Source organism: Nesoenas mayeri, assembly GCF_963082525.1.
Source record: "Nesoenas mayeri genome assembly, chromosome: 37".
Classification (NCBI taxonomy): Eukaryota; Metazoa; Chordata; class Aves; order Columbiformes; family Columbidae; genus Nesoenas; species Nesoenas mayeri.
The window spans coordinates 1-70753 of record NC_137578.1 but is presented as its reverse complement, the minus strand read 5'-3'; the positions used below and the strand labels follow the sequence as shown (position 1 = coordinate 70753).

At 61.7% G+C, this 70753-nt stretch overlaps 5 protein-coding genes across 6 annotated transcripts in view; 2 read left to right on the top strand and 3 right to left on the bottom strand.

Moving 5' to 3' along the window:
* SPINT2 (serine peptidase inhibitor, Kunitz type 2) overlaps window positions 1–740 on the top strand; it is a gene marked incomplete at its 5' end in the record, with an annotated part of 4127 nt that extends 3387 nt beyond the window's left edge. Inside the window, 2 exons of the mRNA XM_080361696.1 lie at window positions 392–439; window positions 527–740. Coding sequence (XP_080217822.1) covers window positions 392–439; window positions 527–696 — 218 coding nt within the window. The 3' untranslated portion in view covers window positions 697–740. The remainder of the gene's footprint in view (window positions 1–391; window positions 440–526) is intronic.
* Window positions 741–5383: 4643 nt separating this feature from the next.
* On the bottom strand, window positions 5384–11368 carry YIF1B (Yip1 interacting factor homolog B, membrane trafficking protein). The gene is made up of 8 exons (XM_080361711.1): window positions 11277–11368; window positions 10960–11195; window positions 10788–10892; window positions 10629–10707; window positions 7561–7618; window positions 5947–6102; window positions 5783–5876; window positions 5384–5693 (listed from the first exon to the last, which is right to left on the bottom strand). Exons 1-8 carry the CDS (start codon window positions 11302–11304, stop codon window positions 5538–5540), a joined length of 912 nt encoding a protein of 303 aa, XP_080217837.1. The 5' UTR covers window positions 11305–11368; the 3' UTR covers window positions 5384–5537.
* Window positions 11369–19005: 7637 nt separating this feature from the next.
* On the bottom strand, window positions 19006–26054 carry FOSB (FosB proto-oncogene, AP-1 transcription factor subunit; the record flags this gene model as incomplete). Of its 2 annotated transcripts, XM_080361683.1 has the most annotated exons (5): window positions 19006–19097; window positions 19221–19458; window positions 21889–21996; window positions 22113–22406; window positions 25929–26054. In XM_080361683.1, the coding sequence occupies 5 exons, from the start codon at window positions 26052–26054 to the stop codon at window positions 19006–19008; spliced, it is 858 nt and encodes a 285-aa protein (XP_080217809.1). The 2 variants fall into 2 exon arrangements, with proteins under 2 accessions (XP_080217809.1, XP_080217808.1); XM_080361682.1 differs by having other exon boundaries at window positions 19006–19458.
* A 6204-nt stretch (window positions 26055–32258) lies between these two features.
* LOC308051321 (reticulon-3-like) lies at window positions 32259–56013 on the bottom strand (the record flags this gene model as incomplete). The annotated part of the gene is made up of 10 exons (XM_080361695.1): window positions 32259–32301; window positions 32404–32462; window positions 33691–33737; window positions 34766–34835; window positions 36501–36636; window positions 45409–45619; window positions 50721–50775; window positions 52190–52539; window positions 52657–52701; window positions 55983–56013. 10 exons carry the CDS (start codon window positions 56011–56013, stop codon window positions 32259–32261), a joined length of 1047 nt encoding a protein of 348 aa, XP_080217821.1.
* Window positions 56014–57443: 1430 nt separating this feature from the next.
* On the top strand, window positions 57444–70418 carry LOC308051348 (vasodilator-stimulated phosphoprotein-like; the record flags this gene model as incomplete). The annotated part of the gene is given in 11 exon segments (XM_080361725.1): window positions 57444–57743; window positions 57874–57998; window positions 64774–64966; window positions 67560–67631; window positions 67633–67729; window positions 67819–67870; window positions 69697–69737; window positions 69836–70014; window positions 70135–70185; window positions 70187–70239; window positions 70346–70418. Coding segments are annotated over 11 exon segments (1236 nt in total), but the record flags the coding sequence as incomplete, so codon positions are not given.
* Window positions 70419–70753: the final 335 nt, after the last annotated feature.

Sequence of the window (70753 nt, the reverse complement as noted above, 5' to 3'; positions counted from 1 at the left end):
TGTCCCTGAGGTGATTCTGTCGCCATTTTGTCCCTGAGGTGATTCTGGTGCCGTTTTGACCCTTGAGGTGATTCTGGCTCCATATTGAGCCCTGAAGTGATTCAGGCGCCATTTTGTCCCTGAGGTGATTCTGGCGCCATTTGGACCCTGAGGTGATTTGGCGCCATTTTCCCCCTGAGGTGATTCTGGGGCCATTTTGACCCAGAGGTGATTCTGGCGCCATTTGGACCCTGAGGTGATTCTGGCGCCATTTTGAACCCTGAGGTGATTCTGGCGCCATTTTGCCCTGAGGTGATTCTGGCGCCATTTTATGCCAACACCCTTGGGGACACTTTGGTGACACCAGCACCATCCCCCTCACCCCCATTTCACCCATTTACCCCCATTTCAGACAACACCGGCGACACCGATGGGCGCGGCGGTTGCGTCTCCACCAAAGGTACCGCCACCCCCCCCCAAGCACATAATTAGCGCTCATTATCCCTTTGTCACAAGCATGAGGACACTAACGAGCTCTCTAACGCAGCATTGACGCTCGGCGTCCACTTGGCCTTCCTGGCGGCCATCTTGGTCGGCTACATCACCCACGTCGCCATCAAAAAGTGCCGCAAAAAGACAGAAGCGCCGGGAACGGCGGCGATTTGGACCCCCCCCGATGACAAGGAGTGTTTGATGAGCAACGTCTACACCCTCTGAGGGGGATAAAACCCCCTTTTTTTAACGAATTTCCCCCAAAATGAGCCTCCCCCCCCCCCCCAAAATGGTTTTTTCCGGTGCGTTTTGAGCACCCGCTTTTGGTCTTTATAGAATTTTTGTGTCTCTTTTCACTGCAATTTTTTACATCTTTTTGTAGAAAAATTAAAGAGGGGGGGGGGGGGATAATTATTTAGTGACCCCCCCCTAAAAAATAACCCACCACCCCCCCCAAAAATGAACAAATTGGGGGGATTTTATCCCAATTTTCCTGTTTCCCCCCTGCTCCCCAAATGGGGAATCAGAACTGGTGATTTTTGGGGGTTTTTTGGTGATTTTGGTAATTTGGGGGGGGGTCTTAATGATTTTGGGGGGGGTCTTAATGATCTGTGGTTGGTCTTGATGATTTTTAAGGGTGCGCAGGGGGGGTTTGATTATAATTATTGTATCGAATTAATGGGAATCGAGGGGTTAACGATGAATTTTTTTGGGGAGGGTTTTTTATACATTTGAGGGAAAATTTTTTGCCGGAATAAAGGGAAATTCACACAAATTGGGTCAAATTTGGGAGGAGACCCCGAAAATGTTGGGGAGGGGGCATAAAATGATGATTAAATGGGAACTTGCCCCCCTCCGCACAATGGAATGGGCTCTTCCTGAATAGACTGGGACACTAAACCTGGATGAGACCATTTTATTGAGGGGGGGGTGGGAACTGGGACCCCCCCCCCCCCAATGCAATGGGCTCTTCCTGAATGCACTGGGACACTAAATCTGGATGAGACCATTTTATTGGGAGGGGGGGGGTCCCCAAAATGGGGATTTTTGCAGAAATATTTTTGTCCCCCCCCCCCAATGCTGGTTTAGGGGGGTTAAACCCCCCCATGTGAAAAATTGGGGTGGGGAAATTTGGGGTGTCAAGGGGAAATTGGGGTGTTGGGGGGGGTGTAAATGACACAAACACCCTTATATTGGGGGGGGGAACCATGAACTTTGTGTCACCCCCCCCCCCCCCCGGAAATATTTGCCCCCCACCGCCATGAGGTGCCACCCAGGGCAAAGTGCGGCCCCTCCCCCACTGGCCCCGCCCCCTCCCGCACCCACAAAACTTGGGGGGGGAACCGGTTGACGCCGCAGTTCCGTGTGTCCCCCTCCTACTGCAAACATGGACAAGCCCAAGCCGCCGCCATCGGGCAAGAAGCACCAGGTGAGGGACCCCCCCCCCCCCATTTCCCTGGGACCCCCCCCAGACTTGGGACCCCCCCCAAAACCCCCCACCGCACCCCCAAATTGACACCCCCCCCCACCTCCTTGGGACCCCCCCCAAAACTGTCGTGTCCCCCCCCTCCCCCGAATTGATACCCCCCCCCCCCCCCCATCCTGCACCTCCCTGGGACCTCCCCAGACATGGGACCCCCCCAAAACCTTCCCCCCCCCCAAACCCCAAATTGACACCCCCCCCCCCCCCCCACCTCCCTGGGACCCCCCCAGACTTGGGACCCCCCCAAAACCTCCCCCCCGACCCCCAAATTGACACCCCCCCCCCCCCGCCACCTCCCTGGGACCCCCCGAGTCTTGGGACCCCCCCAAAACCTTCCCCCCTCCCCCTAAATTGACACCCCCCCTCCCACCTCCCTGGGACCCCCCCCCAGCCTTGGGACCCCCCCAAATTGACACCCCCCCTCCTACCTCCCTGGGACCCCCCCAGACTTGGGACCCCCCCAAATTGACACCCCCCCTCCCCACCTCCCTTGGACCCCCCCAGACTTGGGACCCCCCCCAAAACCTTCCCCCCCTCGCCCCAAATTGACACACACCCCCCCCCCCACCTCCCTGGGACCCCCCCCAGACTTGGGACCTCCCCCAAAACCTTCCCCCCCTCCCCCCAACCTCCCTGGGACCTCCTCAGACTTGGGACCCCCCCCAAAACCTTCCTCCCCTCCCCCCCAAATTGACACCCCCCCTCCTCACCTCCCTGGGACCCCCCAGACTTGGGACCTCCCCAAAACTGTTCCCCCCCCCCCCCCCAGCCCTCCCCCCACCCCCCTAAACTTGGGACCCTCCCAAACCTTCCCCCCCCCCGCCAAATTTGATACCCCATAAAATCTGTACCCCCCCCCCCCCGCCACCTCCATGACCCCCCCAAACCTTCCCCTCCCCCCCCAACTCTGGGGACCCCCCAAACCTTCCCCCCCCCATTAATAAACTGGGATCCCCCCAACATTGACCCCCAAATCTGCCCCCCCTAGACACCCCTGGGACCCCCCCCCCCCCCCCCAAATTTGAGACCCCCAAATGTTCCCCCTCCTCCCTGGGGACCCCCCTACATGTACCCCCCCCCCATTTCCTTGGGAAACCCCCTTGGCCCCCCCCCCCATCCCAAACTGAGGCGACACCCCAAATTGTGGGGACACCCCTGGGACCCCCCCCAACCCAAAACCCCCTTTGGAACCCCCTATTTTTGTAGGGGGGGCACCCCATACCCCCCTAATTTCTGCCCCCCCCCCAGGATCGTTCATCTTCCAGCTCCAGCTCCAGCTCCAGCTCGGACGATGAGCGGAAGGTGAGAACAACCCCCCCCCCCAAAATGTCCCTTAAATGTCCCCTAAATGTCCCCAGACCCCCCCCACAATATCCCCACACCCCCCCCCACATTGTCCCCTACACCCCTGGGGGGGTCACACCCCCCCCCTCCCCAAAATTAACCCCCCAATATCACCCCCCCCCCCCCCCCCAGCACCACGATCCCGAGCGCAAGAAAAAGGACAAACCACCCAAAAAGCCCAAAGAGAAGAAGCCGGAGAAGAAATGTCACTAAGGGGGGGGGACAGGAGGTGACAATGGGGTGACACCCCCCCCCCCCCTAACACACACACACCCTAAGGGTGTCACCCCCACCCATGGGTGTCACCGCCCCCCCCCCAAACACACCCTGACAATAAAGATTCGTCACTGGCGCAAAGTCCGTGGGTGTCACTGGGTGGGGTGGGGGGTGACCCCCCCCGTGACCTGGGATGTGACGCAAATGGGGGGGGGGACACACCTCAAAATTGGGTGGGGTAACCCCCCCCCACCCCGATTTGTTGGCGCGGCCCAAAAGTCAAAATTGGGGTAAAAATATCAATATGGGACAAACACCCCCAAAAAATGGGATAAACCTCCCCCCCCCCCCCCCAAAAAAAAAGAGACAATCCACCCAACAAATGGGACAACCCCCCCCCCCCCAAAAATTGGACAACCCCCCCCAAAATGGGACATCCCCCCCCCCCCCTTGCAACAAATGGGACAACCCCCCCCATAAAATGGGATAACCCACCAACAATGGGACAAACCACTCAAAGAATGGGATAACCCCCCCCCCAAAAAAAATGGGACACCCCCCCCCCCCCCCAACAAAATGGGACACCCCCCCCCCCCCAACAAATGGGACCCCCCCCCCCCCCAAAAAAAAATGGGACAATCCACCCAACAAATGGGACACCCCCCACCCCCCAACAAATGGGACAAACCCCCCCAAAAAATGGGACACCCCCCCCAAAAATGGGACAACCCCCCCCCACCCAAAATGGGACACCCCCTCCCAAAATGGGACAAACCTCCCCCCCCCCCCCATAAAATGGGACAACCCACCAATAATGGGACAAACCACCCAACAAATGGGACAAACCACTCAAATAATGGGGGACACCCCCCCCCTCAAAAAATGGGACAAACCCCCCAAAATGGGACAAAACCCTCCCCCCAACAAATGGGACAACCCCCCCCCCCAAAAAAAATGGGACAATTCCCCCCCCCATAAAATGGGACAACCCACCAACAATGGGACAAACCACTCAAAGAATGGGGGACACCCCCCCCCCCCCAAAATGGGACAAACCCCCAAGAAAATGGGACAAACCACTCAAAGAATGGGGGACACCACCCTCCCGAAAAATGGGACAAACCCCCCCCAAAATGGAACAAACCCCCCAAAAAAATGGGGACAAACCCCCCCCAAAAAATGGGGGTGACCCCCCCAATGTGTGACCCCCCCCCAAAATGGGGTAACCCCCCCAAAAAATGGGGTAACACCCCCCAAAAATGGTGACACAGATGCCACCAACTTGGTGTTTATTGAAGCGGCCAAGCGCAAATTGGGGGGTTTGGGGGGGTAAAATTTGGGGTTGGGGTGAAATTTTGGGGTGCGGGGGGTAAATTGAGGGGGGGGAAGGTGAATTTGGGGAGAATTTGGGGTGTGGGGGGTCCCCAAAACCTGTTCCCCCCCCCCCCCTTACAACCACAAGTTGCTGCAGCACAAGTGACACAACTGGACATGGAGGGACATCCCCCCCCCAAATAAAACGCTCAAAAATGGGTCCCAAAAAATAGGGGTGACACCCCGAAAATATTGGGGTGACCCCCCCAAAGTGTCTCCCCCCCCCAAAAATGGGGTAAAACCCTAAAAATAAGGTGAAACCCCCCCAAAAATGTGACACAAACTCGAAGCCCAAGTGACCATAGAATGTGGAAGGATCCCCCATTAAATTGGGGTAAGCCCCCCAAAAACACAACAAACGCCCCAAAAAATTGGGGTGACCCCCCCAAAATATTGGGGTGACCCTCCCCAAAGTGTCCCCCCCCCAAAATGGTGTAAACCCCCCCAAAAAATACAGGGTAACACCCCCAAAAACCACAACGCGGCCGCCACAAATTGCTGTTTATTGAACCCAAACCGGGTGTAAAATTTGCGGTTCGGGTGTAAAATTTGGGGTGTGGGTGTAAAATTTGGGGTGTGGGTGTAAAATTTGAGGTGCGGGTGTAAAACCTGGGGTGCCAGGGGGTGATTTGGGGTGTTGCCCCCCCCGTCACCGCAACAGATGGTACGTCAACCAATACATGAAGAGCGGTTGTGCGGCCGCGATGGCCACGGTCAAGTACATCCGCAGCTGGTTTTTGGCACCCCGTACCAACACCCCCTCGGCCGCCGCTTCCGCCAGGAGCTTCAACCGCAACGTCCGGATCTACGGGGGGGGGGGTGTCAAATTAACACCCATCACCCCAAATTTTGTGATAAACCCCCCAAAAACTTAGCGGAAATCGATTGTTTTACCATAAAAACGAAGATGCTGAGGCAACACCAGCTCAACACCGCGTAGTAACCGGCGCGGCCGAATACGAGCCCGGCGATGAGACCGATGATCATCCTGTGGTTGTGGTGAGTTTAGGGGTGTCCCCCCCTTTTAATTTAACACCCCCCCCCCCAAAATACCTCACCCCACGTATTTATATCCGGCGAAGGCCACCAGGTCGATGGGTGTGAGGTCGGTGGTGACGGTGACAACGTAGAGGCCGAAGATGATGGTGACGACCTCCAGGAGTAACCAGGCAAGGGCTGAGCTGGCCTGGAGGCCCAGGCTGTCTGGGGAGAATCTGGGGACACCCCCGTTTAGTGTCACCACCCCCTCCCCAAATTTAGTGTCACCCCAATAAAATGGAGTGTCACCCTACCCCCAAATTTAATGTTGTTCCAATAAAATGGAGTGTTGCCCCAATGGAATTTGGTGTCGCCCCAATGAAATTTGGTGTCACCCCAATGAAAGTGTCACCCCAACAAAATTTGGTGTCACCCTCCCACGAAATTTGGTGTCAACCCAATAGTGTCACCCCAACAAAATTTGGTGTCACCCAACAAAATGTGGTGTCACCCCCAATAAAATTTGGTGTCAACCCAATAGTGTCACCCCAACAAAATTTGGTGTCACCCAACAAAATGTGGTGTCACCCCCAATAAAATTTGGTGTCAACCCAATAGTGTCACCCCAACAAAATCTGGTGTCACTCCCAATAAAATTTGGTGTCAACCCAATAGTGTCACCCCAACGAAATTTAGTGTCACCCAACAAAATGTGGTGTCACCCCCAATAAAATTTGGTGTCACCCCCAATAAAATTTAGTGTCAACCCCAATAGTGTCACCCCCACAAAATTTGGTGTCAACCCAATAGTGTCACCCAAAAAAATTTAGTGTCACCCTCAATAAAATTTGGTGTCACCCCCCCAAAAATTTGGTGTCAACCCAATAGTGTCACCCCCACAAAATTTAGTGTCAACCCAATAGTGTCACCCCAACAAAATTTAGTGTCACCCAACAAAATATGGTGTCACCCCCAATAAAATTTAGTGTCACCCCCACAAAATTTGGTGTCAACCCAATAGTATCACCCCAACAAAATTTGGTGTCACCCCAACAAAATTTGGAGTCAACCCAATAGTGTCACCCCAACAAAATCTGGCGTCACCCCCCCAAAAATTTAGTGTCACCCCAACAAAATTAGGTGTCACCCCAACAGTGTCACCCCAACAAAATTTGGTGTCACCCCCATGAAATTTAGTGTCAACCCAATAGTGTCACCCCAATAAAATTTAGTGTCACCCCCCAACAAAATCTGGTGTCACCCCAACAAAATTCAGTGTCAACCCAATAGTGTCACCCCAATAAAATTTGGTGTCACACTCCCAAAAATTTAGTGTCACCCTGATGAAATTTGGTGTCACCCCAACAAAACTTGGTGTCACCCCAACAATGTCACCCCAATAAATCTGGTGTCACCCCGGACAAAATTTGGTGTCAACCCCCCCCAAATTTAGTGTCACCTCAACAAAATTTAGTGTCAGCTCAACAGTGTCACCCCAACAGTGTCACCCCCACAAAATTTGGCATCACCCCCTGACAAAATTCAGTGTCAACCCAACAGTGTCACCCCAATAAAATTTGGTGTCACCCCCCACAAAATTTGGTGTCACCTCCCACAGAATTAAAGGGGGAGGGGTTGACCCCCCCATAAGGACCCTCCCCTATTTTTTGTCACCTTTTTGTCACTTTTGTCACCTGTTTTGGGTTCCGAGCGCCAAACCGGCCACGAGGACGTAGGTGATAAAAGCCATGACTGGGGGGGGGGACATAAAAGTGTCACTTTTTGGGGACATTGGGGTGGGGGGGGGTCATGGGGGGGGTGGTGGGGACAGGGTGGGGTCCCCAGGGTGGGACTTGGGGGTTTAGGGGGGGCTGGTGGTAAAGGGGGGGTCGCCAGGGGGATAGTTGGGGACAATAGGGGGTGTATGGGGACACTGGAGGGTCCCAGGGGACATTGGGGACAAGGGGGGACACTGGGGGGGTCACAGGGTGGCACTTGGGGGTCCCATGGGGGGGACACTGGGGACTAAGGGGGTCCCAGGGGGCACTTGGGGATCCCATGAGGGGGACACTGGGGACTATGGGGGTCCCAGGGGGACACTGGGGGGGCCCCATGGTGGCACTTGGGGGTCCCATGGGGGGACATTAGGGACTAGGGGGGTCCCAGGGGGACAATGGGAGGACCCCAAGGGGGGGACACTGGGGGGGCCCATGTTGGCACTTGGGGGTCCCATGGGGGGGACACTGGGGACTAAGGGGGTCCCAGGGGGCACTTGGGGATCCCATGAGGGGGACACTGGGGACTATGGGGGTCCCAGGGGGACACTGGGGGGGCCCCATGGTGGCACTTGGGGGTCCCATGGGGGGACATTAGGGACTAGGGGGGTCCCAGGGGGACAATGGGAGGACCCCAAGGGGGGGACACTGGGGGGGCCCATGTTGGCACTTGGGGGTCCCATGGGGGGGACACTGGGGACTAGGGGGGTCCCAGGGGGCACTTGGGGGTCCCATGGGGGGGACACTGGGGACTAGGGGGGTCCCAGGGGGACACTGGGGGGGCCCCATGGTGGCACTTGGGGGTCCCATGGGGGGACACTGGGGACTAGGGGGTTCCCAGGGGGACGCTGGGGGGGGCCTATGGTGGCACTTGGGGGTCCCATGGGGGGACACTGGGGACTACGGGGGTCTCAAGGGGACATTGGGGGGCCCCATGGTGGCACTTGGGGGGACACTGGGGACTAAGGGGGTCCCAGGGGGCACTTGGGGGTCCCATGGGGGGGACATTGGGGACTATGGGGGTCCCAGGGGGACACTGGGGGGGCCCATGGTGGCACTTGGGGGGGTCCCATGGGGGGGACATGAGACACCAGGAGGTCCCCAAGGATGAAGGGGTGTCCCCAAGGACAAGGGGGTGGGGTCCCCAAGGATGAGGGGGGAGCCTCAAGGACAAAGAGGGGGAAGGACAACCGGGGGTCCCCAAGGACAAGGGGGAGGGAGGGGGGGTCCCCAAAGACAAGGGTTGGGTCCTTAAGACCATGGGGGGGTCCCAAGGACAAGGGGGGGGGGGGTCCCCAAAACCAGGGTCCCAAGGACAAGGAGGGGAGTGTCCCCAGACAGGGGGTGACCCCAAGACTGGGGAGGGGGGTCCCCAAGTCCCCAAGGACCAGGGCGGGGCGCAGGTCCCCAAGGAGCAAGGCAGAGGGGGGTCCCCAAAGACCAAGGGGGTGCCCCCAAGGACAAACAAGGGGTCCCCAAGGACAAACAGGGAGGGTCCCCAAGACCGGAGGGGGTCCCCAAGACCAGGGTCCCAAGGACAAGGCGGGGGGGGAGGTGTCCCCAAGACCAGGGGGGTCCCCAAGAACAAGGGGGGGGTCCCAAGAACAAGGGGGGGGGTCCCTAAGACCAGGGCCCCAAGGAAAAGGTGGGGGGGGGGGGTGTCCCCAAGACCAGGGTTTGTCCCCAAGAACAAGACAGGGGTCCCCAAGGACAAGGGGGGGGGTCCCCAAGGACAAGGGAGGGAGGGGGTCCCAAGGACAAGGGGGAGGGGGGTCCCCAAGGACAAATGAGGGGGGGGTCCCTAAGACCAGGGTCCCAAGGACAAGGCTGGGGGGGGTGTCACCAGACAGGGGGTGTACCCAAGACCGGGGGGGTCCCCAAAACCAGGGTCTCAAGGACAAGGTGTGTGGGGGGGGTGTCCCCAAGACCAGGGGGGGTCCCTAAGACCAGGGGGGGTGCCCAAGAACAAGGGGGGCTGCCCAAGAACAAGGGGGGGGTCCCTAAGACCAGGGTCCCAAGGACAAGGTGTGTGGGGGGGTGTCACCAGACAGGGGGTGTCCCCAAGAACAAAGGGGGGGTGTCTCCAAGACCAGGGTCCCAAGGACAAGGCGGGGGGGGGTGTCCCCAAGACCAGGGGGGGGTCCCCAAGGACAAAGTGGGGGGGGTCCCTAAGACCAGGGTCCCAAGGACAAGGCGGGGGGGGGTGTCCCCAAGACCAGGGGGGGGTCCCTAAGACCAGGGGGGGTGCCCAAGAACAAGGGGGGCTGCCCAAGAACAAGGGGGGGGTCCCTAAGACCAGGGTCCCAAGGACAAGGTGGGGGGGGTGTCCGCAGACAAGGGGTGTCCCCAAGACCGGGGGGGGTCCCCAAGAACAAGACGGGGGTCCCCAAGGACAAGGCGGGGGGGGTGTCCCCAAGACCAGGGGGGGGTCTCCAAGGACAAAGTGGGGGGGGTCCCCAAGACCAAGGTCCCAAGGACAAGGCAGGGGGGGGTGTCACCAGACAGGGGGTGTCCCCAAGACCAGGGGGGGGTCCCCAAGACGAGGGGGGGGTCCCCAAGGACAAAGTGGGGGGGGGGGTCCCTAAGACCAGGGTCCCAAGGACAAGGTGGGGGGGCTGTCCCCAAGACCGGGGGGGTCCCCAAGAACAAGGGAGGGTGGGGTCCCAAGGACAAAGTGGGGGGGGGGGGGTCCCTAAGACCAGGGTCCCAAGGACAAGGTGTGGGGGAGGGTGTCCCCAAGACCAGGGGTTGTCCCCAAGACCAGGGGTTGTCCCCAAGACCAGGGGGGGGTCCCCAAGAATAAGGTGGGGGAGGGTCCCCAAGAACAAGGGCGGGGGGGGGGTCCCAAGGACAAAGTGTGGAGGGGGGGTCCCTAAGACCAAGGGGGGGTCCCCAAGACCAGGGTCCCAAGGACAAGGCGGGGGGGGGTGTCCCCAGACAGGGGGTGTCCCCAAGACCACAGGGGGGGTCCCTAATGTCCAACATACCCGGGATATAAAGATCAGGGGCATTCACATCGAACCGGGGGGCGACCGGCGCGTCCTGTTGGTACCGAACCTGCCAGTCCTGGATTGAAGGGGGGGTTGATGACACCATTAGGGACCCCCCCTTGTCCCCCCATAGTGTCCCCCTCCCCCCCTTTTTACCTGATGCACGAAGGGAAAGACGAGCAGCCCCAATTTCTTCCCCACGTAGACGGTGTCGACGGCGAAATAATATTTGAGCCTCCCCACCGGGATGAAGCGGTTTATCTAAGTGGGGGGGGGGTGTTAAAACCCCCTCAGGTAACCGTGGTCCCCCCCCCCAGGTTTCACTCACGTTACGATCCACCATATCGAGCCCTTGGGTGGCCAAGGTGCTGCCGTAGGCCACGGCCAAGCTGGATACGGGGAAAGCGGCTCCAGGAGGGAACGGGGAAGCGGCGGGAGGCGGCGGCGGGGACGCGAACCCACGACCCGGGTGGGACCCGCCGCTTCCCGCCGCGCTCGTGTCATCGAAAAGCGGGTGAGGATCCGCCATCCGCGGGGCCGCCGCCGGGACGCGGCGTTTGGGGGCTGCGGGGAGAGGTTTAAAGTCGATTAATGGGATTTAAAGCTATTTAGATGTATTTCTAGCCCCGCTGCCGCCGCCATTACGGTGCCGCGTCGTCCCGTCCGCCTCCATCGTCGCTGTGGTGGCTGCAGCTTCCGCTTCCCGCCCTCCGCCGCTGCGTCACGTGGTGTCCTCTCCGCCCCTCTGAGTGGTTGGTCCCGCCCCGATGAGCGGAAGTAGGGGGGGGAGACGTGACGCCGTGCCCGCACGCAAAATGGCGGCGACTGCCCGGGCCCGGCGTTGCTATGGCAACGGGAGAGGCCTAAGCGGGGCCTGGTGGCCCCATGGTGGCCCCAATGATGTCCCCAGGGCCGTGGTGGCCCCACAGTGTCCCCATGGTGTCCCCAATGATGTCCCCAGGTCCATGGTGGCCCCACAGTGTCCCCAGGGATGTCCCCAGGGCTATGGTGTCCCCATAGTGTCCCCAGGGATGTCCCCAGGGCCATGGTGTCCCCATAGTGTCCCCATGGTGTCCCCAAGGATGTCCCCAGGACTACAAGGTCCCTATGGTGTCCCCTGGGACATAGTGTCCCCAAGGATGTCCCCAGGGCTGTTGTGTCCCCATAGTGTCCCCAAGGGTGTCCCCAAGGATGTTCCCATGGCCATGAGGTCCCTATGGTGTCCCCTGGGCCATAGTGTCCCCATGGTGTCCCCAAGGATGTCCCCAGGACCATGATGTCCCCATGGTGTCCCCAAGGCCCCAGTGTCCCCAAGATGTCCCCAAGGATGTCCCCAGGACCACAAGGTCCCCATGGTGTCCTCAAGGCCATAGTGTCCCCAAGGGTGTCCCCAGGGCTGTTGTGTCCCCATAGTGTCCCCAAGGATGTCCCCAGGGCCATGGTGTCCCCATAGTGTCTCCGTGGTGTCACCATGGGGTGACAGGGACACATGGGGACAGGGATGGGACATCACAGCCAAGTGGGGAGGAATGACCCCCCCCAAAACTGGTGCCACCCCTCCCGATGTCCCCAAAGTCCCTCGGTGCTGGTGGCCCTTGGCCCCTGCCATTTGTGTCCCCAAGGGCCTCCTTGTCCCCATGGCTCCATGTCCCTAAGTGTCCTTGTCTCCATGTCTGTGTGTCCCCAAGGGTCACGTTGTCCCCATGACTGTGTCCCCAAATGTCTCCTTGTCCCCATGTCTGTGTCACCAAGGGGCTCCTTGTCCCCATATATGTGACCCCAAGAGTCTCCTTGTCCCCATGTCTCTGTGTCCCCAACGCTCCTTGTCCCCATGTCTGTGTCCCCAAGAGTCTCCTTGTCCCCATGTCTCTATGTCCCCAAGGGTCATCTTGACCCCATGTCCCAGTGTCAGCAAGGGTCTCCTTGTCCCCATGTCTCTATGTCTCCAAGGGTCTCCTTGTCCTCATGTCTATGTGTCCACAAAGCTCCTTGTCCCCATGTCTGTGTGTCCCCAAGAGCCTCCTTGTCCTCATATATGTGACCCCAAGAGTCTCCTCGTCCCCATAGTCTGTGTCCCCATGTCTCTGTGTCCCCAAGTTCTCCTTGTCCCCATGTCTGTGTGTCTCCAAGGGTCATCTTGTCCCCATGTCCTGGTGTCACCAAGGCTCTCCTTGTCCCCATGTCTGTGTGTCCCCAAGGGTCTCCGTGTCCCCATGTCTGTGTCCCCAAATGTCTCCTTGTCCCCATGTCTCTATGTCCTCAAAGCTCCTTGTCCCCATGTCTGTGTCCCCAAGGCTCCTTGTCCCCATATCCCCCATATCTATGTGTCCCCAGGAGTCTCCTTGTCCCCATATCTATGTCCCCAAGGCTCCTTGTCCCCATATCTATGTCCCCAAGGCTCCTTGTCCCCTTGTCTGTGTGTCCCCAAGACTCCTTGTCCCCATATATGTGACCCCAAGAGTCTCCTTGTCCCCATGTCTCTGTGTCCCCAACGCTCCTTGTCCCCATGTCTGTGTCCCCAAGAGTCTCCTCATCCCCATGTCTCTATGTCCCCAAGGGTCTCCATGTCCCCATGGCTCCTTGTCCCCATGTCTATGTCCCCAAGCTCCTTGTCCCCATGTCCCCCATATCTATGTGTCCCCAGGAGTCTCCTTGTCCCCCATCTATGTCCCCAAGGCTCGTTGTCCCCTTATCTATGTCCCCAAGGCTCCTTGTCCCCATATCTATGTCCCCAGACCCCCATGTCCCCCCATTGGCTACCCCAAGTGACAAAGACAACACCATGCGCCGAGGATGGGGGTCAATCCGAAGCTGCTTTATTGGCCACGTCGGCTTGGGGACAAGCACAGGGGACCAAGGTGTCCCCAAGACCGGGTCACAAACACCGCACAGGCAATTAATCATCATCATTATAATTACAATAATAAAAAATTAAACATCTCCCGGGGGGGTCGGCGGCCCCCACGCAACAAAAATATATATAATATATAATATATAGAGAGAAAACAGAGTCAATGCTGGCGAAGCTCGGTGACACCAGAGAGGGGACGGCGCAGGGTTGGGGACACCGGTGTCACCCATGCAATAAGTTGGGTGGGGGGGGACACGGAGCTGTTCACATTTGGGGTTGGGGACAAGCGGGATGGGCGCCCACCAAAGGTTGGGGGTGCTGGGGGGGTCACCTGGTGGCCCAGTGGTGGGGTTGGGTGGGGACGGCCAAGGAGGTGGGGGGGACATCGAGGGGGACACCGGGGGACGTCGCTGGGTGATGGGGGTGATGCGAGGAGCATGGGGACGCAATGGGGACATCTCCGGGTGATGGAGATGCTATGGGGACCATGGGGACGCAATGGGGACATCTCCAAGGTGATGGAGATGGTGTGAAGACCATGGGGACATCTCCAAAGTGATGGAGATGCTGCAAGGACCATGGGGACACAATGGAGACATCTCCAGGTGATGGAGATGCTATGGGGACCATGGGGACACAATGGGGACATCTCCAGGTGATGGAGATGCTATGGGGACCATGGGGACGCAATGGGGACATCTCCAGGTGATGGAGATGCTATGGGGACCATGGGGACACAATGGGGACATCTCCAGGTGATGGAGATGCTGTGAGGACCATGGGGACGCAATGGGGACATCTCCAGGTGATGGAGATGCTGCAAGGACCATGGGGACACAATGGGGACATCTCCAGGTGATGGAGATGCTATGGGGACCATGGGGACATCTCCAAAGTGATGGAGATGCTGCGAGGACCATGGGGACATCTCCAAATTGATGGAGATGCTGCAAGGACCATGGGGACGCAATGGGGACATCTCCAAAGTGATGGAGATGGTGCGAAGACCATGGGGACATCTCCAAAGTGATGAAGATGCTGCGAGGACCATGGGGACGCAATGGGGACATCTCCAGGTGATGGAGATGCTGTGAAGACCATAGGGACATCCCCAAATTGATGGAGATGCTGCGAGGACCATGGGGACATCTCCAAAGTGATGGAGATGCTGCAAGGACCATGGGGACATCTCCAAAGTGACGGAGATGCTGTGAAGACCATGGGGACATCTCCAAAGTGATGGAGATGCTGCAATGACCATGGGGATGCAATGGGGACATCTCCAAAGTGATGGAGATGCTGCAAGAACCATGGGGACATCCCCAAATTGATGGAGATGCTGCAAGGACCATGGGGACGCAATGGGGACATCTCCAGGTGATGGAGATGCTGCAAGGACCATGGGAACATCTCCAAAGTGATGGAGATGCTGTGGGGACCATGGGGACATCTCCAAAGTGATGGAGATGCTGCGATGACCCACCTAAGGACAGTGGGGATCATGGGAACACAATGGGGACATCTCCAAAGTGATGGAGATGCTGTGAGGACCATGGGGACACAATGGGGACATCTCCAGGTGATGGAGATGTTGCGATGACCCACCTAAGGACAGTGGGGACACAATGGGGACATCTCCAAAGTGATGGAGACACTGCAATGACCATGGGGACGCAATGGGGACATCTCCAGGTGATGGAGATGCCATGGGGACCATGGGGACATCTCCAAAGTGATGGAGATGCTGTGGGGACCATGGGGACATCTCCAAAGTGATGGAGATGCTGCGATGACCCACCTAAGGACAGTGGGGACCATGGGAACACAATGGGGACATCTCCAAAGTGATGGAGATGCTGTGAGGACCATGGGGACACAATGGGGACATCTCCAGGTGATGGAGATGTTGCGATGACCCACCTAAGGACAGTGGGGACACAATGGGGACATCTCCAAAGTGATGGAGACACTGCAATGACCATGGGGACGCAATGGGGACATCTCCAGGTGATGGAGATGCCATGGGGACCATGGGGACATCTCCAAAGTGATGGAGATGCTGCGATGACCCACCTAAGGACAGTGGGGACCATGGGGACACAATGGGGACATCTCCAAAGTGATGGAGATGCTGCGAGGACCACGGGGACACAATGGGGACATCGTCAAAGTGATGGAGATGCTGTGAGGACCATAGGGACATCTCCAAAGTGATGGAGATGCTGCAGTGACCATGGAGACACAATGGGGACATCTCCAAGTTGATGGAGATGCTGCAAGGACCATGGGGACACAATGGGGACATCTCCAAAGTCATGGAGATGCTGCGAGGACCATGGGGACGCAATGGGGACATCTCCAGGTGATGGAGATGCTGCAAGGATCATGGGGACATCTCCAAAGTGATGGAGATGCTGTGGGGACCATGGGGACATCTCCAAAGTGATGGAGATGCTGCAAGGACCATGGGGACATCTCCAAAGTGATGGAGATGCTGCGAAGACCATGGGGACATCTCCAAATTGATGGAGATGCTGCGAGGACCATGGGGACGCAATGGTGACATCTCCAAAGTGATGGAGATGGTGCGAAGACCATGGAGACATCTCCAAAGTGATGAAGATGCTGCGAGGACCATGGGGACACAATGGGGACATCTCCAGGTGATGGAGATGCTGCAGTGACCATGGGGACACAATGGGGACATCTCCAAGTTGATGGAGATGCTGCAAGGACCATGGGGACACAATGGGGACATCTCCAGGTGATGGAGATGCCATGGGGACCATGGGGACATCTCCAAAGTGATGGAGATGCTGCGAGGACCATGGGGACGCAATGGGGACATCTCCGGGTGATGGAGATGCTGCAATGACCATGGGGACATCTCCAAAGTGATGGAGATGCTGTGAGGACCATGGGGACGCAATAGGGACATCTCCAAAGTGATGGAGATGGTGCGAAGACCATGGGGACATCTCCAAAGTGATGGAGATGCTGTGAGGACCATGGGGACGCAATGGGGACATCTCCAAAGTGATGGAGATGGTGTGAAGACCATGGGAACATCTCCAAAGTGATGGAGATGCTGTGAGGACCATGGGGATATCTCCAAAGTCATGAAGATGCTGCGAGGACCATGGGGACATCTCCAAAGTGATGGAGATGCTGCGAGGACCATGGGGACGCAATGGGGACATCTCCAGGTGATGAAGATGCTGCAAAGACCCCATAGAGTGGTGGCACAGCCACCTCTAAGGTGACCAAGGTGCCACATGGACCCTCCTCTGGTTGGATGGAGGTGCTGGGGACATCTCCAGTGTAACCGAAGGGACAGAGGGACCTTCCCGAGGTCAGCGAGATCAGGTGGGGACATCTCCAAGATGCAGGAGATGGTGGATGAACCCCCATGAGATGATGGGGATTGGGGACAGACACCATGGGGACCATCCCGGGGTGGTGGCAATTGGGTCGGAACATCTCCAGAAGGATGGAGAACCCCATGAGATGATGGGGATTGGATTAAGGTGATGGAGATACTGAAGGAACCTTCCCCAGGTGGTGGCAATTGGGTTGGAACATCTCCAGAAGGATGGAGAACCCCATGAGATGATGGGGATTGGACTAAGGTGGTGGTGGCAATTGGGTTGGAACATCTCCAGAAGGATGGAGAACCCCATGAGATGATGGGGATTGGATTAAGGTGATGGAGATACTGAAGGAACCTTCCCCAGGTGGTGGCAATTGGGTTGGAACATCTGCAGAAGGATGGAGAACCCCATGAGATGATGGGGATTGGACTAAGGTGGTGGTGGCAATTGGGTTGGAACATCTCCAGAAGGATGGAGAACCCCATGAGATGATGGGGATTGGATTAAGGTGATGGAGATACTGAAGGAACCTTCCCCAGGTGGTGGCAATTGGTCAGAACATCTCCAGAAGGATGGAGAACCCCATGAGATGATGGGGATTGGACTAAGGTGGTGGTGGCAATTGGGTTGGAACATCTCCAGAAGGATGGAGAACCCCATGAGATGATGGGGATTGGACTAAGGTGGTGGTGGCAATTGGGTTGGAACATCTCCAGAAGGATGGAGAACCCCATGAGATGATGGGGATTGGGGACAGACACCATGGGGACCATCCCGAGGTGGTGGCAATTGGGTCGGAACATCTCCAGAAGGATGGAGAACCCCATGAGATGATGGGGATTGGACTAAGGTGGTGGTGGCAATTGGGTCGGAACATCTCCAGAAGGATGGAGAACCCCATGAGATGATGGGGATTGGATTAAGGTGATGGAGATACTGAAGGAACCTTCCCCAGGTGGTGGCAATTGGTTGGAACATCTCCAGAAGGATGGAGAACCCCATGAGATGATGGGGATTGGGGACAAGACATCATGGGTTGGTGGCAATTCGTTGGAACATCTCCAGAAGGATAGAGAACCCCATGAGATGATGGGGATTGGATTAAGGTGATGGAGACACTGAAGGAACCTTCCCCAGGTGGCGGCAATTGGTCAGAACATCTCCAGAAGGATGGAGAACCCCATGAGATGATGGGGATTGGACTAAGGTGGTGGTGGCAATTGGTTGGAACATCTCCAGAAGGATGGAGAACCCCATGAGATGATGGGGATTGGACTAAGGTGGTGGTGGCAATTGGGTTGGAACATCTCCAGAAGGATGGAGAACCCCATGAGATGATGGGGATTGGGGACAGACACCAAGGGGACCATCCCGGGGTGGTGGCATTTGGTCAGAACATCTCCAAAAGGATGGAGAACCCCATGAGATGATGGGGATTGGACTAAGGTGGTGGTGGCAATTGGGTCAGAACATCTCCAGAAGGATGGAGAACCCCATGAGATGATGGGGATTGGACTAAGGTGGTGGTGGCAATTGGGTTGGAACATCTCCAGAAGGATGGAGAACCCCATGAGATGATGGGGATTGGGGACAGACACCATGGGGACCATCCCAGGGTGGTGGCAATTGGTCAGAACATCTCCAGAAGGATGGAGAACCCCATGAGATGATGGGGATTGGACTAAGGTGGTGGTGGCAATTGGGTCGGAACATCTCCAGAAGGATGGAGAACCCCATGAGATGATGGGGATTGGACTAAGGTGGTGGTGGCAATTGGGTTGGAACATCTCCAGAAGGATGGAGAACCCCATGAGATGATGGGGATTGGGGACAGACACCAAGGGGACCATCCCGGGGTGGTGGCAATTGGGTTGGACCATCTCCAGAAGGATGGAGAACCCCTATGAGTTTGCGACAACTCAACCACGGCCGAGACGCCACGAGAACAACGGGGACCCCCATATTCACCTCCGAGACGCCGCGTCCCCATCATCAACCCCAAAACTCCACGTACCGACGCCACCTCACCAACCCAACGCATCCAACCCCAAAAAGAGCAGAAAAACGGCCCAAAAACCCCCCAAAAACCACCACCCGGGGAGGGAGAAGGTGCCGAATTTTAGGAGGGGGGGGTCATGGGGACACCCCGAATTCACAACGCGAGGAGCGAGGGAGAATTCAAGGAGTCCGAGGACTGGTCGCTGCTGCTGCTCCGCTGATGCGAGGCTCCGCAGGTGGTTCCCTCTGGGTGGGTGAAGACAAACGAAGACGTATAGGTTGGGTTAGGTGACATCGGGGACACCGAGGGGACATCGGGGCCGAAGCAGCAGCTGGGGAAGGGACCCTGGGAGCTCGGTTGATACGGACCCGGGGGGAGGAAGGTGACGGTGTCCACCGCCGGTTCTTCCTTGCTTAAGGTGCTCACCTCGGCGGGGCCGGCGCCCAACGTGGGGACGGCGCCCAAGGTGGTGGGGACGTCCTCAAAGGGGACCTTGCAGGCGGGGGCGTGGGCCACCAAGACGAACTCCAGGCGCTCCTTCTCCTTTTGGAGCTCGGCGATCTCCGACTCCAGTTCGGCTTTTTCTTCTTCCAATTGGTCCGTCTCCTGCTTGGGGACAGTTGGGGGTGAGATTTGGGGACAAGGTTGTCACCTCCAGGATGAGCTTGGGGACATTGAGGTCTTGTGGTCTCCAGGATGGGGATGTTGCTCCGTCCAACATCTCTGATGATCCATATGCAACCTCTAATGTCCCCTGCTCATGGGGACAACGTTGTCCCCACCAACCCAAGCTTGGGGACATCAACCTCTTGTGGTCACCAGGATGGGGATGTTGCTCCATCCAACATCTCTGATGATCCATATCCCACCTCTGGTGTCCCCTACTCATGGGGACAACGTTGTCCCCTCCAGTCCAAGCTTGGGGACATCAACCTCTCTTGGTCTCCATGATGGGGACGTTTCTCCATCCAGCATCTCTAATGATCCATATCCCACCCCTGATGTCCTCTGCTCATGGGGACAACGTTGTCCCCTCCATCCCAAGCTTGGGGACATCAACCTCTTGTGGTCTCCAGGACGGGGATGTTGCTCCATCCAACATCTCTGATGATCCATATCCCACCCTTGATGTCCCCTACTCATGGGGACAGTGTTGTCCCCATGTCTCCAGGTTAACCTTGGGGACATCAACCTCTTGTGGTCACCAGGATGGGGACATTGCTCCATCCAACATCTCTGATGATCCATATCCCACCCTTGATGTCCCCTGGTCATAGGGACAACATTGTCCCCATGAGTAGGGGACATCAGATGAAGACATAGGGACAACATTGTTACCTCCAGGCCAAGCTTGGGGACATCAATCTCTTGTGGTCTCCAGGATGGGGACATCGCTCCATCCAACACCTCTAATGATCCATATGCCACCCTTGATGTCCTCTGGTCATGGGGACAACGTTGTCCCCTCCATCCCAAGCTTGGGGACATCAACCTCTCGTAGTCTCCAGGATGGGGACGTTGCTCCATCCAACATCTCTGATGATCCATATGCCACCCTTGATGTCCCCTACTCATGGGGACAGTGTTGTCCCCATGTCTCCAGGTTAACCTTGGGGACATCAACCTCTTGTGGTCACCAGGATGGGGACATTGCTCCATCCAACATCTCTGATGATCCATATCCCACCCTTGATGTCCCCTGGTCATAGGGACAACATTGTCCCCATGAGTAGGGGACATCAGATGAAGACATAGGGACAACATTGTTACCTCCAGGCCAAGCTTGGGGACATCAATCTCTTGTGGTCTCCAGGATGGGGACATCGCTCCATCCAACACCTCTAATGATCCATATGCCACCCTTGATGTTCTCTGGTCATGGGGACAACGTTGTCCCCTCCATCCCAAGCTTGGGGACATCAACCTCTCGTAGTCTCCAGGATGGGGACATTGCTCCATCCAACATCTCTGATGATCCATATCCCACCCCTGATGTCCCCTACTCATGGGGACAGTGTTGTCCCCATGTCTCCAGGCCAGCCTTGGGGACATCAGCCTCTTGTGGTCACCAGGATGGGGACGTTGCTCCATCCAACATCTATAATGATCCATATCCCACCCCTGATGTCCTATGGTCATGGGGACAAAGTTGTCCCCTCCATCCCAAGCTTGGGGACATCGACCTCTTGTGGTCACCAGGATGGGGACATCACTCCATCCAACATCTCTGATGATCCATATGCAACCTCTAATGTCTCCTGCTCATGGGGACAACATTGTCCCCTCCATCCCAAGCTTGGGGACACCAACCTCTTGTGGTCTCCATGATGAGGACATGGCTCCATCCAACACCTCTAATGATCCATATCCCACCCTTGATGTTCCCTGGTCGTGGGGACAACGTTGTCCCCTCCAGGCCAACCTTGGGGACATCAACCTCTTGTGGTCTCCAGGATGGGGACGTTGCTCCATCCAACATCTATAATGATCCATATGCAACCTCTAATGTCCCCTGTGGTGGGGACAACATTGTCCCCATGTCTCCATCTGATGTCCCCTGCTCATGGGGACAACGTTGTCCCCTCCATCCCAAGCTTGGGGACATCAACCTCTCTTGGTCTCCATGATGGAGACGTTGCTCCATCCAACATCTCTAATGATCCATATCCAACCTCTAATGTCTCCTGCTCATGGGGACAACATTGTCCCCTCCATCCCAAGCTTGGGGACACCAACCTCTTCTGGTCTCCATGATGGGGCCATCACTCCATCCAACACCTCTAACAACCCATATCCCACCTTTGATGTCCCCTGCTCATGGGGACAACATTGTCCCCTTTCCATTGCCCCTCACCCTGGGGACACCGCTGTCCCCTTCCCACGTCCCCATATCCTTGGTGACCTCAAACACCCCCATGGCCCCACCCCTACACCCACCACCCCATCTCCCCACGACGTCCCCACGGTCCATCCCCACCATTGTCCCCCCTCAACCGCAAGTGCCACCACATTGTCCCCAATGTCCCCACCACTCACCGCCTGCAGCCGGTCCGTCAACTCCCGGCGCCGGTTCCGGCATTTGGCCGCCGCCAACTTGTTCCTCTCGCGTCGCACCCTCCGCTTCTCCTCCTCCTCCGGTGTCAACTGTGCGGGTGACAATGACAATCAGCCCCGTGTCCCCAAGGTCCGATGGGCGAGAAGCCCCTTGTAGGGGACACAAGGGGGTGTCACACATGAGGGGACACGGGGACGCCACTCACCGTCTCCTCGCGGCTTCGGCGCGGCCGGGCGCGGGTGGCGCGCGGTGGCGGTGCCACCGTCCCCGTGGCGAATGTCCCCAAGCCCGGCGTGGAGTAACTGGGTCCCGGGAGGTCGTAGGGGTCGACGGGTGGGGGTGGCGGCGGGTGGGGGGGTTGGTGGGACATGGGTGTCCCCGATTGGGCCACCGAGGAGATGAGCGTGGGTTGGACGAGCCACTGCAGGTCCTGGCTGGTGGTGATGGCCGTCACCGTGGGGACGAAGGAGCCGGGCATGTCCCCAAGGCCGCTGCACTCCTGGGGGGGGACAATGGGGGTTAGAGGGTGTGTGTGGGGGGGTATGGGGTGGGTGTCCCGAGTCGCATGGGGGTGGGTGGTGTCATTGTGGTGGGGGGTCCTGGTGACAATGGGACTGACAGTGTCCTTGTGGCAGTGACAATGTCCGCGTGGCAATGGGACCAACAACGTCCTTGTGACACTGGGACTGACAACGTCCTCGTGACACCGGGAACAATGCACAATGTTCTTGTGACACTGGGACCAATGCACAGTCTCCTCGTGACACTGACACCAACAATGTCCTTGTGACATTGGGACCAACGTGCAACATCCTTGTGACACTGGGACTGACAATGTACTCGTCACACCGGGACCAATGCACAATGTCCTCGTGACATTGACACCGACAATGTCCTTGTGACACCGGGACCAATGCGCAATGTCCTTGTGACACTGGGACCAATGCACAACGTCCTTGTGACACTGGGACCAACAATGTCCTTGTGACACCGGGACCAACAACGTCCTCGTCACACCGGGACCAATGCACAATGTCCTCGTGACATTGACACCGACAATGTCCTTGCGACGCTGACACCAATGCTCGATGTCCTCGTGACACTGGGACCAATGCACAGTCTGCTTGTGACACTGGGACTGACAATGTCCTCATGACACTGGGACCAATGCTCAATGTCCTTGTGACACTGACACCAACAACGTCCTTGTGACACTGGGACCAATGCACAACGTCCTTGTGACACTGACACCAACAATGTCTTTGTGACACTGACAGACACCAATGCTCAATGTCCTTGTGACACTGACACCAACAACGTCCTTGTGACACTGACACCAACTATGTCCTTGTGACACTGACAACAATGCTCAATGTCCTTGTGACACCGGGACCAACAACGTCCTCATGACACCGGGACCAATGCACAGTCTGCTTGTGACACTGGGACTGACAATGTCCTCATGACACTGGGACCAATGCTCAATGTCCTTGTGACACTGACACCAACAAAGTCCTTGTGACACTGGGACCAATGCACAACGTCCTGGTCACATTGGGACCGACAATGTCCTTGTGACACTGACACCAATGCTCAATGTCCTTGTGACACTGACACCGACAATGTCCTCGTGACACTGGGACCAATGCACAATGTCCTTGTGACACTGACACCGACAATGTCCTTGTGACACTGACACCAACAATGTCCTTGTGACACTGACACCAATGCACAATGTCCTTGTGACACTGACACCAACAATGTCCTTGTGACACTGACACCAATGCACAATGTCCTTGTGACACTGACACCAATGCACAACATCCTTGTGACACTGACACCGACAATGTCCTTGTGACACCGGGACCAATGCACAATGTCCTTGTGACACTGACACCGACAATGTCCTTGTGACACTGGGACCAATGCACAATGTCCTTGTGACACTGACACCAATGCTCAATGTCCTTGTGACAATGGGACCAACAACGTCCTTGTGATACCGGGACCAATGGACAATGTCCTTGTGACACTGGGACCCACAATGTCCTTGTGACACTGGGACCAACGTGCAACGTCCTCGTGATACCGGGACCAACATCCTTGTGACACTGGGACCAACGTGCAACCTCCTAGTGACACTGGGACCAACAACATCCTCGTGACACCGGGACCAATGCACAGTATCCTTGTCACACTGGGACCAACAACGTCCTCGTGACACTGGGACCAACAACGTCCTCGTGACACTGGGATCAATGCACAATGTCCTTGTGACACTGGAACCAACAACATCCTTGTGACACTGGGACCAACGTGCAACGTCCTTGTGACACTGGGACTGACAATGTACTCGTCACACTGGGACCAATGCACAATGTCCTTGTGACACTGACACCGACAATGTCCTTGTGACACTGACACCGACAATGTCCTTGTGACACTGGGACCAACGTGCAACGTCCTTGTGACACTGGGACCAACAACGGCCTCGTGACACTGGGACCAATGCACAATGTCCTTGTGACACTGACACCGACAATGTCCTTGTGACACTGGGACCAACGTACAACGTCCTTGTGACACCGGGACCAATGCACAATGTCCTCCTAACACAGACAACGTCCTTGTGACACTGACAATGTCCCTGTGACACTGACACGAATGCTCAGTGTCCTTATGACACTGGGACCAACGTGCAACGTCCTTGTGACACTGGGACCAACAACGTCCTCATGACACCGGGACCAATGCACAACGTCCTTGTGACACTGACACCAACAATGTCCTTGTGACACTGACACCAATGCTCAACGTCCTTGTGACACTGACACCGACAATGTCCTTGTGACACTGGGACCAATGCACCAGTTCACCAGGACCCAATGGGGGGGGTTTAATGGAGCCCCCCCCATTTGCACTGGGACACCCCCAGTTCACCGGGACCCAATGGGGAGGGGTTGCACGGGACCCCCCAGTTGCACCAGGACTCAATGGGGGGGGTTACACGGGACCCGCCTCATTTGCACCAAGACACCCCCAGTTGCACCAGGACCCAACGGGGGGGGGGGTTGCACGGGACCCCCCCAGTTGCACCAGGACCCAATGGGGGGGTTAATGGAGCCCCCCCCATTTGTACTGGGACACCCCCAGTTCACCGGGACCCAATGGGGGGGGGGGGTTGCACGGGACCCCCCAGTTGCACCAGGACCCAATGGGGGGGGTTAATGGAGCCCCCCCCATTTGTATTGGGACACCCCCAGTTGCACCGGGACCCAACGGGGGGGGGGGGTTGCACGGGACCCCCCCAGTTGCACCAGGACCCAATGGGGGGGTTAATGGAGCCCCCCCCATTTGTACTGGGACACCCCCAGTTCACCGGGACCCAATAGGGGGGGGTTGCACAGGACCCCCCCCAGTTGCACCAAGACACGCTCAGTTCACCAGGACCCAATGTGGGTGTTTAACGCCCCTCCAGTTGCATCGGGACCCCCTAAAATTGGGGGGGAGGGTCGCATAGGGATCCCCCCTGTTACACTGAGACTCTGGGGAGCGCGGGGGAGGGGTGCACGGTGCTCCCCCCCCCAGTTGCACCGGGACCCAATAGGGGGGTTTAACGGGACCCCCCAGTTTGCAACAGGACCCCCCAATTTGCACCGAGACCCCCTAAACCAGGGGGGTGAATCGCACCGGGACCGCCCCCCCCATCCACCAGCGCGCCACCGCGGGGGGGGCGTGGCCAACCCCCAGCGCGCCTCAGCCAATCAGCGCGCCGCGGGGGCGTGGCCCCGCAGGGAGGGGGGCGTGGCCTATCACCCTTAGCAACAAGACGTGGAGGGGCGGGGGGAGGCGGCGGTTCCAAAATAAACCCCGCGCTGGCGCGCGCCCCGTACGCGCGCTGCGTCATCACGGAGGGTTCCCGCGCGTCACTCACGCGTTTACGCACGACCCCGCCCACCCGGCGCCAAACCCCGCCCCCCCCCCCCCCCCCCCCTTTGGCGGCCCCGGGGAACGCACTGACCTGCACGGCCGCCGCCGCTCCGGGGCTCCCGAAGGAATCGACCGAGGAAAGGTACTGAGATTCAGCCGAAGGGGACGAGCTGCAGCGGGAACCGGAGTCGTAATCACCGGGGAAACCTTGGTACATGGCCCCGGGGGCGCGGGGGGGGCCGCCCCGCCACGCCAAGGCTGCGGGGGGGGGGGGTCAGGCGACCGGCATCCCGGTGTACCGAGCGACCCCCGGGTCTTCTGGCCCCCTCGCCGGGATTCTGTGGGTCTACAGTCCCCGTTCAGCCGCTACGAGCCCCGGTTCGGCGGGACGAAGCGCCGGTGCAGCCTTTGCAGGCTCCGGTTGGCCGCTACGAGCCCCGGTTCGGCGGGACGAAGCGCCGGTGCAGCCTTTGCAGGCTCCGGTTGGCCGCTACGAGCCCCGGTGTATCCGTCTCCAAGCTCCGCTTCGCTGGTGCAAAGTCCCGGTGTGTTAGTACGACCCCCGGTATCTCCTTCCCAGGCTCCGGTTCGCAGCTCCAAAGTCCCGTTTGGCCTCTAGAAGCTCCGCTAAATCCCTTTCGCAGCCTGCGGTTCAACCGCTACGACCCCCGGTGTCTCCGTCCCAGGCTCCGGTTCGCCGCTATAAACCCCGGTGCATCCGGTCGAGCCTCCGCTTCGCCGCCACAAAGCCCCAGAGCGCCGTTATAAGCCCCGGTGCGTCCGTCCCAAGCCCCGTTCACGCCTCTACGAACCCCGCTCCATCCGTTCCAAGGCTCCGCTTCGCTCCCACAACGTCCCGCTTCGCCGGTACAAAGTCCCGCAAGCCCCGTTAAATCCTTTCCCGGTCTCCGCTTCTCCGGTGTAAGGTCCCGTTTGGTCGCTGCAAGCTCCGGTAAATCCCTTTGCCAGGCTCCGGTTGAGCCGTTACGAGGCCCCGCTACATCCGTTCCATCCAAAAACGATCCAAAAAACGGTATAATTATAAAAAAAAAGCCCCCGGTAAAACTCTTCCCGCCGCCGTTTCCCCCCCGGTCTCCGCTTTTTATGAATGAACTCGCTCACTGCCGCGCGCGCCGCTTTATACGGCGGCGCCCCGCCCCCTGCGCTGACGTCACAACCCCCGCCGCCGCTTCTCGGGGACCCCCGGGACCCCCCCGAGCTCTCCGTTCCCGTCTCCTCCGTTCTCACCGTCGTTCTGCACCCCCAGAAACCGCCGTCGCCGTTAAGAGGCTCCTCTAAAGGTGGGAAAACGGGGGGGATCCCTCGCCCCGCCCCTCCGGAGTTCCTGTGACGCAATTAGCCATATATGGGCTTGTCTCGGTGTGTTTGTTTGGTATCCTAGCAATGACGTCACAGGGAATCCCTTCGCCGCCGCCGCCGCCGCCGCCGAAAACGCGTATTAATAGAAACGGCCGCCGCGCGGTTCTAGAAACGGCGTGAAACATCCGGGGCCAACGGCCCGCACCCCCGGTAACCCCCCCCCCGGGACCCCCCCCAAGCCCCCCCCCACACCCCCCCCACCAGTAACCGGCACCCGCTGCTGCTTCCCCCCCCTCCGGTGACCCCTCCGGTAACCCCTCCGGTAACGTCTCCGTCGCCCGGTGATGCCCCTCGGTAACTCCCCACCCCCCCGGTGACCCCTCCCCACCCAAAGAACCGACCCGGGGTGGGGGGTGGGTGGGGGGGTCCCGGTAACGGGGACCCGACTGCAAGACCTCGGTACCGGGGGGATGGGAATCAAGTCGCCGGAGGGGGGTCCCGGTACCGGACAATGGGAACTTTCCCATGGGGCTTTACCGACACCGGGGGGGGGCCGGTAATTGGGGGGGGGTCTCGGTACCGGGGCAATGGGATCTTTCCCCTGTGGCTTTACCGGCACCGGGGGTAATTGGGGGGGGGGTCCCGGTACCGGGCCAATGGGAACTTTCCCCTGAGGCTTTACCGGCACCGGGGGGGTTCCGATATTTGGGGGAAGGGGGTCCGGTAATTGTGGGGGGGGGTCCAGTAATTGGGGGGAGGGTCCGATAATTGGAAGGGAGGTCCCGGTACCGAGCCAATGGGATCTTTCCCCTGGGGTATTACCGGGACCGGGGGGCTACCGGTAATTGGGGGAAGGGGGTCCGGTAATTGGGGGGGGGGGTCCGGTAATTGTGGAGGGGGGGGTCCGGTCATTGGGGGGGGTTCTCGGTACCGAGCCAATAGGATCTTTCCCCTGGGCTATTACCGGGACCGGGAGGGTCCGGTAATTGGGGGGGGGTCTCGGTACCGGGTCAATGGGATCTTTCCCCTGGGGTATTACCGGGACCGGGGGGGTTCCGGTAATTGTGGGAGGGGGTCCGGTAATTGGAAGGGGGATCCCGGTACCGAGCCAATGGGATCTTTCCCCTGGGGTATTACCGGGACCGGGGGGCTACCGGTAATTGATGGGGGGTCCCGGTACCGAGCCAATGGGGTCTTTCCCCTGGGGTATTACCGAGACCGGGGGGCTACCGGTAATTGATGGGGGGTCCCGGTACCGGGGCAATGGGATCTTTCCCTTGCGGTTTTACCGGCACCGGGAGGGTCCCGGTAATTGGGGGAAGGGGGTCCGGTAATTGTGGGGGGGGTCTGGTAATTGGGGGGGGGGGGGTCCGGTAATTGGGGGGGGGGGTCCGGTAATTGGAAGGGAGGTCCCGGTACCGAGCCAATGGGGTCTTTCCCCTGGAGTGTTACCGGGACCGGGGGGCTACCGGTAATTGATGGGGGGTCCCGGTACCGAGCCAATGGGGTCTTTCCCCTGGGGTGTTACCGGGACCGGGGGGGTTCCGATAATTGGGGGGGGGGGTCCGGTAATTGTGGGGGGGGGTCCGGGGGTTGATGTCACCGGCGGGAACCGGCGCTGAGTCACGGCGGGGCCACGGTGACCGGGGGGAGGGCAGTTCCCACGCCTCTTCATTCATTCATTCATTCATTCATTCATTCATTCATTCATTCATTCTCCCGTCATTCATTCACACTCCGCCCCCCGCTTGTCACGGGGTGGCCCCGGTTCCGGTGTTTCCCGGTGTTCTCCGGTGTTCCCACCCCCTGCATTCCGCTCCCCGGGGTCCCGGGGTCCCCGCCGGGATCTCCCCGGTGTATGGGTCCCCCGTCCGGTGTTTGGGTCGTGATCCGGTTGGGCTGTCCCCGGTGTCCCCTTCCCGGTGTCCCCTCTCCGGTGTCCCGGTGTCCCGGTTCCGGTGTCCCGGCCGGAATCTCCCCGGTGTCCAGATGTCCCGGTTCTGGTGTCCCGGCCGGGATCTCCCCGGTGTCCCCTCCCCGGTCCCGGTGTCCCCGTGTCCGGGTTCCGGTGTCCCCCCCGGGATCTCCCCGGTGTCCCCTCCCCGGTCCCGGTGTCCCGGTGTCTGGATTCCGGTGTCCCGGTGTCCGGGATCTCCCCGGTGTCCCGGTGTCCGGGTTCCGGTGTCCCGGCCGGGCTGTCCCCGGTGTCCCCTCCCCAGTCCCGGTGTCCGGGTTCCGGTGTCCCCCCCGGGATCTCCCCGGTGTCCCCTCTCCGGTCCCGGTGTCCCGGTGTCCGGGTTCCGGTGTCCCCCCCGGGATCTCCCCGGTGTCCCCTCCCCGGTCCCGGTGTCCCGGTGTCCGGGTTCCGGTGTCCCCCCCGGGATCTCCCCGGTGTCCCGGTTCCGGTGTCCCCCTCGGGATCTCCCCGGTGTCCCCTCCCCGGTCCCGGTGTCCTGGTGTCCGGGTTCCGGTGTCCCCCCCGGGATCTCCCCGATGTCCCCTCCCCGGTCCCGGTGTCCCCGTGTCCGGGTTCCGGTGTCCCCCCCAGGATGTCCCCGGTGTCCCCTCCCCGGTCCCGGTGTCCCGGTGTCCGGGTTCCGGTGTCCCGGCCGGGCTGTCCCCGGTGTCCCCTCCCCGGTCCCGGTGTCCCGGTGTCCGGGTTCCGGTGTCCCCCCCGGTATCTCCCTGGTGTCCCCTCCCCGGTCCCGGTGTCCCCGGTGTCCCGGTTCCGGTGTCCCGGTGTCCCCTCCCCGGTGTCCCCGGTGTCCCCTCCCCGGTCCCGGTGTCTCGGTGTCCGGGTTCCGGTGTCCCCTCCCCGGTGTCCCCGGTGTCCCCTCCCCGGTGTCCCCGTCCCGTCCCCACGTGTCGCCCCGGTGTAAACACGGCGCGTGTCGCCCCGGCGACGGCGTTCCATGCCGCTGACGTCACCACGTCCGGCGTCTGTTGTTTACGTCGCGGGGCAACCGCCGTGTCCTTGGCAACGGGGCGGGGAAGGGGGCGTGGTCAGGGCGGGAGGGGGCGTGGTTTGCGCCGCGGAGTTCCCGCGCGTTTCGCGGGGCGGGAAGGGACACGGGGGGACACGGGGGGACACGGGGGGACACGGGGGGACACGGGGGGACACGGGGGAGGGGACCCAGGCGTCCAGGCTCCTCATGTCCCCCTATGTCACCCTTTTGTCCCCCCGTGTCACCCTGTGGCACTTCCATGTCCCCTTGTGCTCCCCCCATGTCACCTTGTGTCCCCTCCATGTCACGCTGTGTCCCCCCATGTCACCCAGTGTCCCTCTCTTGTCCCCCCATGTCACCTTGTGTCTCCCCATGTGACCTTGTGTCCCTCTCTTGTCCTCCCCCATGTCACTTTGTGTCCCCTCATGTCACCCTGTGTCCCCCCATGTCACCCTGTGTCCCCCCCATGTCACCTCGTGTCCCCCCATGTCACCCAGTGTCCGCCCATGTCACCTTGTGTCCCTCTCTTGTCCCCCCATGTCACCCTGTGTCCCCCCCATGTCACCTTGTGTCCCTCTCTTGTCCCCCTCATGTCACTCTGTGTCCCCCCATGTCACCCTGTGTCCCCCCCATGTCACCTCGTGTCCCCCCATGTCACCCTGTGTCCCCCGATGTCACCTTGTGTCCCTCTCTTGTCCCCCCATGTCACCCTGTGTCCCCCCATGTCACCTTGTGTCCCTCTCTTGTCCCCCCATGTCACCCTGTGTCCCCCCATGTCACCTTGTGTCCCTCTCTTGTCCCCCCCATGTCACCCTGTGTCCCCCCATGTCACCTTGTGTCCCTCTCTTGTCCCCCCCATGTCACCCAGTGTCCCCCCATGTCACCCTGTGTCCCTCTCTTGTCCCCCCCATGTCACCCTGTGTCCCCCCATGTCACCTTGTGTCCCTCTCTTGTCCCCCCATGTCACCCTGTGTCTCCCCATGTCACCCAGTGTCCCTCTCTTGTCCCCTCATGTCACCCTGTGTCCCCTCCATGTCACCCTGTGTCCCCTCCATGTCCCCTTGTGTCCCCCCATGTCACCTTGTGTCCCTCTCTTGTCCCCCCATGTCACTCTGTGTCCCCCCATGTCACTTCGTGTCCCCCCATGTCACCTGGTGTCCCCCCCATGTCACTCTGTGTCTCCCCATGTCACCCAGTGTCCCTCTCTTGTCCCCCCATGTCACCCTGTGTCCCCTCCATGTCACCCTGTGTCCCCTCCATGTCCCCTTGTGTCCCCCCATGTCACCTTGTGTCCCTCTCTTGTCCCCCCATGTCACCCTGTGTCTCCCCATGTCACCCAGTGTCCCTCTCTTGTCCCCCCATGTCACCCTGTGTCCCCTCCATGTCCCCTTGTGTCCCCCCATGTCACCTTGTGTCCCTCTCTTGTCCCCCCATGTCACTCTGTGTCCCCCCATGTCACTTCGTGTCCCCCCATGTCACCTCGTGTCCCCCCCATGTCACTCTGTGTCCCCCCATGTCACCTTGTGTCCCTCTCTTGTCCCCCCATGTCACCCTGTGTCCCCCCATGTCACCCTGTGTCCCCTCCATGTCCCCCCGTGTCACCCCTATGTCACCTTATGTCCCTCTCTTGTCCCCTCATGTCACCCTGTGTCCCCCCCATGTCACCTCGTGTCCCCCCATGTCACCGTGTGTCCCCCCATGTCACTCTGTGTCCCCCCATGTCACCTTGTGTCCCTCTCTTGTCCCCCCATGTCACCCTGTGTCCCCCCATGTCACCCTGTGTCCCTCTCTTGTCCCCCCATGTCACCCTGTGTCCCCCCATGTCACCCTGTGTCCCTCTCTTGTCCCCCCATGTCACCCTGTGTCCCCCCATGTCACCTTATGTCCCTCTCTTGTCCCCCCCCACGTCCCCCTGTGTCCCCCCCACGTCCCCCTGTGTCCCCCCCACGTCCCCCCCATGTCCCCCCCATGTCCCCCCCAGTGTCCCCACGTCCCCTTCACAACCCCACTTGTCACAAGAGTCTTTATTAAAGTGTCCCCCCCCCACGCAGGGGGGGTGTGTGGGATGAACGTGGGGGGGACCCCACTCGTGGGGTGACCCCACTATTGTCCCCTCCCCGGTTGTCACCTCGGGGCGGGGGGACACATGGTGGGGGTCACTGTGGCTTCGCTTTGGCACTTGGGAGCTTGGCCTTGAACCTGGGAGGGGGGACACAGGGTGACAATGGGGGGACATGGGGTGACATGGGGAGCCCGGACGCCTGGGTCCCCCCCGTGTCACCCCCGTGTCCCCCCCCTCACCTGGCTCGGAGGTGACTCAGGTGGTTTCTTCCCAGACTCACGTACTGGTCAATCTGGGCCTTGGGGACAATTGGGGACATGGGGGGGGGGCAAAGGGGGGATCCTGTGTCCCCCTGTCCCCTGGTGTCCCCAAACTCTCCAGCCCCCGTGTCCCCTGGTGTCCCCATGTCCCCTGGTGTCCCTGTGTCCCCCCATGTCCCCTGGTGTCCCCATGTCCCCAGGTGTCCCTGTGTCCCCACTGTCCCCATGTCCCACCATGTCCCCTGGTGCCTCCAGCCCCCATGTCCCCTGGTGTCCCCGTGTCCCCTGGTGTCCCTGTGTCCCCCCATGTCCCCTGGTGTCCCCAGCCCCCATGCCCCCCCATGTCCCCTGGTGTCCCCAGCCCCCATGTCCCCATGTCCCCTGGTGTCCCCATGTCCCCTGGTGTCCCTGTGTCCCCCCATGTCCCCTGGTGTCCCCAGCCCCCATGTCCCCCCATGTCCCCTGGTGCCCCCAGCCCCCATGTCCCCTGGTGTCCCCGTGTCCCCTGGTGTCCCTGTGTCCCCCCATGTCCCCTGGTGTCCCCAGCCCCCATGTCCCCCCATGTCCCCTGGTGTCCCCAGCCCTCTCTAGCCCCCGTGTCCCCTGGTGTCCCCATGTCCCCGGTGTCCCCAGCCCCCATGTCCCCTGGTGTCCCCAGCCCCCATGTCCCCTGGTGTCCCCATGTCCCCTGGTGTCCCCATGTCCCCTCGTGTCCCCTGGTGTCCCCAGCCCCCATGTCCCCATGTCCCCTGGTGTCCCCAGCCCCCCATGTCCCCATGTCCCCTGGTGTCCCCATGTCCCCGGTGTCCCCAGCCCCCATGTCCCCATGTCCCCTGGTGTCCCTGTGTCCCCCATGTCCCCCCATGTCCCCTGGTGTCCCTGTGTGTCCCCTGGTGTCCCCAGCCCTCTCCAGCCCCCATGTCCCCTGGTGTCCCCATGTCCCCTGGTGTCCCTGTGTCCCCCCGTGTCCCCTGGTGTCCCCAGCCCCCATGTCCCCCCATGTCCCCTGGTGTCCCCATGTCCCCTGGTGTCCCCATGTCCCCTGGTGTCCCCAGCCCCCATGTCCCCTGGTGTCCCCATGTCCCCCCGTGTCCCCTGGTGTCCCCAGCCCCCATGTCCCCTGGTGTCCCCAGCCCCCATGTCCCCATGTCCCCTGGTGTCCCCAGCCCCCCATGTCCCCATGTCCCCTGGTGTCCCCATGTCCCCTGGTGTCCCCGTGTCCCCTCATGTCCCCTGGTGTCCCCATGTCCCCAGGTGTCCCCGTACCTGGTAGTGCCGGTAGAGCACGGGGAAGGTGAATGCGCAGATGACACCTGGACAGGGGGTGACATTGTCACATCAAGTCAGTGCCACCACTGTCCCCAAGCCAATGCCACCCCTTTGGTGACATCCCTGTCCCCTCCCAGTGCCACCACTGTCCCCAGGCCAATGCCACCCCCTTGGTGACATCCCAGTGCCACCACTGTCCCCAAGCCAACGCCACCCCCTTGGTGACCTCCCATTGCCACCACTGTCCCCAAGCCAATGCCATCTCCTTGGTGACCTCCCAATGCCACCACTGTCCCCAAGCCAATGCCACCCCCTTGGTGACCTCCCATTGCCACCACTGTCCCCAAGCCAATGCCACCCCTTGGTGCCATCCCAGTGCCACCACTGTCCCCAAGCCAACGCCACCCCCTTGGTGACCTCCCAGTGCCACCACTGTCCCCAAGCCAATGCCACCCCCTTGGTGACCTCCCAATGCCACCACTGTCCCCAAGCCAATGCCACCCCCTTGGTGACCTCCCAGTGCCACCACTGTCCCCAAGCCAATGCCATCCCCTTGGTGACCTCCCAATGCCACCACTGTCCCCAAGCCAATGCCACCCCCTTGGTGACCTCCCAGTGCCACCACTGTCCCCAAGCCAACGCCACCCCCTTGGTGACCTCCCATTGCCACCACTGTCCCCAAGCCAATGCCATCCCCTTGGTGACCTCCCAATGCCACCACTGTCCCCAAGCCAATGCCACCCCCTTGGTGACCTCCCAATGCCACCACTGTCCCCACGCCAATGCCATCCCCTTGGTGACCTCCCAATGCCACCACTGTCCCCAAGCCGACGCCACCCCCTTGGTGACATCCCTGTCCCCCTCCCAGTGCCACCACTGTCCCCAAGCCAATGCCACCCCCTTGGTGACATTGCAGTGCCACCACTGTCCCCAAGCCAATGCCACCCCCTTGGTGACCTCCCATTGCCACCACTGTCCCCAAGCCAGTGCCACCCCCTTGGTGCCATCCCTGTCCCCCTCCCGGCGTGTCCCCAAGCCGGTGTCACCCCTTGGTGACACCCCTGTCCCCTACCCGCTCCCAGCAGCGTCACCCCGTTGCAAACGGCCCCCACGTAGGTCAGCAGGTAGAAGAAGAAGGCGAACTGGGACAATGACACAACGCCCGCGGTGTCACCCTCAATGTCACCCTCAATGTCACCCCCACAATGTTGTCCCCAAGGCCACCAGCCTCCTCAGACCCCCCAGGACGTTGTCCCCATGTCCCTCAGTGTCCCCATGTGCCCCCTATACCCCAGTGTCCCCCATGTCCCCAGTGTCCCCCCTCACACCTCTTGTGTCCCCATTGTCCCCCATGTCCCCATTGTCCCCCCCACACTTCTTGTGTCCCCATGTCCCTATGACCCCCATGTCCCCATTGTCCCCCCCATGTCCCCAATGTCCCCAACACACCCCTGATGTCCCCATGTCCCCAATGACCCCCATGTCCCCCCATGCCCCCAGTGTCTCCCCCCCCCACCTCTGATGTCCCCAGTGTCCCCATGCGCCCAGTGTCCCCTATGTCCCCCAATGTCCCCCATGTCCCCAGTGCCCCCCATGTTCTCGTTGTCCCCAATGTCCCCGTTGTCCCCCATGTCCCCAATGTGCCCCTGTCCCCTCCATATCCCCAATGTCCTCCATGTCCCCAATGTCCCCCTGTCCCCCCCAAGTCCCCAATATCCCTCATGTCCCCAATGTCCCCCATGTCCCCAGTGTCCCTCGTCCCCCCATGTCCCCAATGTCCCCAATGCCCCCAGTGTCCCCAGTGCCCCCCATGCCCCCATGTCCCCAGTGTCCCCCATCCCCCCATGTCCCATTGTCCCCAATGTCCCCCACATCCCCATATCCCCCCATGTCCCCAGTGTCCCCCATATCCCCCCATGTCCCCTCGTCCCCAGTGTGCCCCATATCCCCCCATGCCCCCAGTGTCCCCAGTGTCCCCATGTCCCAAATATCCCCATTGTCCCCAATGTCCCCCATGTCCCCTTGTCCCCAGTGTCCCCCATATCCCCCCATGCTCCCCAGTGTCCCCATGTCCCCCATATCCCCCCATGTCCCCATATCCCCCCATGCCCCCAGTGTCCCCATGTCCCCCACTTCCCCATATCCCCCCATATCCCCCCATGTTCCCATGTCCCCCATATCCCCCCATGTCCCCCCATGTCCCCAATGTCCCCCATGTCCCCAGTGTCCCCCGTCCTCCCATGTCCCCAATGTCCCCCATGTCCCCATTGTCCCCAGTGCCCCCCATGTCCCCGTTGTCCCCAATGTCCCCCATGTCCCTCTTGTCCCCAGTGTCCCCCATGCCCCCCATATCCCCCCATGTCCCCAATGTCCCCAATGCCCCCAGTGGCCCCCATGCCCCTGTTGTCTGCAATGTCCCCTTTGTCCCCAATGTCCCCAGTGTCCCCCTGTCTCCGCCATGTCCCCCATGTCCCCAATGTCCCCCATGTCCCCAATGTCCCCCATGTCCCCAGTGTCCCCCATGTCCCCAGTGTCCCCCATATCCCCCTATGCCCCCAGTGTCCCCCATGCCCCCCATGTCCCCACATCCCCATGTCCCCCATATCCCCCAATGTCCCCATTGTCCCCCATATCCCCCAATGTCCCCATTGTCCCCCATGTCCCCACATCCCCCCATGTCCCCCATATCCCCCCATGTCCCCATGCCCCCAGTGTCCCCATGTACCCACATCCCCATATCCCCCCATGTCCCCAGTGTCCCCCATATCCCCCCATGTCCCCCCATGTCCCCACGTCCCCAGTGTCACCTTGAGGGACTCGGGGACGCTCTGGACCAGGAAGAGGCGGGTGAGGGTGCGGGTGGCGGTGACAAGATGGCGCGCCAGGCGCCGGGCCCAGCGCTGCTGCTGCTCGGGGCTCAGCCCCACCGGCCCCTCCTGCGCCCTGCGGGACGGGGACACGCGTGGGGACATGGGGACATGGCGGGGGACGTGGGGACATCGGGGCATGGGGGGGACATGGGGACATGGGGGGACGTGGAGACATTGGGGCATTAGGGGGACATGGGGACATCGGGGCATGGGGGACATGGGGACGGGGGGGGACATGGGGATATCAGGAGCATGGGGGACATTGGGGACCTGGGGACATTAGGGGCATGGGGGGGACATGGGGGACATTGGGACATGGGGACAGCAGGGGTATGGGGGACACTGGGGGCATGGGGACACTGGGGACATTGGGGACATGGGGATGCTGGGGATATGGGGACATTAGGGACATGGAGGGAATATTTGGGACATGGGGACACTGGGAGGACATTGGGGACATAGGGACATCAGGGGCATGGGGGGGACATGGGGACATGGGGATGCTAGGGGGACACTGGGGACATGGGGACTTGGGGACATGGGGACATCAGGGGCATGGGGGGGACACTGGGGACATGGGGACACAGGGGACATGGGGACGCTGGGGACATGGGGACGCTGGGGACATGGGGACGCTGGGGACATGGGGACAGCAGGGGCATGGGGGGGACATGGGGACACTGGGGACATGGGGACACAGGGGACATGGGGACGCTGGGGACATGGGGACAGCAGGGGCATGGGGGGGACATGGGGACATGGGGATGCTGGGGATATGGGGACATCAGGGGCATGGGGGGGACATGGGGACATGGGGGGGACATAGGGACATGGGGGGGACATGGGGATATCAGGAGCATGGGGGACATTGGGGACCTGGGGACATTAGGGGCATGGGGGGGACATGGGGGACATTGGGACATGGGGACATTAGGGACATGGAGGGAATATTGGGGACATGGGGACATCAGGGGCATGGGGGGCACATGGGGACATGGGGACATGAGGGGCATGGAGGACACTGGGGACATGGGGACATCAGGGGCATGGGGGGGACACTGGGGTCATGGGGGGGACATGGGGACATCGGGGCATGGGGTGGGACATGGGGACATGGGGGGACATGGGGACATCGGGGCATGGGGGGGACATGGGGACATGGGGATGCTGGGGATATGGGGACATCAGGGGCATGGGGGACACTGAGGACATGGGGACATCAGAGGTGGGGGGGGGACACTTGGGGCATGGGGGGGACATAGGGACATGGGGGGGACATGGGGATATCAGGAGCATGGGGGACATTGGGACATGGGGACATCAGGAGCATGGGGGACACTGAGGACATGGGGACTCTGGGGACATGGGGACAGCGGGGGCATGGGGGGGACATGGGGACATGAGGGGCATGGGGGGGACATGGGGACATGGGGACACTGGGGACATGGGGGGGGACATGGGGACATGGGGGGGACATGGGGACATCAGGAGCATGGGGGACACTGGGGACATGGGGACATCAGGGGCATGGGGGGGACATGGGGGACATTGGGACATGGGGACAGCAGGGGTATGGGGGACACTGGGGGCATGGGGACACTGGGGACATTGGGGACATGGGGATGCTGGGGATATGGGGACATTAGGGACATGGAGGGAATATTTGGGACATGGGGACACTGGGGACATGGGGGGGACATTGGGGACATAGGGACATCAGGGGCATGGGGGGGACATGGGGACATGGGGATGCTAGGGGGACACTGGGGACATGGGGACTTGGGGACATGGGGACATCAGGGGCATGGGGGGGACACTGGGGACATGGGGACACAGGGGACATGGGGACGCTGGGGACATGGGGACGCTGGGGACATGGGGACAGCAGGGGCATGGGGGGGACATGGGGACACTGGGGACATGGGGACACAGGGGACATGGGGACACTGGGGACATGGGGACGCTGGGGACATGGGGACAGCAGGGGCATGGGGGGGACATGGGGACATGGGGATGCTGGGGATATGGGGACATCAGGGGCATGGGGGGGACATGGGGACATGGGGGGGACATAGGGACATGGGGGGGACATGGGGATATCAGGAGCATGGGGGACATTGGGGACCTGGGGACATTAGGGGCATGGGGGGGACATGGGGGACATTGGGACATGGGGACATTAGGGACATGGAGGGAATATTGGGGACATGGGGACATCAGGGGCATGGGGGGGACATGGGGACATGGGGACATGAGGGGCATGGAGGACACTGGGGACATGGGGACATCAGGGGCATGGGGGGGACACTGGGGTCATGGGGGGGACATGGGGACATCGGGGCATGGGGTGGGACATGGGGACATGGGGGGACATGGGGACATCGGGGCATGGGGTGGGACATGGGGACATGGGGGGGACATGGGGACATCGGGGCATGGGGGGGACATGGGGACATGGGGATGCTGGGGATATGGGGACATCAGGGGCATGGGGGACACTGAGGACATGGGGACATCAGAGGTGGGGGGGGACACTTGGGGCATGGGGGGGACATGGGGACATGGGGGGGACATGGGGATATCAGGAGCATGGGGGACATTGGGACATGGGGACATCAGGAGCATGAGGGACACTGGGGACATGGGGACTCTGGGGACATGGGGACAGCGGGGGCATGGGGGGGACATGGGGACATTAGGGGCATGGGGGACATTGGGGACCTGGGGACATCAGGGGCATGGGGGGGACACTGGGGACACTGGGGACATGGGGGGGGACATTGAGGACATAGGGACATCAGGGGCATGGGGGGGACACTGGGGACATGGGGACACTGGGGACATGGGGACACCAGGGGCATTGGGGGGACACTGGGAACATGGGGACATGGAGGGAATATTGGCAACATGGGGACATCAGGGGCATGGGGGGGGACACTGGGGACATGGGGGACACTGGGGACATGGGAGGGGACATTGGGACATGGTGGGGGACATTGGGACATGGGGACACTGGGGACAGCAGGGGCATGGGGGGGACATGGGGACATCAGGGGCATGGGGGACATTGGGGACATGGGGGGCACATGGGGACATGGGGATATGGGGACACAGGGGACATGGGGATACCAGTGGCATTGGGGGGACACTGGGGACATGGGGATGCTGGGGACATGGGGACAGCAGGGGCATGGGGGACATTGGGACATGGGGACATTAGGGACATGGAGGGAATATTGGGGACATGGGGACATCAGGGGCATAGGGGGGACATGGGGACATGAGGGGCATGGGGGACACTGGGGACATGAGGGGCATGGGGGGGGACACTGGGGTCATGGGGGGGACATGGGGACATCGGGGCATGGGGTGGGACATGGGGACATGGGGGGACATGGGGACATCGGGGCATGGGGGGGACATGGGGACATGGGGATGCTGGGGATATGGGGACATCAGGGGCATGGGGGACACTGAGGACATGGGGACATCAGAGGTGGGGGGGGGACACTTGGGGCATGGGGGGGACATAGGGACATGGGGGGGACATGGGGATATCAGGAGCATGGGGGACACTGAGGACATGGGGACGCTGGGGACATGGGGACAGCGGGGACATGGGGGGGACATGGGGACATTAGGGGCATGGGGGACACTGGGAACATGGGGATGCTGGGGACATGGGGACACCAGGGGCATGGAGGGGACATTGGGGACATGGGGAGGAAACATGGGGACATGGGGACATCAGGGGCATGGGGGACATGGGGACACTGGGGTCATGGGGGGGACATTAGGAGCATGGGGGGGGACATTGGGGACATGGGGGACACTGGGGACATGGGGGGGGACATTGGGACATGAGGGGGGACATTGGGACATGAGGGGGGACATTGGGACATGGGGACACTGGGGACATGGGGACACTGGGGACATGGGGATGCTGGGGATATGGGGACATTAGGGGCATGGGGGGGACACTGGGGACATGGGGACATTAGGGGCATGGAGGGAACATTTGGGACATGGGGACATCAGGGGCATGGGGGGGACATTGGGGACATGGGGACATAGGGGCATGGGGGGGAGCCCATCCCACATGTCACCCCATTGGGTGACAGTGACACCCCATTGGGTGACAGTGACATCCCACATGACACCCCACTGGGTGACAGATACACCCCATTGGGTGACAGTGACATCCTACATGTCACCCCATTGCATGACAGGTACACCCCATTGGGTGACAGTGACACCCCATGTGTCACCCCATTGGGTGACAGGTACACCCCATTGGGTGACAGTGACACCCCAGGAGTTTCCCCTATGTGTCACCCCATTGGATGACAGTGTCACCCCACTGGATGACAGTGACACCCCAGGAGTCTCCCCCACATGTCACCCCATTGGATGACAGTTACACCCCATTGGGTGACAGTGACACCCCCTTGGGTGACAATGACACCCCAGGAGTCTCCCCCACGTGTCACCCCATTGCATGACAGTTACACCCCATTGGGTGACAGTGACATCCTATGTGTCACCCCATTGGGTGACAATGCCCCCCTGCACTGTCCCCCATGTGTCACCCCATTGGATGACAGGTACACCCCATTAGGTGACAGTGACACCCCAGGAGTCTCCCCCACACGTCACCCCATTGGGCGACAGTTACACCCCATTGGGTGACAGTGACACCCCCTTGGGTGACAGTGACACCCCAGGAGTCTCCCCCAAGTGTCACTCCCTTGGGTGACAGTGACAGCCCATTGGGTGACAGTGACACCTCATTGGGTGACAGTGACACCCCAGGAGTCTCCCCCACGTGTCACCCCATTGAATGACAAGTACACCCCATTGAGTTACAACGATCCCAGGCATGTCACCCCCCAATTGATTCACAGTGTCACCCCATTGGGTAACAGTGACACCCCATTGGGTGACAATGACACCCCAGGAGTCTCCCCCACGTGTCACCCCACTGGATGACAGGTACACCCCACTGGGTTACAATGACATCCTAGGCATGTCACCCCATTGGGTGACAGTGACATCCCAGGAGTCTCCACCACATGTCACCCCATTGGGCGACAGTTACACCCCATTGGGTGACAGTGACACCCCAGGAGTCTACCCAACATGTCACCCCATTGGGTGATGGTGACATCCCACGTGTCACCCCCATTGGGTGACAATGCCACCCCGCTGCACTGTCTCCCACGTGTCACCCCATTGGGTGACAGTTACACCCCACTGGGTTACAACGATCCCAGGCGTGTCACCCTCCCAATTGACTGACAGTGACACCCCAGACGTGTCACCCCATTGGGTGACAGTGACACCCCAGGAGTCTACCCCACGTGTCACCCCATTGGGTGACAGTGACATATCAGGTGTGTCACCCCCATTGGGTGACAATGCTCCCGCTGCACTGTCCCCCACGTGTCACCCCATTGGATGACAGTGTCACCCCATTGGGTGACAGTGACACCTCATTGGGTGACAGTTACATCCCAAGAGTCTCCCCCACGTGTCACCCCACTGGGTGACAGTGGCACCCCATTGGGTGACAGTGACACCCCATGTGTCACCCCATTGGGTGACAGGTACACCTCATTGGGTGACAGTGACATCCTATGTGTCACCCCATTGGGTGACAATGCCCCCCTGCACTGTCCCCCATGTGTCACCCCATTGGGTGACAGTGACACCCCACTGGGTGACAGTGACACCCCAGGAGTCTCCCCCACGTGTCACCCCATTGAATGACAGGTACACCCCCTTGGGTGACAGTGACACTCCATTGGGTGACAGTGACACCCTAGGAGTCTCCCCCACGTGTCACCCCATTGGGTGACAGTTACACCCCCTTGGGTGACAGTGACACCCCATTGGGTGACAGTGACACCCCAGGAGTCTCCCCCACGTGTCACCCTATTGAGTGATGGTGACATCCCACGTGTCAGCCCCATTGGGTGACAATGCCACCCCCGCGCACCGTCCCCCATGTGTCACCCCATTGGGTGACAGTGACACCCCATTGGGCGACAGTGACATCCCAGGAGTCTCCCCCACGTGTCACCCCATTGAATGACAAGTACACCCCATTGGGTGACAGTGACACCCCATTGGGCGACAGTGACACCCCAGGAGTCTCCCCCACGTGTCACCCCATTGGGCGACAGTGACACCCCATTGGATGACAGTGTCACCCCATTGGGCGACAGTGACATCCCAGGAGTCTCCCCCACGTGTCACCCCATTGGATGACAAGTACACCCCATTGGGTGACAGTGACACCCCCTTGGGTGACAGTGACATCCCACATGACACCCCACTGGGTGACAGGTACACCCCACTGGGTGACAGTGACACCCCAGGAGTCTCCCCCACATGTCACCCCATTGGGCGACAGTTACACCCCATTGGGTGACAGTGACATCCCACGTGTCACCCCCATTGGGTGACAATGCCACCCCGCTGCACTGTCTCCCACGTGTCACCCCATTGGGTGACAGTTACACCCCACTGGGTTACAACGATCCCAGGCGTGTCACCCTCCCAATTGACTGACAGTGACACCCCAGACGTGTCACCCCATTGGGTGACAGTGACACCCCAGGAGTCTACCCCACATGTCACCCCATTGGGTGACAGTGACATCCCACGTGTCACCCCCATTGGGTGACAACGCCATCCCGCGCACTGTCCCCCATGTGTCACCCCATTGGATGACAGTGACACCCCATTGGGTGACAGTGACATCCCAGACGTGTCAACCCCCATTGAGTGACAGTGACATCCCAGGAGTCTCCCCCATGTGTCACCCCATTGGATGACAGTTACACCCCATTGGGTGACAGTGACATCCCAGGCGTGTCAACCCCCATTGGGTGACAGTGACATCCCATTGGGTGACAGTGACATCCCACATGACACCCCATTGCATGACAGGTACACCCCATTGGGTGACAGTGACATCCCATGTGTCACCCCATTGGGTGACAGGTACACCCCATTGGGTGACAGTGACATCCCACGTGTCACCCCCATTGGGTGACAATGCCCCCCTGCACTGTCCCCCATGTGTCACCCCATTGGGTGACAGTGACACCCCAGGAGTCTCCCCCAAGTGTCACCCCCTTGGGTGACAGGTACACCCCATTGGGTGACAGTGACACCCCAGGAGTCTCCCCCACATGTCACCCCATTGGATGACAGTTACACCCCATTGGGTGACAGTGACACTCCCTTGGGTGACAGTGACACCCCAGGAGTCTCCCCCACGTGTCACCCCATTGCATGACAGTTACACCCCATTGGGTGACAGTGACATCCTATGTGTCACCCCATTGGGTGACAATGCCCTCCTGCACTGTCCCCCATGTGTCACCCCATTGGATGACAGGTACACCCCATTAGGTGACAGTGACATCCCAGGAGTCTCCCCCACGTGTCACCCCACTGGGCGACAGTGACACCCCATTGGATGACAGTGTCACCCCATTGGGCGACAGTGACACCCCAGGAGTCTCCCTTACATGTCACCCCATTGAATGACAAGTACACCCCATTGGGTGACAGTGACACCCCCTTGGGTGACAGTGACATCCCACATGACACCCCACTGGGTGACAGTGACACCCCACTGGGTGACAGTGACACCCCAGGAGTCTCCCCCACGTGTCACCCCATTGGGCGACAGTTACACCCCATTGGGTGACAGTGACATCCCACGTGTCACCCCCATTGGGTGACAATGCCACCCCGCTGCACTGTCTCCCACGTGTCACCCCATTGGGTGACAGTTACACCCCACTGGGTTACAACGATCCCAGGCGTGTCACTCTCCCAATTGACTGACAGTGACACCCCAGACGTGTCACCCCATTGGGTGACAGTGACACCCCAGGAGTCTACCCCACATGTCACCCCACTGAGTGACAGTGACATCCCACGTGTCACCCCCATTGGGTGACAACGCCATCCCGCGCACTGTCCCCCATGTGTCACCCCATTGGATGACAGTGACACCCCATTGGGTGACAGTGACATCCCAGACGTGTCAACCCCCATTGAGTGACAGTGACATCCCAGGAGTCTCCCCCATGTGTCACCCCATTGGATGACAGTTACACCCCATTGGGTGACAGTGACATCCCAGGCATGTCAACCCCCATTGGGTGACAGTGACATCCCATTGGGTGACAGTGACATCCCACATGACACCCCATTGCATGACAGGTACACCCCATTGGGTGACAGTGACACCCCATGTGTCACCCCATTGGGTGACAGGTACACCCCATTGGGTGACAGTGACATCCCACGTGTCACCCCCATTGGGTGACAATGCCCCCCTGCACTGTCCCCCATGTGTCACCCCATTGGGTGACAGTGACACCCCAGGAGTCTCCCCCAAGTGTCACCCCCCTTGGGTGACAGGTACACCCCATTGGGTGACAGTGACACCCCAGGAATCTCCTCCACATGTCACCCCATTGGGCGACAGTTACACCCCATTGGGTGACAGTGACACCTCACTGGGTGACAGTGACACCCCAGGAGTCTCCCCCAAGTGTCACCCCCTTGGGTGACAGTGACACCCCATTGGGTGACAGTGACACCTCATTGGGTGACAGTGACATCCCAGGAGTCTCCCCTATGTGTCACCCCATTGGATGACAGTGTCACCCCAGGAGTCTCCCCCACGTATCACCCCATTGAATGACAAGTACACCCCATTGGGTTACAACAATCCCAGGCATGTCACCCCCCAATTGACTCACAGTGTCACCCCATTGGGTGACAACACCCCCCCAGCGCGTTCCCCACGGTGACTCACGGGCAGGGCTGTCCGGGGGGCGGGTGTCTCCGCAGGGCGCGCAGGGTGACGCGGCGCAGGCGCAGGGAGCCGGTGACGGCCAGCACCGCCAGCGCCGCGTGCGCCAGCACGGCCACCGCGCTGAACCGCGCCAGGCAGCCCAGTGTCCCCAGTGTCCCCAGCAGCACCAGCGCCGACCGCCCCGGCGACTCCCAGTACAGCAGCCGCCACACTGCGGGGACACCAGTGTCTCCCAGTGTCCCCCCCAGCATCCCCAGTGTCCCCAGCAGCACCAGCGCCGAACGCCCCGGCGACTCCCAGTACAGCAGCCGCCACACTGCGGGGACACCAGTGCTCCCAGTGGCCACCCCAGTGCTCCCAGTAGCCACCCCAGTGCTCCCAGTACCCCCAGTATCCACTCCAGTGTCTCCCAGTACATCCCAGTAGCCACCCCAGTACCTCCAGTATCCACTCCAGTGTCTCCCAGTGTCTCCCAGTATCCACCCCAGTGTCTCCCAGTATCCACCCTGTACTTCCCAATGCCTCCCAGTATCCACCCCAGTGCCCCCCAGTATACCCCCCAGTGCCTCCCAGTATCCAACCCAGTGCCTCCAGTATCCTCTCCATTGCCTCCCAGTATTCACCCCAGTGCTTCCCAATGCCTCCCAGTATTCACCCCAGTATCTCCCAGTATCCACCTCAGTGTCTCCCAGTATCCACCCCAGTGCCTCCCAGTATCCACCCCAGTATCTCCCAGTATCCACCCCAGTGTCCCCCAGTATCCACCCCAGTGCCTCCTAGTATGGACACTGGTGCTCCCAGTATCCCCGTCACTGCCTCCCAGTGCATCCCAGTGCCCCCCAGTACCCACAGTATCCACCCCAGTATCTCCCAGTATCCACCTCCAGTGCCCCCAGTACCCCCCCCAGTGCCCCCCAGTGCCTCCAGTATCCTCTCCAGTGCCTCCCAATATCCACCCAGTACTTTCCAGTGCCTCCCAGTATTCACCCCAGTGCTTCCCAATGCCTCTCAGTATTCAACCCAGTATCTCCCAGTATCCACCCCAGTGTTTCCCAGTATCCACCCCAGTATCTCCCAGCATCCACCCCAGTGTCTCCCAGTGTCCCCAGCAGCACCAGCGCCGACCGCCCCGGCGCCTCCCAGTACAGCAGCCGCCACACTGCGGGGACACCAGTGCTCCCAGTGGCCACCCCAGTGCTCCCAGTAGCCACCCCAGTGCTCCCAGTACCCCCAGTATCCACTCCAGTGTCTCCCAGTACATCCCAGTAGCCACCCCAGTACCTCCAGTATCCACTCCAGTGTCTCCCAGTGTCTCCCAGTATCCACCCCAGTGTCTCCCAGTATCCACCCTGTACTTCCCAATGCCTCCCAGTATCCACCCCAGTGCCCCCCAGTATACCCCCCAGTGCCTCCCAGTATCCAACCCAGTGCCTCCAGTATCCTCTCCATTGCCTCCCAGTATTCACCCCAGTGCTTCCCAATGCCTCCCAGTATTCACCCCAGTATCTCCCAGTATCCACCTCAGTGTCTCCCAGTATCCACCCCAGTGCCTCCCAGTATCCACCCCAGTATCTCCCAGTATCCACCCCAGTGTCCCCCAGTATCCACCCCAGTGCCCCCCAGTATGGACACTGGTGCTCCCAGTATCCCCGTCACTGCCTCCCAGTGCATCCCAGTGCCCCCAGTACCCCCAGTATCCACCCCAGTATCTCCCAGTATCCACCTCCAGTGCCCCTAGTACCCCGCCCAGTGCCCCCCAGTGCCTCCAATATCCTCTCCAGTGCCTCCCAGTATCCACCCAGTACTTTCCAGTGCCTCCCAGTATTCACCCCAGTGCTTCCCAATGCCTCCCAGTATTCAACCCAGTATCTCCCAGTATCCACCCCAGTGTTTCCCAGTATCCACCCCAGTGTCTCCCAGTATCCACCCCAGCGTCCCCAGTGTCCCCAGCAGCACCAGCGCCGACCGCCCCAGCGCCTCCCAGTACAGCAGCCGCCACACTGCGGAGACACCAGTGCTCCCAGTATCACCCAGTGTACCCCCCAGTGCTCCCAGTGTCTCCAGTATCCACCCAGTACTTCCCAGTGCCTCCCAGTATCCCCCCCAGTGCCTCCCAGTGTCTCCAGTATCCACCCAGTACTTCCCAGTGCCTCCCAGTATCCACCCCAGTGCTTCCCAGTGCATCTCAGTGCCTCCCAGTATCCCCCCCAGTGCCTCCCAGTGTCCACCCCAGTGCTCCCAGTGTCCACCCCAGTGCTCCCAGTGTCTCCCAGTGCCTCCCAGTATCCACCCCAGTGCTTCCTGGTATCTCCCAGTGTCTCCCAGTATCCACCCCAGTGCCTCCCAGTATCTACCCCAGTGCCTCCCAGTATCTCCCAGTGCCCCCGGTATCCACCCCAGCACCTCCCAGTGCATCCCAGTGCCCTCAGTATCCACCCCAATGTCTCCCAGTATCCACCCCAGTATCTCCCAGTATCCACCCCAGTGCCTCCTAGTGCCCTCTGGTACCCCCCAGTATCCACCCCAGTGTTCCCAGTATCCACCCCAGTGCTTCCCAGCGCATCTCAGTGTCTCCCAGTGCCCCCAGTATCCATTCCAGTGTCTCCCAGTATCCACCCCAGTGCTTCCCGGTATCTCCCAGTGTCTCCCAGTATCCACCCCAGTGTCCCCAGTATCCATCCCAGTGTCTCCCAGTATCCACTCCAGTAGCCCCAGTGTCCACCCCAGTGTCTCCCAGTATCCATCCCAGTATCTCCCAGTATCCACCCCAGTGCTTCCCAGTGCATCTCAGTGCCCCCAGTATCCACCCCAGTGTCTCCCAGTATCCACCCCAGTGCCCCCAGTATCCACCCCAGTGCCCCCAGTATCCACCCCAGAGTCTCCCAGTATCCACCCCAGTGCGTCCCAGTGCCCCCCAGTACCCCCAGTATCCACCCCAATATCCATCCTAGTGCTTCCCAGTATCCAGCCCAGTGCATCCCAGTGTCCCCCAGTATCTACCCCAGTGTCTCCCAGTATCCCCCCCAGTGCCTCCCAGTGCATCCCAGTGCCCCCCATTACCCTCCCCAGTGCATCCCAGCATCCACCCCAGTGTCTCCCAGTGTCCCCCCCAGCGTCCCCAGTGTCCCCAGCAGCACCAGCGCCGAACGCCCCGGCAACTCCCAGTACAGCAGCCGCCACACTGCGGGGACACCAGTGCTCCCAGTGGTCACCCCAGTGCTCCCAGTAGCCACCCCAGTGCTCCCAGTATCTCCCAGTGCCTCCCAGTATCCACCCCAGTAGTTCCCAGTACTTCCCAATGCCCTCCAGTAGCCCCAGTATCGCCCCCAGTGACCCCAGTATACACCCCAGTGTCTCCCAGTATCCACCCCAGTACACCCAGTATCCACCCCAGTGCTTCCTAGTATACCCTCCAGTGCTTCCCGGTATCTCCCAGTGTCTCCCAGTATCCACCTCAGTGTCTCCCAGTATCCAGCCCAGTGCTCCCAGTAGCCCCCCCAGTGCCCCCCAGTGCCTCCAGTATCCTCTCCATTGCCTCCCAGTATCCACCCAGTACTTTCCAATGGCTCCCAGTATTCACCCCAGTGCTTCCCAATGCCTCCCAGTATTCAACCCAGTATCTCCCAGTATCCCCCCTAGTGCCCCCAGTATCCACCCTAGGGCCTCCCAGTATCCACCCCAGGGCCTCCCAGTATCCACTCCAGTGCTTCCCAGTATCTCCCACTGACCCCCAGTATCCACCCCAGTGTCTCCCAGTATCCACCCTGTACTTCCCAATGCCTCCCAGTATCCAGCCCAGTGCCTCCCAGTATCCACCCCAGTGTCTCCCAGTATCCCCCCCAGTTCCTCCTAGTATCCACCCCAGTGCCTCCAGTATCCTCTCCATTGCCTCCCAGTATTCACCCCAGTGCTTCCCAATGCCTCCCAGTATTCAACCCAGTATCTCCCAGTATCCACCTCAGTGTCTCCCAGTATCCACCCCAGTGCCTCCCAGTATCCACCCCAGTGCCTCCCAGTATCCACCCCAGTGCCCCCCATTATCCACCCCAGTGCCTCCCAGTATGGACACCGGTGCTCCCAGTATCCCCACCACTGCCTCCCAGTGCATCCCAGTGCCCCCCAGTACCCCCAGTATCCACCCCAGTATCTCCCAGTATCCACCTCCAGTGCCCCCAGTACCCCCCCAGTGCCCCCCAGTGCCTCCAGTATTCTCTCCATTGCCTCCCAGTATCCACCCCAGTACTTCCCAATGGCTCCCAGTATTCACCCCAGTGCTTCCCAATGCCTCCCAGTATTCAACCCAGTATCTCCCAGTATCCCCCCCAGTGCCCCCAGTATCCACCCCAGTGCCCCCAGTATCCACCCCAGTATCTCCCAGTATCCACCCCAGTGCTTCCCAGTATCTCCCACTGACCCCCAGTATCCACCCCAGTGTCTCCCAGTATCCACCCAGTACTTCCCAATGCCTCCCAGTATCCACCCCAGTGCCCCCCAGTATACCCCCCAGTGCCTCCCAGTATCCACCCCAGTGCCCCCCAGTATCCCCCCCAGTTCCTCCCAGTATCCACCCCAGTGCCTCCAGTATCCTCTCCATTGCCTCCCAGTATTCACCCCAGTGCTTCCCAATGCCTCCCAGTATTCAACCCAGTATCTCCCAGTATTCAACCCAGTATCTCCCAGTATCCACCCCAGTATCTCCCAGTATCCACCCCAGTGCTTCCCAGTATCTCCCACTGACCCCCAGTATCCACCCCAGTGTCTCCCAGTATCCACCCAGTACTTCCCAATGCCTCCCAGTATCCACCCCAATGCCTCCCAGTATCCACCCCAGTGCCCCCCAGTATCCCCCCTAGTGCCCCCCAGTATCCCCCCCAGTGCCCCCAGTATCCACCCCAGTGCCTCCCAGTATCCACCCCAGTGCCTCCCAGTATCTCCCACTGACCCCCAGTATCGACCCCAGTGTCTCCCAGTATCCACCCCAGTGCCCCCAGTATCCTCTCCAGTATCTTCCTGTATAACCCCCAGTGCTTCCCAATACCTCCCAGTACCTCCCAGTACCTCCCAGTATCCCCCCCCAATACCTCCCAGTACCTCCCAGTGCCCCCCGCACCCACCTGTCCCCTCCATGGCTCCCGCGGGTGCTGCTGGGAAGGGGGGGGGGGACACATTGGGTGGGGGGGGGGGGTCACCCCTATTTTTAACCGCCAATCCCGCCCGGACGCCTGGGTCCACCCTGCAACCGGACCCCCCCCCCCCCGCCACCTGTCCCCACCCCCCCGCAACGTCCCCGAGACTCCTGATTGGTCGCTTACCCCATCCATCAGCTCCCGGCGAGCTCGCTGATTGGTCGGGAGGAGCTGGGGGAGGCTCCGGGATTTTGGGGGGGGCCAGGGGGGGCGCGGGGGGTGGAGTGGGCGGGGGGGTTGGCCCTGCGGGGTCACAGGGGGAATGGGGGGGTCAGGGGATACTTGGGGACCCCCCTGTTGTCCCCGAACCCCCGAGGTCCCCCCATTGTCCCCAACCCCCTCCCTGGGTCCCCCCATTGGTCCCTGTGGGGCACCCCCCTATTGGTCCCGACCCCTCAATTGTCCCCCCCCCCCCTCCGTGTCCCCCCATTGGTCCCGACCCCCCAATTGTCCCCGCCCCCCCCGTGTCCCCCCATTGGTCCCGCCCCCAGTTGTCCCCGCCCCCCCCTTCCCCCCATTGGTCCCGACCCCCCAATTGTCCCCCACCCCGTATCCCCCCATTGGTCCCGACCCCCTAATTGTGTGTCCCCCCCCCCGTGTCCCCCCATTGGTCCCGCCCCTAGTTGTCCCCCCCCGCCGTGTCCCCCCATTGGTCCCGACCCCTTAATTGTCCCCCCCCCCCGTGTCCCCTCATTGGTCCCGACCCCTAATTTTCCCCCCCCCCGTGTCCCCCCATTGGTCCCGCCCCCCGTTGTCCCCGCCCCCCCCGGGCCCCCCCATTGGTCCCGCCCTCAGTTGTCCCCGCCCCCCCCGTTCCCCCCATTGGTCCTGCCCCCAGTTGTCCCCGCCCCCCCCTTCCCCCCATTGGTCCCGACCCCCCAGTTGTCCCCGCCCCCCCCGGGCCCCCCCATTGGTCCCGCCCCCAGTTGTCCCCCCCCCTCGTGTCCCCCCATTGGTCCCGCCCCCAATTGTCCCGACCCCCCGTGTCCCCCCATTGGTCCCCACCCCCTAATTGTCCCCCCCCCGTGTCCCCCCATTGGTCCCGCCCCCAGTTGTCCCCGCCCCCCTGGGCCCCCCCATTAGTTCCCCCCCCACCCCGGGCCCCCCCATTGGTCCCGCCCCCAGTTGTCCCCGCCCCCCCCGTGTCCCCCCATTGGTCCCGCCCCCAATTGTCCCCGCCCTCTACGTGTCCCCCCATTGGTCCCCACCCCCTAATTGTCCCCCCCCCCGTGTCCCCCCATTGATCCCGACCCCCCAATTGTCCTCGCCCCCCCAGGCCCCCCCATTGGTCGACCCCCCCCCGGGACCCCCCATTGGTCCCGCCCCCAGTTGTTCCCCCCCCCCGTGTCACCCCATTGGTCTCGCCCCCAGTTGTCCCCGCCCCCCCAGGCCCCCCCATTGGTTCCCCCCCACCCCGTGCCCCCCCATTGGTCCCGACCCCCCAATTGTCCCCCCCCCTCGTGTCCCCCCATTGGTCCCAACTCCCCCTGGGACCCCCAAACCCCCCCCCCCCCCAAATACCCCCCCTCTGGGTTCCCCCATCACCCCAATGTGCCCCCCCCCCCCATACCCATCCTCATGGGGGGCTCCTCAACTTCCGGCCCCCCCCAATCCAACAGCCCCCCCCCCATTTCCAGCTCCCCCCCGTGGGGGGGGGGCGGAGGTTCCTCGGGCCGTTTTGGGGGGGTCCTGATTGGTGGGGGGGGCAGCTCCGATTTCCGGGGGGACCCCGAATTCAAGCGGGATTGAGGGGGGGGGCGCCCCCGACGTCGGGGTGTCCCCCCCCCTTTAAAAGCGATATAAGAGAAAGTGAGTTCCCGGGGGGGTCCCCAAAGTCCGGGCCCCCCCGTTGTGTCCCCCCCGGCTTCATCCTCATCCTCTTCTTCCTCCTCGGGGGGGTCCAGTGACCCCCCCAGTTCTGAGAAATCCGGCTCCTCGTTGTCACCTTTTGGGGGGGGGGGGGGGGGATGTTTTTGGGGGGGGGTCATGGGGGGGGCTGAGGGACACCCCCCCCCCCCCCCCCATGTCCCCAAAATGGGGGGGGGGGGGGGGTCCCACTTACCCTCCGTGGAGTCCGGGGTGGTGGAGGCCGTGGATGGAGCTTCTTCTGGGGGGGGGGGACAGAGGGGACATGGGGACACAGGGGACATAGGGACAGAGGGGACATGGGGGGGATACAGGGGACATGGGGACAGAGGGGACATGGCGGGGGACAGAGGGGACATGGAGGGGGGACATGGGGGAGGGACAGAGGGGACATTGTGGGGGGGGACAGAGGGGACATGGGGACAGAGGGGACATTGGGGGGGGACATGGGGGCGGACAGAGGGGACATTGTGGGGGACAGAGGGGACATGGGGGGGACAGAGGGGACATGGGGGGGTACACAGGGGACATAGGGACAGAGGGGACATGGAGGGGGACAGAGGGGACATTGTGGGGGACAGAGGGGACATGGGGACACAGGGGACATGAGGACAAGGGGGACATGGGGACAGGGGGGACATGGGGACAGAGGGGACATGGGGACAGAGGGGACATGGATACAGGGGGGACATGGGGACAGAGGGGACATGGGGACAGAGGGGACATGGGGACACAGGGGACATGAGGACAGGGGGGACATGAGGACAGGGGGGACATGGGGACAGAGGGGACATGGGGACAGAGGGGACATTGTGGGGGACAGAGGGGACATGGGGGGGACAGAGGGGACATGGGGACAGAGGGGACATGGGGGGAACAGAGGGGACATGGGGACAGAGGGGACATTGGGGGGGGACAGAGGGGACATGGGGACAGAGGGGACATTTTGGGGGACAGAGGGGACATGGGGGGGACAGAGGGGACATGGGGACAGGGGGGACATGGGGACAGAGGGGACATGGGGGGGGGACATGGGGGGGGACAGAGGGGACATGGGGGGGACAGAGGGGACATGGGGGGGACAGAGGGGACATGGGGACAGAGGGGACATTGGGGGGGACAGAGGGGACATGGGGACACAGGGGACATAGGGACAGAGGGGACATGGAGGGGGATACAGGGGACATGGGGACAGAGGGGACATGGGGGGGGACAGAGGGGACATGGGGGGGGGACATGGGGGGGGGACAGAGGGGACATTGTGGGGGGGAACAGAGGGGACATGGAGACAGGGGGGACATGGGGACACAGGGGACATTGGGGGGGACAGAGGGGACATTGTGGGGGACAGAGGGGACATGAGGACAGAGGGGACGTGGGGGGGGGACATGGGGGGGGGACAGAGGGGACATGGGGACAGGGGGGACATGGGGACAGAGGGGACATGAGGGGGGGACATGGGGGGGGGACAGAGGGGACATGGGGGGGGACAGAGGGGACATGGGGGGGACAGAGGGGACATGGGGACAGAGGGGACATTGGGGGGGACAGAGGGGACATGGGGACACAGGGGACATGGGGACAGAGGGGACATTGTGGGGGACAGAGGGGACATGGGGACACAGGGGACATGAGGACAGGGGGGACATGGGGACAGGGGGGACATGGGGACAGAGGGGACATTGGAGGGGACAGAAGGGACATGGGGGGGACAGAGGGGACATGGGGACAGAGGGGACATGGGGGGAACAGAGGGGACATGGGGACAGAGGGGACATTGTGGGGGGACAGAGGGGACATGGGGACAGAGGGGACATTTTGGGGGACAGAGGGGACATGGGGGGGACAGAGGGGATATGGGGACAGAGGGGACATGGGGGGGGACAGAGGGGACATGGGGACACAGGGGACATGGGGGGGGACAGAGGGGACATGGGGACACAGGGGACAGGGGGGACATGGGGACAGAGGGGACATAGGGACAGAGGGGACATGAGGGGGACAGAGGGGACATGGGAGGGGGGACAGAGGGGACATGGGGACAGAGGGGACATTGGGGGGGACAGAGGGGACATGGGGACACAGGGGACATGGGGACAGAGGGGACATGGGGGGGGGGACAGAGGGGACATGGTGGGGGGGGACAGAGGGGACACGGGGACAGAGGGACAGAGTGGGGGGGGGACACACACGTGTCCCTACGTGTCCCCTCCCCCTGGCCACGCCCTGGCCCGGTGTCCGTGTCCCCGCCCCCCCCCCCCCGGCCACGCCCTGACCCGATGTCCCCTCCCCCCGGTGTCCCCTGTCCCCCGGTGTCCCCAACCCCAGTCCCTCCCGTTATCTCCGGCCCCGGCACCCCCATCCCCGTTACCCCCCGGTACCCCCATCCCCATTATCCCCATCTCCGGTACCCCCGGACCCGCTTCCCCCATTCCTGGTACCCTCCGGTTCCCCCATCCCCGTTATATCCCCCGGTTCCCCCATCCCCGTTATCCCCCGGTACCCCCATTCCCTTTATCCCCCGGTTCCCCCCTCCCCGTTATCCCCATCCCCGTTATCCTCCGGTTCCCCCCTCCCCGTTATCCCCATCCCCGTTATCCTCCGGTTCCCCCATCCCCGTTATCCCCATCCCCGGTACCACCCGGTTCCCCCCTCCCCGTTATCCCCATCCCCGTTATCCCCCGGTACCCCCATCCCCGTTATCCCCATCCCCGGTACCACCCGGTACCCCCAATCCCATTATCCCCCAGTACCCCCATCCCCGTTATCCCCCAGTACCCCCATCCCCATTATCCCCTGGTACCCCCATCCCCGTTATCCCCCGGTACCCCCATCCCCGTTATCCTCATCCCCGTTATCCCCCGGTACCCCCATCCCCGTTATCCCCCGGTTCCCCCATCCCCATTATCCCCTGGTAACCCCATCCCCGTTGTCCCCCGGTACCCCCATCCCCGTTATCCCCATCCCCGTTATCCCCGGTTCCCCCATCCCCGTTATCCCCCGGTTCCCCCATCCCCATTATCCCCTGGTACCCCCATCCCCGTTATCCTCCGGTACCCCCATCCCCGTTATTCCCATCCCCGGTACCACCCGGTACCCCCATCCCCATTATCACCCGGTACCCCCATCCCCATTATCCCCATCCCCGGTACCACCCGGTGTCCCCATCCCCGTTATCCCCCGGTACCCATCAGTACCCCCGTCCCCGTTATCCCCCGGTATCCCCATCCCCGTTATCCCCATCCCGGGTACCACCCGCTTCCCCCATCCCCGTTATCCCCGGTTCCCCCATCCCCGTTATCCCCCGGTTCCCCCATCCCCATTATCCCCTGGTACCCCCATCCCCGTTATCCCCCGGTATCCCCATCCCCGTTATCCCCATCCCGGGTACCACCCGCTTCCCCCATCCCCGTTATCCCCCGGTTCCCCCATCCCCGTTACCCCACCCTCCCCTCTCCCCCCATCCCCGGGCCTCTCCCGTTGCCTCCGCCTCCCCTCCCGGTTCCCGGTACCGGTCCGTACTGCAGTGGGCGAAGCCCAGGACCTGCCCCATGGCGGCGGCGGCGGCCCCCGCATGGGGCTCCCGGTTCCGCCCGGTCCCGGTATCCGCATCACCGCGGGGCCATTGCGGGGCCCGCGGCGGCGGACAAAGGGCGGCGGCGGCGGCGGCGGAGAGGGCGGGGCCGGGGGCGGGGCCGGGGGCGGGGCCAGACCGGGGAGATGGGAACCGGGGACCGGGAACCGGCACCGGGTACTGGGTGTAGGTACCGGGTGCTGGGAATTGGCTCCGTAAAGCGGGGAACCGGCGCTGGGAACGGGCACTGGGTACCGACACATGGCACCGGGAATGGGTACCGGGCACTGGGAATTGGTACCGACACGGAGGAACAGGCACCGGGAACCGACACCAGCACCGGCAATGGGTACCGGGCACTGGGAACTGGCACCGACACCGGGGAACCGGCACCGGCAATCGATACCAGCACCGGGAATGGGTACCGGGCACCGGGAATGGGTACCGGGCACTGGGAACCGGCACCGACACCAGGGAACCGGCACCGGGAACCGACACCAGCACCGGGAATGGGGACCGGGCACCGGCAATGGGTACCGGGCACTGGGAACCGGCACCGACACCGGGGAACCGGCACCAGGAACCGACACCAGCACCGGGAATGGGGACCAGGCACTGGGAACTGGCACCGACACCGGGGAACCGGCACCGGGAACCGATACAGGGCACCGGGAACCGGCATCGGCACCGGGGACTGGCACGGGGTACCGGGCACTGGGAAGCGGCACCGGTAATGGGTACCGGGCATTGGGAACCGGTACCGGTAATAGGTACCGGGCACTGGGAACCGGTACCGGGCACTGGGAACGGGTACTGGGAACTGGGAACCGGTACCGGTTAATAGGTACCGGGCACTGGGAACCGGTACTGGGCACTGGGAAGCGGCACCGGTAATGGGTACCGGGCACTGGGAACCGGTACCGGTAATAGGTATCGGGCACTGGGAAGCGGCACCGGTAATGGGTACCGGGCACTAGGAACCGGTACCGGGCACTGGGAACGGGTACCGGGCACTGGGAACCGGTACCGGTAATGGGTACCGGGCACTGGGAACCGGCACCGGGCACTGGGAAGCGGCACCGGTAATGGGTACCGGACACTGGGAACCGGCACTGGGAACCGGTATCGGGTACTGGGAACGGGTACCGGGCATTGGGAACCGGTACCGGTAATGGCTACCGGGCACTGGGAACCAGCACTGGGAACCGGTACCTGGCACTGGGAACCGGCACCGGGCACTGGGAACCGGTACCGGTAATGGGTACCGGGCACTGGGAACCGGTACCGGGCACTGGGAAGCGGCACCGGTAATGGGTACCGGGCACTGGGAACCGGTACCGGTAATAGGTACCGGGCACTGGGAACCGGCACCGGTAATGGGTACCGGGCACTGGGAACCGGTACCGGTAATGGGTACCGGCACTGGGAACCGGTACCGGGCACTGAGAACCGGCACTGGGAACGGGTACTGGGAACTGGGAACCGGTACCGGTAATGGGTACCGGGCACTGGGAAGCGGCACCGGTAATAGGTACCGGGCACTGGAAAGTGGCACCGGTAATGGGTACCGGACACTGGGAACGGGTACCGGGCACTGGGAACCGGCACTGGGAACCGGTACCGAGCACTGTGAACTGGCACCGACACCAAGGACTGGCACTGGGAGTGGGTACCGGACACTGAGAACCGGCACCGGGCACTACGAACCGGTACCGGGCACTGCGAACCGGCACCGGGAACCTGCACCACCCGTTGCCCTTTTAAGAAGGAGAGGACCCCCCCTGTCACTCCGCCGCCGTTACCCTTTTAAGAACGCGGGGAGCAACTCTGCCCCACCAGGAGTGGGCGTGGCCTGGCGGAGGGGCGTGGCCGGGCGCGGTTGGGGGCGTGGCCAGGGGCGTGGTCAGCGCCGGGACCACCGGAAGGGTCCGGACACAGCGCGGCACCAGCGGCACCAGTATGAGGTGAGTGGGGGCACTGGGAGCACTGGGAGTAGCGGGAACTGGAACTGGGAGCACTGGGAATACCAGGAACTGGAACTGGGAGCACTGGGAGTACTGGGAAATGGAACTGGGAGCACTGGGAATACCAGGAACTGGAACTCGGAGCACTGGGAATACTGAGAATTGGTACTGGGAGCACTGGGAATACCAGGAACTGGAACTAGGAGCACTGGGAATACTGGGAGTTGGTACTGGGAGCACTGGGAGCTCGTACTGGGAACACTGGGCAGCACTGGGAACTGGTACTGGGAGCACTGGGAATACTGGGAGTTGGTACTGGGAGCACTGGGAATACCGGGAACTAGAACTGGGAGCACTGGGAATACTGGGAGTTGGTACTGGGAGCACTGGGAGCTTGTCCTGGGGTCACTGGGAGCACCAGGAGCTCGTACTGGGAACACTGGGCAGCACTGGGAACTGGAACTGGGAGCACTGGGAATACCAGGAACTGGAACTGGGAGCACTGGGAATACTGGGAGTTGGTACTGGGAGCACCAGGAGCTCGTACTGGGAACACTGGGCAGCACTGGGAACCAGAACTGGGAGCACTGGGAATACCGGGAACTGGAACTGGGAGCACTGGGAATACCAGGAACTAGAACTGGGAGCACTGGGAATACTGGGAGTTGGTACTGGGAGCACTGGGAGCTTGTCCTGGGGTCACTGGGAGCACCAGGAGCTCGTACTGGGAACACTGGGCAGCACTGGGAACTGGAACTGGGAGCACTGGGAATACCAGGAACTGGAACTGGGAGCACTGGGAGTACCAGGAACCGGAACTGGGAGCACTGGGAATACTGGGAAATGGAACTGGGAGCACCAGGAGCTCGTACTGGGAACACTGGGCAGCACTGGGAACTGGTACTGGGAGCACTGGGAATACTGGGAACTGGTACTGGGAGCACTGGGAGTAGTGGGAAGTGGTACCAGGGGGTACTGGGAGCACTGGGACCCGGTACTGGGAGCACTGGGAATGCCGGGAACTGGTACTGGGAGCACTGGGAGTAGCGGGAACTGGTACTGGGAATTTGCACCAGGAAGCACTGGGGTCACTGGGAGAACTGGGAAGCACCAGGAACTGGCACTGGGGGAACTGGGAATACCAGGAAGTACCAGGAACTGCTACTGGGAGCACTGGGAGCTGGTACTGGGGGAACTGGGAAGCACTGGGAGCACTAGGAGCTGGTATAGGGGGAACTGGGAGCACTGGGAGCACTGGGAATTGGTACTGGGGGAACTGGGAAGCACTGGGAGCACTGGGAGCTGGTACTGGGGAAACTGGGAAGCACTGGGAACTGGTACAGGGGGAACTGGGAGCACTGGGGGAACTGGGAAGCACTGGGAGCACTGGGAGCTGGTACAGGGGGAACTGGGAGCACTGGGAACTGGGAAGCACTGGGAGCACTGGGAATTGGTGCTGGGAGCACTGGGAGCACTGGGAACTGGGAAGCATTGGGAGCTGGTACTGGGGAGCACTGGGAGCACTGGGAACACTGGGAGCTGGTACTGGGGGAACTGGGAAGCACTGGGAGCTGGTACTGGGGGAACTGGGAAGCACTGGGAGCACTGGGAATTGGTACTGGGGGAACTGGGATCATTGAGAACTGGTACTGGGAGAACTGGGAGCACTGGGAGCACTGGGAACTGGTACAGGGGGAACTGGGAAGCACTGGGAAGCACTGGGAGCTGGTACAGGGGAAACTGGGAGCACTGGGAGCTGGTACTGGGGGAACTGGGGAGCACTGGGAGCACTGGGAGCTGGTACTGGGGGAACTGGGAAGTACTGGGAGCACTGGGAACTGGTACAGGGGGAACTGGGAAGCACTGGGAAGTGGTACTGGGAGAACTGGGAAGCACTGGGAGTACTGGGAGCTGGCACTGGGGAAACTGGGAAGCACTGGGAGCTTAAACTGGGAGAACTGGGAAGCACTGGGAGCTGGTACTGGGGGAACTGGGAAGTACTGGGAGCACTGGGAGCTGGTACTGGGGGAACTGGGAGCACTGAGAACTGATACTGGGAGAACTGGGAGCACTGGGAGCTGGTACTGGGAGAACTGGGAGCACTGGGAACTGGTACAGGGGGAACTGGGAAGCACTGGGAAGCACTGGGAGCTGGTACTGGGGAAACTGGGAAGCACTGGGAACTGGTACAGGGGGAACTGGGAGCACTGGGGGAACTGGGAAGCACTGGGAGCACTGGGAGCTGGTACAGGGGGAACTGGGAGCACTGGGAACTGGGAAGCACTGGGAGCACTGGGAATTGGTGCTGGGAGCACTGGGAGCACTGGGAACTGGGAAGCATTGGGAGCTGGTACTGGGGAGCACTGGGAGCACTGGGAATTGGTACTGGGGGAACTGGGAGCACTGAGAACTGGTACTAGGAGAACTGGGAGGCACTGGGAAGCACTGGGAGCTGGTACTGGGGAAACTGGGAGCACTGGGAGCTGGTACAGGGGGAACTGGGAAGCACTGGGAGCACTGGGAGCTGGTACAGGGGGAACTGGGAAGCACTGGGAGCTGGTACTGGGGAAACTGGGAAGCACTGGGAACTGGTACAGGGGGAACTGGGAAGCACTGGGAGCACTGGAAATTGGTACTGGGGGAACTGGGAGCACTGGGAACTGGTACAGGGGGAACTGGGGAGCATTGGGAGCTGGTACTGGGGAAACTGGGAAGAACTGGGAACTGGTACTGGGGAAACTGGGAGCACTGGGGGCACTGGGAGCTGGTACTGGGGAAACTGGGAAGCACTGGGAACTGGTACAGGGGGAACTGGGAGCAGTGGGGGAACTGGGAAGCACTGGGAGCACTGGGAGCTGGTACAGGGGGAACTGGGAGCACTGGGAACTGGGAAGCACTGGGAGCACTGGGAATTGGTGCTGGGAGCACTGGGAGCACTGGGAACTGGGAAGCATTGGGAGCTGGTACTGGGGAGCACTGGGAGCACTGGGAACACTGGGAGCTGGTACTGGGGGAACTGGGAGCACTGGGAGCTGGTACTGGGGGACCTGGGAAGCACTGGGAGCACTGGGAATTGGTACTGGGGGAACTGGGAGCACTGAGAACTGGTACTGGGAGAACTGGGAGCACTGGGAGCACTGGGAACTGGTACAGGGGGAACTGGGAAGCACTGGGAAGCACTGGGAGCTGGTACTGGGGAAACTGGGAGCACTGGGAGCTGGTACAGGGGGAACTGGGAAGCACTGGGAGCACTGGGAGCTGGTACAGGGGGAACTGGGAAGCACTGGGAGCTGGTACTGGGGAAACTGGGAAGCACTGGGAACTGGTACAGGGGGAACTGGGAAGCACTGGGAGCACTGGAAATTGGTACTGGGGGAACTGGGAGCACTGGGAACTGGTACAGGGGGAACTGGGGAGCACTGGGAGCTGGTACTGGGGAAACTGGGAAGAACTGGGAACTGGTACTGGGGAAACTGGGAGCACTGGGGGCACTGGGAGCTGGTACTGGGGGAACTGGGAAGCACTGGGAGCACTGGGAATTGGTACTGGGGAAACTGGGAGCACTGGGAGCGCTGGGAACTGGTACTGGGGGAACTGGGAAGCACTGGGAGCACTGGGAGTTGGTACAGGGGGAACTGGGAAGCACTGGGAACTGGTACTGGGGAAACTGGGAAGCACTGGAAACTGGTACAGGGGGAACTGGGAGCACTGGGAGCACTGGGAGCTGGTACTGGGGGAACTGGGAAGTACTGGGAGCACTGGGAGCTGGTACTGGGGGAACTGGGAGCACTGGGAGCTGATACTGGGGCAACTGGGAAGTGTGTGGGGGGGAAGGGCGGAGCCCGGACGCCTGGGTCCCTGTTGGGGAGAAGAGGAAGGAAAAGGGGGGGCCGTGTGGGGTGCGCGTGGGGGTTGGGTGCTCGGGGGGGGGGAGGGGGGGCAGCACCCATGGGTGCCCCTCAGAGATTGGGGCGCCCCAATTTGGGGTCCCAGTACTCCCAGTTCCCCCAGTACCAGCTCCCAGTGCTCCCCAGTTCTCCCAGTTTAAGCTCCCAGTGCTCCCCAGTTCCCCCAGTACCAGTTCCTAGTACTTCCCAGTTCTCCCAGTGCTCCCAGTACCAGTTCCCGGTATTCCCAGTGCTCCCAGTACAAGGTCCCAGTATTCCCAGTGCCCCCAGTACAAGGTCCCAGTGCTCCCAGTACCACTTCCCAGTATTCCCAGTGCTCCCAGTGTTCCCAGTACGAGCTCCTGGTGCTCCCAGTGTCCCCAGTACAAGGTCCCAGTGCTCCCAGTACCATTTCCTCTTATTCCCAGTGCTCCCAGTACAGGGTCTCAGTATTCCCAGTGCTCCCAGTATCGTGTCCCCAGTGCTCCCAGTGCTCCCAGTACCAGTTCCCAGTACCCCCATTGCTCCCAGTAGTGGGTCCCTGTACCCCCAGTGTTCCCAGTATGAGGTCCCAGTACTCCCAGTACACCCAGTACCATCTCCCAGTATTTCCAGTGCTCCCAGTACCAGCTCCCAGTATTCCCAGTATACCCAGTACCATCTCCCAGTACCCCCAGTGCTCCCAGTAGTGGGTCCCTGTACCCCCAGTGCCCCCAGTATGAGGTCCCAGTGCTCCCAGTACCATCTCCCAGTATTCCCAGTGCTCCCAGTACCAGCTCCCAGTGCTCCCAGTACCATCTCCCAGTATTCCCAGTATACCCAGTACCATCTCCCAGTACCCCCAGTGCTCCCAGTACCATCCCCCAGTACCCCCATTGCTCCCAGTAGTGGGTCCCTGTACCCTCAGTGTTCCCAGTATGAGGTCCCAGTACTCCCAGTACACCCAGTACCATCTCCCAGTATTTCCAGTGCTCCCAGTACCAGCTCCCAGTATTCCCAGTATACCCAGTACCATCTCCCAGTACCCTCAGTGCTCCCAGTAGTGGGTCCCTGTACCCCCAGTGCCCCCAGTATGAGGTCCCAGTGCTCCCAGTACCATCTCCCAGTATTCCCAGTGCTCCCAGTACCAGCTCCCAGTACTCCCAGTACACCCAGTACCATCCCCCAGTACCCCCAGTGCTCCCAGTACTGGGTCCCAGTACCCCCAGTGCCCCCAGTATGAGGTCCCAGTGCTCCCAGTACCATCTCCCAGTATTCCCAGTGCCCCCAGTACCGGCTCCCAGTACACCCAGTACCATCTCCCAGTATTCCCAGTGCTCCCAGTACCATCCCCCAGTACCCCCAGTGCTCCCAGTACCATCCCCCAGTACCCCCATTGCTCCCAGTAGTGGGTCCCTGTACCCCCAGTGTTCCCAGTATGAGGTCCCAGTACTCCCAGTACACCCAGTACCATCTCCCAGTATTTCCAGTGCTCCCAGTACCAGCTCCCAGTATTCCCAGTATACCCAGTACCATCTCCCAGTACCCCCAGTGCTCCCAGTACTGGGTCCCTGTTCCCCCAGTGCCCCCAGTATGAGGTCCCAGTACACCCAGTACCATCTCCCAGTATTCCCAGTGCTCCCAGTGCCACCTCCCAGTACCCCCAGTACTCCCAGTATCATCTCCCAGTACCCCGAGTGTCACCTCCCAGTACCCCCAGTGCTCCCAGCACAACGTCCCAGCACTCCCAGTACACCCAGTACCACCTCCCAGTACCCCCAGTGCTCCCAGTGCCACCTCCCAGTACCCCCAGTGCTCCCAGTATGAGGTCCCAGTACACCCAGTACCATCTCCCAGTACCCCCAGTGCTCCCAGTACAATGTCCCATCACTCCCAGTACACCCAGTACCATCTCCCAGTCCTCCCAGTGCTCCCAATTCCCACATAGTGGGGGGGTCATTCCTCATTCTGGGTGGGTGTTTCCCCCCACCCATGGGTGCCCCCCCACTGCAGGATGGGTGCCCACCCATGGGTGCTGTGGGATGGGTGCCCACCCATGGGTGCCCCCCCCTGCAGGATGGATGCCCACCCATGGGTGCTGTGGGATGGGTGCCCACCCATGGGTGCCCCCCCCTGCAGGATGGGTGCCCACCCATGGGTGCTGTGGGATGGGTGCCCACCCATGGGTGCCCTCCTCACTGCAGGATGGGTGCCCCCCCCCACTGCAGGATGGGTTCCCACCCATGGGTGCCCCCCCGCTGTGGGATGGGTGCTGGGTGCCCACCCATGGGTGCTGTGGGATGGGTGCGCACCCATGAGTGCTGCGGGATGGGTGCCCACCCATGGGTGCCCCCCCCACCCATGGGTGCCCCCCCCACTGTGGGATGGGTGCCCCCCCCTCAGCGGGATGGGTGCCCACCCATGGGTGCCAACCCCCCCCACTGCAGGATGGGCGCCCCCCCCCCCCCTCACAGGATGGGTGCCCACCCATGCGTGCCCCCCCTCACTGTGGGATGGGTGCCCTCCCCCCCCCAACTGCAGGATGGGTGCCCACCCATGGGTGCTGTGGGATGGGTGCCCACCCATGGGTGCCCCCCCCACTGCATGATGGGTTCCCACCCATGGGTGCCCCCCCTCACTGTGGGAAGGGTGCCCCCCCCCACTGCGGGATGGGTGCCCACCCATGGGTGCTGCGGGATGGGTGGGCACCCATGGGTGCCCCCCCCACCCATGGGTGCCCCCCCCCACTGTGGGATGGGTGCGCCCCCCTCTGCGGGATGGGTGCCCACCCATGGGTGCTGCGGGATGGGTGGGCACCCATGGGTTCCCCCCCACCCATGGGTACTGTGGGATGGGTGGCCCCCCCACCCATGGGCGCCCCCCCACCCACGGGTGCCCGTTGCCCCCAGCGCCGAGCGGGTGGTGCTGAGCGCCCGTGCGGCCGTGCTGCTGTACGACGACACCCAGCGGCAGTGGGTGCCCGCGGGGGGGGTGCCCCCCGCCCCCACCCCCACCCCCACCCCCCCCTGCGTCCTGCACATCTACCAGCACCCAGGGGGTGCCGCCCGCATCGTGGGGCGCCGCAGCCAGCCCGACCAGCAGGTGGGGGCACCCATGGGTGCTGGGGGGGGGGGTTGGGAGCACCTATGGGTGCTGGGGGGGGTGGGGCACCTATGGGTGCTGGGGGGTGATGGGGCATCTATGGCCAATGGGGGCGATGGGGCTCCTATGGGTGCTGGGGGTGATGGGGCATCCATGGGGGCTGGGGGGCACTCATGGGTGCTGGGGGTGATGGGCCACCTATGGGTGCTGGGGGGGGCTTGGGAGCACCTATGGGTGTGGGGGGTGATGGGGCTCCTATGGGTGCGGGGGGCTTGGAGCACCAATGGGTGCTGGGGGTGATGGGGCATCTATGGGTGCTGGGGTGGGGTTTGGAGCACCTATGGGTGCTGGGGGCTATGGGGCACTCATAGGTGCTGGGGGTGATGGGGCATCTATGGGTGCTGGGGGTGATGGGGCTCCTATGGGTGCTGGGGGTGATGGGGCACTCATGGGTGCTGGAGGTGATGGGGCATCCATGGGGGCTGGGGGGCACTCATGGGTGCCGGGGGTGATGGGGCACCCATGGGTGCTGGGGGGGGCTTGGGAGCGCCTATGGGTGCGGGGGGGTGATGGGGCATCTATGGGTGCTGGGGGTGATGGGGCATCTATGGGTGCTGGGGTGGGGTTTGGAGCACCTATGGGTGCTGGGGGTGATGGGGCATCTATGGGTGCTGGGGGTGATGGGGCACCTATGGGTGCTGGGGGGTGATGGGGTACCCATGGGTGCTGGGGGCTATGGGGCACCTATGGGCACTGGGGGTTTGGAGCACCCATGGGTGCTGGGGGCTATGGGGGATCTATGGCCAATGGGGGCGATCGGGCACCTATGGGTGCTGGGGGGCGATGGGGCATCTATGGGTGCTGGGGGTTTGGAGCACCCATGGGTGCTGGGGGCTATGGGGCACCTATGGGTGCGGGGGGCTGTGGGGCACCCATGAGTGTGGGGGGCTATGGGGCATCTATGGGTGCTGGGGGTTTGGAGCACCTATGGGTGCTGGGGGGGGTTGGGGCACCTATGAGTGCTGGGGGCGATGGGGGCACCTATGGGTGCTGGGGGGCGATGGGGCACCTATGGGTGCAGGGGCTATGGGCATCTATGGGGGCTGGGGGGTGATGGGCACTCATGGGTGCTGAGGGTGATGGGCCACCTATGGGTGCTGGGAGGGGCTTGGGAGCATCTATGGGTGCGGGGGGCGATGGGGCTCCTATGGGTGCGGGGGGCTTGGAGCACCAGTGGGTGCTGGGGTGATGGGGCATCTATGGGTGCTGGGGTGGGGTTTGGAGCACCTATGGGTGCTGGGGGCTATGGGGCACTCATGGGTGCTGGGGGTGATGGGGCATCTATGAGTGCTGGGGGTGATGGGGCTCCTATGGGTGCTGGGGGTGATGGGGCACTCATGGGTGCTGGGGGTGATGGGGCATCCATGGGGGCTGGGGGGCACTCATGGGTGCTGGGGGTGATGGGGCACCCATGGGTGCTGGGGGGGGCTTGGGAGCGCCTATGGGTGCGGGGGGTGATGGGGCATCTATGGGTGCTGGGGGCGATGGGGCATCTATGGGTGCTGGGGGTTGATGGGGCACTCATGGGTGCTGGGGGTGATGGGGCACCCATGGGTGCTGGGGGGGGTTGGGAGCACCTATGGGTGCTGGGGGTGATGGGGCACCTATGGGTGCTGGGGGGGGCTTGGGAGCACCTATGGGTGTTGGGGGTGATGGGGCACCTATGGGTGCTGAGGGCTATGGGGCACCTATGGGCACTGGGGGTTTGGAGCACCCATGGGTGCTGGGGGCTATGGGGCACCTATGGGTGCTGGGGGGTCTATGGGCATCTATGGGTGCTGGGGGTTTGGAGCACCCATGGGTGCTGGGGGCTACGGGGCATCTATGGGTGCTGGGGGCTATGGGGCACCCATGGGTGCTGGGGGCTATGGGGCATCTATGGGCGCTGGGGGCTATGGGGCACCCATGGGTGCTGGGGGTGATGGGGCTCCTATGGGTGCTGGGGGGTTATGGGGCACCCATGGGTGCTGGGGGCTATGGGGCATCTATGGGTGCTGGGGGGTGATGGGGCACCTATGGGTGCTGGGGGTGATGGGGCATCCATGGGTGCTGGGGGTTTGGAGCACCCATGGGTGCTGGGGGGTCTATGGGGCACCCATGGGTGCGGGGGGCTATGAGGCATCTATGGGTGCTAGGGGTTTGGAGCACCCATGGGTGCTGGGGGCTATGGGGCATCTATGGGCGCTGGGGGCTATGGGGCACCCATGGGTGCTGGAGTGGGCTATGGAGCACCCATGGGTGCTGGGGGGTCTATGGGGCACCCATGGGTGCTGGGTGCGCTATATTTCACCCAATAAGCTCTATGCCTCCCCCATATCTATTGGGGGGGGGGGGCCACCCATGGGTGCTGCGCCTTTCCAGAGCACCCACAACTACCATAGACCCTGTGGACCCCCCCCATTCATTTTGGGGGGGGTTCTATGGGCCACCCTTTATTTGGGGGGGGTTGGGGGGGGTGTGGGGGTGCTCTATGGGTGCAGACCCCCCCCCCCCACCACCCAGTGACACCCCATGGGTGCCCCCCACCCAATAGGTGGTGCTGAACTGCCCCCTGGTGCGTGGGCTGCGCTACCAGCAAGTGACCCCCCAGTTCCACCAATGGCGGGGGGGGGCGCCGAGTTTGGGGGCTCAATTTTGGGGACCCCCAAGAAGCCGCCCAATTCGGCGCCGCCGTCCTGCAGGTGCTCAGGGTGCTGGAACAGGGTGAGTTGGTTTTGGGGGGGGGGGGGGCACCCATGGGTGCTCTGACCCCCCCCCTAATGTGACACCCCCCCCCCCGTGGTGTTGTTTAGGGAGCCCAATGGGTGATGGTTCAGGGGTGGAGGAGCCGGAGCTGCTGGAAAGGTGGGGGGGGCACCTGAAAGTTGGGGGGCTGGGGGGGGGTCCCCAATATAATGGGGAGGATGTGGGTGCTGGGGGGGTCCCCAGTTCAATGGGGGTGCTGGCTGGGGGGTCCCCAATATGATGGGGGGGATATGGGTGCTGGGGGAGGGGCACAATATAATGGGGGAGATGTGGGTGCTGGGGGGGGTCCCCAATATGATGGGGGGGATATGGGTGCTGGGGGGTCCCCAATATAATGGGGGGGATGTGGGTGCTGGGTGGGTCCCCAATTCAATGGGGAGTTGTGGGTCCCCAATATAATGGGGGGGCTGTGGGGTCCCTAATTGAATGGGGGGGATATGGGTGCTGGGGGGGTCCCCAATATAATGGGGGGGATGTGGGTGCTGGGGGGTCCCCAATATAATGGGGGGGGATATGGGTGCTGGGGGGTCCCCAATTCAATGGGGGGTTGTGGGTCCCCAATATAATGGGGGGGCTGTGGGGTCCCTAATTGAATGGGGGGGATATGGGTGCTGGGGGGGTCCCCAATATAATGGGGGGGATGTGGGTGCTGGGGGGGTCCCCGATATAATGGGGGGGATATGGGTGCTGGGGGGGTCCCCAATTCAATGGGGGGTTGTGGGTCTCCAATATAATGGGGGGGCTGTGGGGTCCCTAATTGAATGGGGGGGATATGGGTGCTGGGGGGGTCCCCAATATAATGGGAGGGATGTGGGTGCTGGGGGGTCCCCGATATAATGGGGGGGATATGGGTGCTGGGGGGGTCCCCAATTCAATGGGGGGTTGTGGGTCCCCAATATAATGGGGGGGCTGTGGGGTCCCTAATTGAATGGGGGGGATATGGGTGCTGGGGGGGTCCCCAATATAATGGGAGGGATGTGGGTGCTGGGGGGGTCCCCGATATAATGGGGGGGATATGGGTGCTGGGGGGGTCCCCAATTCAATGGGGGGTTGTGGGTCCCCAATATAATGGGGGGGCTGTGGGGTCCCTAATTGAATGGGGGGGATATGGGTGCTGGGGGGGTCCCCAATTCAATGGGGGGTTGTGGGTCCCCAATATAATGGGGGGGCTGTGGGGTCCCTAATTGAATGGGGGGATATGGGTGCTGGGGGGGTCCCCAATATAATGGGGAGGATGTGGGTGCTGGGGGGGTCCCTGATATAATGGGGGGGATATGGGTGCTGGGGGGGTCCCCAATTCAATGGGGGGTTGTGGGTCCCCAATATAATGGGGGGGCTGTGGGGTCCCTAATTAAATGGGGGGGCTGTGGGTGCTGGGTGGGGGTCCCAATATAATGGGGGACTGTGGGTGCTGGGGGGTCCCCAATATGATGGGGGGGATATGGGTGCTGGGGGGGTCCCCAATTCAATGGGGGGTTGTGGGGTCCCTAGTTAAATGGGGGGGATGTGGATGCTGGGGGGGTCCCCAATTCAATGGGGGTGCTGGCTGGGGGGTCCCCAATATGATGGGGGGGATATGGGTGCTGGGGGAGGGGCACAATATAATGGGGGGGCTGTGGGTGCTGGAGGGGGTCCCAATATAATGGGGGGGATATGGGTGCTGGGGGGGGTCCCCAATTCAATGGGGGGCTGTGGGTGCTGGGGGTCCCCAATATAATGGGGGGGGGATATGGGTGCTGGGGGGGATCCCAATTCAATGGGGGGGCTGGCTGGGGGGTCCCCAATATAAGGGAGGGGATATGGGTGCTGGGGGGGGTCCCTAATATAATGGGGGGGGATATGGGTGCTGGGGAGGGTCCCCAATATAATGGGGGGGCTGTGGGTGTTGGGGGGGGGGTCCATGGGTGCTGACCCCCCCCCCCCAGGCACCCACCGGAGGAGCCCGAGCACCAGGTGGCGGCTACAGGTGGGTGTTGGGTGGAGGGGGGTGGGGGTAAGGGGGGGGGGGGCCCAATCCTGACCGCCCCCCTTAAAACCCCTCCCCACCCCCCCCTCCCCCTACAGGCACCCAAGCAGCCATTGGAGCCCCCCCCCCACCCCCTGGCCCCCCCCCACCTACAGGGGCCCCCCCACCTCCGGGCCCCCCCCCTTTAACAGGGGTCCCACCGGCCCCCCCATTACCGGGGGGGGGCTCCGGCTTTGCCGCCGCCATCGCGGGGGCCAAACTCAGGAAAACAGGCAAGGTGAGGATTTTTGGGGGGGGGGCACCAATTTCATGGTATATAATTTGGGGGGTGGGGTGTAATAATTTGCGGGGGGGGGTGTAATAATATGGGGGGGGTCACCCCATTTATTCCCAGCAGGATGAAGCAGCGGGTGCCCCCCCCGCACCCCCCAAAGGTGAAGGTGCCCGTGGGGGGGGGCGGCGGGGGGTTGATGGAGGAGATGAACGCCATGTTGGCCCGAAGGTGAGGGGGGGACATTATGGGGGGGGGGGACACAATTTGGGGGTGGGGAGGGGGGGGGGGACATCGCACCATGTGACCCCCCACGCCGCCTCCCCCCCCACAAAAGGAGGAAAGCGACCATGCAAGGGGATAAAGCAGCGGACGTGGAGACGGGCACTAGGACCCAGGGCAGCCCGCGGGTGAGTTATGACAACGATCCCACCGAGTTGGGAAGCTAAGCAGGGTCCACCCCGGTCAGCACTTGGATGGGAGACCATGTATATACACCCATAGCACCCTGAGAATGGCTGATGTGGGAAGCTAAGCAGGGTCCGGCCCGGTCAGTACTTGGATGGGAGACCATGTATATACACTCATAACACCCTGGTCTGGGAAGCTAAGCAGGGTCGGCCCCGGTCAGCACTTGGATGGAGACCTTGTGGCCAGGAAACCAATGGGACCTGGGGGGATTAGAAGGGGGTGGTCAGTAGGTCAGAGAGGTTCTCCTGCCCCTCTCAGGATATACTTGGGGATC

What these genes read in the sequence shown, in the direction of transcription:
- YIF1B (XM_080361711.1), bottom strand. Translation starts at nt 11,304, where the DNA reads ATGGAGGCGGACGGGACGACGCGGCACC. An exon ending in TCGATATGGTGGATCGTAAC is followed by an intron (nt 10,893 to 10,959) that starts GTGAGTGAAACC and finishes CCCCCCACTTAG; the next exon opens with ATAAACCGCTTCATCCCGGT. An exon ending in GCGCTCGGAACCCAAAACAG is followed by an intron (nt 6,103 to 7,560) that starts GTGACAAAAGTG and finishes GGGTGTCCCCAG; the next exon opens with ATTCTCCCCAGACAGCCTGG.